At 44.3% G+C, this 72,089-nt stretch overlaps 2 protein-coding genes across 2 annotated transcripts in view; one reads left to right on the plus strand and one right to left on the minus strand.

The window, feature by feature from the left end:
- Positions 1-5,883: 5,883 nt before the first annotated feature.
- Positions 5,884-42,232, minus strand: LOC142814098 (uncharacterized). Its single transcript, XM_075892037.1, has 13 exons — positions 42,166-42,232; positions 42,067-42,091; positions 36,131-36,231; positions 34,378-34,470; positions 26,742-27,035; positions 19,773-20,004; positions 17,822-17,984; positions 17,532-17,656; positions 15,863-16,019; positions 14,099-14,272; positions 13,041-13,163; positions 12,104-12,321; positions 5,884-6,323 (listed from the first exon to the last, which is right to left on the minus strand). The coding sequence occupies exons 1-12, from the start codon at positions 42,227-42,229 to the stop codon at positions 12,127-12,129; spliced, it is 1,746 nt and encodes a 581-aa protein (XP_075748152.1). The 5' UTR covers positions 42,230-42,232; the 3' UTR covers positions 5,884-6,323; positions 12,104-12,126.
- A 5,577-nt stretch (positions 42,233-47,809) lies between these two features.
- The window catches only part of LOC119172607 (sodium-coupled monocarboxylate transporter 1-like), a 41,370-nt gene continuing 17,090 nt past the window's right edge, over positions 47,810-72,089 (plus strand). The window contains exons 1-13 of the mRNA XM_075892113.1: positions 47,810-47,997; positions 53,970-54,161; positions 56,125-56,193; positions 56,273-56,324; positions 56,905-56,972; positions 58,257-58,337; positions 61,240-61,313; positions 62,896-63,036; positions 66,597-66,726; positions 67,689-67,777; positions 68,154-68,263; positions 69,555-69,622; positions 70,938-71,024. Of these exons, the coding sequence (XP_075748228.1) occupies positions 47,851-47,997; positions 53,970-54,161; positions 56,125-56,193; positions 56,273-56,324; positions 56,905-56,972; positions 58,257-58,337; positions 61,240-61,313; positions 62,896-63,036; positions 66,597-66,726; positions 67,689-67,777; positions 68,154-68,263; positions 69,555-69,622; positions 70,938-71,024 (1,308 nt within the window). The 5' untranslated portion in view covers positions 47,810-47,850. The remainder of the gene's footprint in view (positions 47,998-53,969; positions 54,162-56,124; positions 56,194-56,272; positions 56,325-56,904; positions 56,973-58,256; positions 58,338-61,239; positions 61,314-62,895; positions 63,037-66,596; positions 66,727-67,688; positions 67,778-68,153; positions 68,264-69,554; positions 69,623-70,937; positions 71,025-72,089) is intronic.

Genomic DNA, 72,089 nt, shown 5'->3' on the forward strand with positions numbered 1-72,089 from the left:
TACGAACTATAACCTGCTATAGTAAATATTCCTACCTGTTGCTGTTTTCAAAATTGATTGCCTCTGTATTCTGCTTTTGGGCGAAGGCTTCAGCAAAGTCCGTTCGAATTCTCACCGCTTTCGGCTACCGCTACCATCTCAACAAACCGGAACTCCTAACAGTGGTGGCAGCAGTGGGATGCCATCAAACCAGACTTTATAACAGTACTCTTCTATGGGAGAGCATAGTAGCATGGGCGTCGGCGCCGGAAGCTGCTGGATAGCGGGAAAAACTTGCTTGCTTGTTCCTTGATATATGGCCCCGACCCACCGCGTGGTATTGACCATGAAACTAGCGGTTACTATAACTAAATAGTTTGAAAAGGGGTGAACTAGCTGTCCATATTTTCATGATGCATAACTACAAGCGAGACATACAAGCTTTGTTGAAGAATGTTTGTTTTAAGTCTGTAGAAAGTAAGCCAGGGTTAAATGGTGCATATATATAGTTCGCCGTTATTAAGATAGACAGAATTTTTGGGACATCCAAAAAGAACAGTAAGAAAAGAACTTCAAATCACATCTCATGGTATTAGGTTCCTCCCATCAAAGAAGAGCCTGACTGATAATACTCCATATGCCCTGTTTATGTGTTGGGGACTTTATTCACTATGTAAAAGTCGCACGATTGATAGACACAACGAGCCACTACGGTCGACGAGATTCGTCTTCCGAGAAGCAGCTGCTCAAGTGCGCAGTGTTGTTGAGGCTTTTGCCCCCATTCCGGAGTGGTTTCCCCTACAGGACGCTTGTGTGTGTTCGCCTGACTTCCGATGAGGTATTTTGTGCGTAGTTCACAATAACTGGTGACGATTACATCTATAAAGAAAGAAAAATGAGTGAATCGGCGAACTTGGATAACGCAGCGCGCTGAAGAGCGAGAAATCAGTGGATCTTTGTGTCTCCTGTGGGTGCCTTAAATTTTTTCCCTCTAACTTTTTTCTGCTGTCCCAAAAATAAATAAATAAATAAATAATATATATATATCGTCTACTTTTAGTGCGCTTGGTCCAAGTTTGCTACATTTTGGCTTTTTTATTTTTTGGCTTTTCGAGCTGGTGACCCAGCTTTAATCATAACAATGGACCATAGCTGGCAGTTCGAATCCGCTCTTTTCACTGCTATCAGTCAGCTCAAGGGAACCTTGGACATACGTAGGATGGCTTGCCAACCTATGAGCGATGGCGTGGTGAAGCACTTTCACCGTCAGCTGAAGGCCATCCCTCACGGCAACCAAGAAACGCAACTGGGTGGAGGCCCATCTGGTCGTCCTTTTCAGCATAAGGGCTTTGCCAAAAGAGAACACTGGCTGCAGCGTCGCTGAGTATAGGTCTATGGCACGACACTCAGGCTGCCGGGAGAGTTCTTTCCGCATGGCTCAGAGGAGGCATAATATCTGAATTATTTAGTCAACTGCGCGCCAAATCACGACCACTCAAAACAAGAAAACACATGGGCAGGACACTAATTTTAGCACGAAACTGAATAATGAATTCATACATGCACCAGCTATCGGAACAGTGAGTTCTGCTTAGGCATAGTAAGACGGTAAGTCGGGCCAGTTGGCTAGGATCCATCGTGACCTTTCTTACAGCGCAACACCAGAAAAAAAAATACAGGACAGGGAAGGAGTAGAACAGATCAATCAGCGCCGTCTTTTCTTTTCTGTTCTACTCCTTCCCTGTCCTGTATTTTTTTCTGGTGTTGCGCTGTAAGAAAGGTCTGCTGAGGCATAACTACCTTTAAGTGACTACGCACACCATGTTCACAATGTCGTACGCAAAATTCACGCAGTACCTTTGTGGCCTCCGCGATCGTTTGTGGTCCACTATGACCCACCACTCACATCGTGCCTATGTGTTAGTACGATACGATGTGATTCGGTGGCCTCTTCGGCCACACTACGATGGGTCTCTCAAAATCCTTCGCCTAGGGAACAAGCATTTCAATTGCTTTAGTCGGGAGGTTGTGTTGCTGCACCGCAACAAGCCAGCACACATACAGCGAAGATGCAGGGTTGTCTCCACCAAGAAAATTTTCGCCAGCACCCCCATCTTCACCGCCAGCTCAAGCTGACGAGGTTCGGCTGACGCACTGCTGACGCCTATCAAAAGCGCCATTTCACTTGGTAAGTTTTTGCGCCTTCGGTAACTCACTAAGGCGAGAGTGCTGTAGTGGCCGCTAGGAAATCAAACAAAGACAAAGGAGTTTTCCTTGTCTAACCATTTTCCCCTCCCCACGCGAGCAACGGAAGAGAGAGCAGGGTGAAGAGACAAAAATAAAGTTTGTTGAGAGTTCGAATTTACGCAATCCGACTGTCTTCCTTCTCCACTCGCAGACGCGTTTTAGCACCTTCTTCTGTTAAAAGTAGCCAGCGAATGAATATTGTCGACCCACTACTACATTTCAAGGAATCAAAATATTCATATTTTGCAAAGACTTTGCCAGTTCGATGCGACATTGCCATTGAATCTATTTTGTTGACGCTTTGAGAAATTCCAAAACAATCTATAACAGGAAAATTTTTGACAGCTCTATGTTTACCTCTCTTCAAGGAGGCTAGAAAAATGTGTGTCCACCAAAGCATGGACACACAAATCCAGCATTAATATCGAAGGATGGATGGCGTATGTACAGACCAACTTTTAAACCGCGTTATAAAGTCTGTGGCAGTAGCCGAATCGGCAAGTTCTACAGTTGTAAACGAAAAGGCGGCTGGTTCGAAACCCGAGAACAGTAGTATGAAAATTTAACGAGAAAGCTACAAGATGACGTGGGTAACGAAGCTAACACATAGAAGTGTGTTCTTTACTTTTAATCGTGATCTGTAGTAATGTCCAGACCAAGTTATAAGCATTGCATCTTGTGCCGTGCTGGTAGACGAGTGCGTATAATGTTGCCATCTAAACCAAATGGTTGATGGTTCGAATACTAGGACTGCGATTACTGGACCACCGGAAATTTATCCAGGCATCTTACTGCAGAAACTCGAATGTACGTGCTGGCACAATAATTTGAGAAACTTAATGGATGTACTGCCGTGAGCAACATTGTGGGTGTGTCTTAGGTGCTTAAAGTTCTGGCGGGCAATATTATTTTTTCGGGAAAAATAAGATCATCTGTTTTCACGTAAAAAGCGGACACCCACTACAGCGGCATGACATCGTGTGGCCCGGTTGTCTTATACCTCCACATCCAAGTGGCAATTTCTGTTTATTACGTGTTTATTAGTGTTATTACGTGAAAATGCGGCGCTATGCGCGAAAACCACGCTTTGCTTTGAGATGTGCTGCCATCTAGCGTGGTTCTGTGTTCTACAGATGCTTTCGTTTTTCAAACTATCGCCGGAGGACGCTCCATCAAGAGGCTTTACCAACGCCTAAAGCGCCTAAAACCAGCGTGCCGCAGCGCCTTCTGGATCTCATTTACCAATCTTCTCGCGCAGAACATCAAATGAACATTTTATTCTCTCTTTTCAGGAAAAAGACTATCATCTTTCGACGACACTTGCAGTCGAATACGTAAAAATATGCCCCCCCCCCTTTTTTTTAATTGCTTTCCAGCATCAATTGCGAGAAAGCAAACATGCCAGTGAATATTTAGCTCGAAAAATACGCATGCTAGGTGCGTCGTTTTGAGCTATGACGTCAGAGAAAAGTTGAAGTCTTTATCACCCATGATAACGCTCAACTTTTTCGACTGCTTTTCGACAACGATTCCAGGGATGCAAGCTCACCAGTAAATATTTATCCGGGACAATACGCTTGCTGGCTGCATCGTTAGAAGCTCTGACGTCAGACAAAAGTTGAGCCTTATCATGCGTGATAAAGGCCTCAAGTTTTTCCACTGCTTTTCGGCAGCTGTTGCGGGGAAGCCAACGTGCCAGGGAACTAACTTCTAGCTCGGAAAATGCGCATACCGGCTGCATCGTTACAAGCCGTGACGACAGACAAAAGTTGAGCCTTATCATGGGCGATAAGGGCCTCAAGTTTTTCGACGGCTTTTCAACATCTACTGTGGAGAAGCCGACGTACCAGGGATCTTCTAGCTCGGAAAATGGGCATACCGGCTGCATAGTTACAAGCTGTGACGTCGGACAAAAGTTGAGCCTTATTATGGATGATAAGGGCCACAAGTTTTTCGACTGCTTTTCGACATCTACTGCGGGGAAGCCGACATATTAGAAAACATTTTGCTCAGAAAATGTGTGTGCTGGGTGCGTCGTTAGAAGCTGTGACGTCAGACAAAAGTTGAGCCTTTTCATGCGTGATAAGGGCCTCAAATTTTTCTACTGCTTTACGATAGCTCTTGCGAGGAAGCCTACGTGCCAGGGAACTTTTAGCTTGGAAAATACGCATGCTGAGTGCGTCGTTTCAAGCTGTGACGTCAGACAAAAGTGGAGCCTTATCATGAGTGATAACGGTCTCATCTTTTTCGATTGCTTTTTGGTATCTATTGCAGGAAAGTAAACTCACCAGGGAGCATTTTGTTCGGAAAATACGTATGCTGGTTGCATGAATTAGAGGTGTGACATCAGATAAATCTTTATTCTTATCATGGGTTATAAGAGCCTCAACTGAGTTATGCCCGCCAAAAGTTTAGGCTCATGAAGCCCACATGTGATGTTGTTCTCTACATTGCTTCATTCCAGTTTAACAAGTGATGTGACAGCACGTACGTTTGAGTTTTGGCAATAAGATGTGTGGATGACTTTCTGGTGTACCAGCAATCCGAGCCCTGTCATTTGAACCATCAATTTTTTTGTTTTAAAGTGAAGACTAGGCACGCTCCTGTACCAGCGAGACACAGGATGCTGGGCATAAAACTTGGTGTCCTCACTTTTGTAGGTCATCATTAAAAAAATAATAACAAGGCCTTCGCTGTGTTAGGTTTGTTTTCCACCTCGCCTTGTGACTTTGGTTTTCTTTTCAACACTACAGCGTGGTGATTCGAACCAACCACCTTTCGTTTTACAGCTCAACACCCTACCGGCTCGGCTACCGCCACGGACTGGATAGCATGATTTAAAAGTTGGTCTGTACAGCACGCACCCGATTCTTCAACATTGAACGATTGATGTATTTCGTAACCTTGGAGCACATGGGTATTTCTAGCCTCCTTGAAGGAAGTCGTAAATATAAAGGTATCGGAAATCTTCAGTTCTCCAATTCTTTAGGAATTTCTTAGAGCTTGACAAATTTGAGTAATTCGCAATTTTGTGTCGACATGGTAAGGTCTTTGCACATTCCGAATCTTTCAATTTCTTGAAATTTTCTAGCCGGCTGAAAAGAATGATTGGCTGACTGCTTTGCAGCAAAGGCGTGCTTTAAAATAACATTTTTATTTTACTCAGGGACTGATATTTTTTTTACTGTTACCCAACGTAATAGATTTTTAATGTTTTTTTTTTCTGTTTTTTCCCTTGCACTACAGAAGTCTTTGCAAGTTCGAAATGAAACAAGTTTTATATTTTGCGCGTCACACTGTGTTGGTGATAATAACGATGGCCTAAAATAATGGCTCAAACCCACTCGGGGGGATTGGCCAAGAAAAAAGTAATTATATAAAGGGGATCACATATTTCTTTTAAATCTAAATATAAAATGTTTAGAGGAATTCAAATTTTACTTGTTGAGAGATTTGCAATAAAAACCACCTTAATTTGATTAAGAATCTTCCTAGGGCAGAACAGATGTCTCAGTGATATTGGCCTAATGTCTTCAGCTTTCTTCGCTTCCTTTTTTCCAAGGGGGGAGGGGGAGGGGAAGGTGTGATGTTATTGCGCCTTCGTGATGAAACTGAAAGTCAGCTTCCCGTTCAATAAAAAAAGAAGAGAGAGAGAGCTCAAGGTCACAAATATGAGACATTTATTCATTTTTATTATTTTCTAACTGCGCACTAAATCATGACATATTGAAAATATTTGCTCCAGAAGCTTCTGAATTGCTCACACCAGAAGTTATTCTAATCTGCGTTTAACAATTCATTGGTGCTTAACGAAAGCTTCTAGTAGACTGGAACACAGTGGTATGCAGTTGACCCATCGATGTGTTGAGGCACTCGACGCAGCTGGTGACACCGTAGACGACAAACTCGACAACAAGGAAGAATGCCGACGTGGCGAGTATGTAACAGCAGAGAATGAATACAGCGTGAAGGTCTTCCAATCGCAGTGGCTGGTAGGTCCGCCGCTTCGGTCTTGCTTGTCCAAGAATCAGGCGGTGCCATGACGGTAGACTTCGTCTCGCATGAAGGGCGGCGACATGTCACTCAGCCAGAGTACACTGCGTTTCGAGAAACATGTCTTGAGCTCGCATTGATGAGCTCACGTTGTTAAGATAAGAACGATTTGCAGGCAAATACGTGTAATCTTAAGGGCTAGTTTTTTTTTTTGTTAGACAAAACCTCAATGAGAAATAAGAGACAATGATCAGACAATTATCAGCACTGATTATCTGCTAGTTCTCATTGAAGAAGCTTGTGCAGCTATATACTAATCTGTATTGTGTGAAGTTGTTTAAAAGCTGCTAGGGATGAGGCTGACAATGTACGAGTGCCCAAAATAGCCGTTCTCTGGTTCTAATATACACCTATGCATGTTTTAGCCAACTTCATCATGAAAGAAGTGGTCACCGCACACTGTAACGAGCAAACCCAGCTCGGGAGTGATGATTAGCCTGACTACGCTTTCTGCAAGGGAATAAGCTCTCCCATGTTCTGTCAATAAACCTGGTACTGTACTTGCTGCAGCAGTGTTATACAAGCAAACTTTTCCATCTCATCTGTCTATCTACTGTCTGCCTCACCCTCTAGCGCTTGCTTTTTCTTGTGATACAGCCAGTAACCCTTAATGGCTGATTGTTTTGACTAATCGCTGCATGCCCTGGCCATGTCCATTTATCATTAATTTCGACAATGATGACTTTGCACCCGTTTGTTTCCTGGCCCACTCTCGAGAGTGAGTAGGAGAAACACCGTTTGTATAGCAGAGGTGGCGTCAGGATTTTTTTACGGGGAGAGAGAGAGAGGGGGGGGCACACAAGACAAGCGAGTTCCTTCAGGGGACATGGAGGCTGGGAACATACGCATTGTGATTTGACTGGACTTGCCCTTGTGGAGAGGGGGCAGACAAAAAATTTCTTTGGAGTGTGGGAGGGTCTGCAGCCTTCCATACAGCCCAGTGTCGGCGCCCTTGGGTTCCAGGATACAACCCTATAGGATGGCACAGGTGTAGCAGGTGCGGGTGTGGCTGGAGCTGGCACAGGTCGTTTGCCTTACATTTTCACACTACAGCTCACGTATTCACAGACATGCACACTAAATCACGAAACATCGCAAAAAGAATTCCAAAAGAAACAAGGGAGAAGTGTAACTCAGCTGTTTGTACAAATATCACACGGAAAGGAACTTGGTCAAGCTCTTTCGAGCAAGTATTGCTTGCGACATCTTAATTTGCAATCATTCATGATCAAAATTGCTATGTGCGGCCATATATTTGATTAGCATCACAATATCCAAAGTGCTTCGTAGGGCCATACTGTAGATTAGTCTAAACACGTAAATTCAATACACGTAAATTCAATACACGCAAGTTCAATACACGTAAATTCCATATGACCATATGCATTGAATGTTGTTGATAAATTTATCTTTTTACGTCTCAAAAGCACGATATGTTTATGAGACGTGCCGTAGTGGGGAGATGATGCATTATTTTGTCTGCCATAGTTTTTAAAACGTACCGAATTCCGTCTATGGCGGTGTATATTCTTCATGAAACGCCACCAGCCGAAACTCCAGAAACTTCCAACATTTTGACGTCGGTTCAGTCCGTTCCACAAGGGTTGACCGCATCCGTTGAGGCAGTGGTGCTTAAGCATTTGAAATTCATTAAACAAGTTCGTTAAAAAAGCGATACGTTGTATGTCTGTCAGGAAGGTTGTGAATTAGGCCTAAGATTTTATTAGGGATCGATTAAAATTTTTCTTTCAATAGCTTTAGTGGTTGTGATCCGCACTCACGCGCGGTAGTTCAAGCGTGAAAGGAATAAATTGTGGTACACAAGTTTTGCCTTTAAAGGTAAAACAGATTCATGTCGCCAAAGTATACCAACCGCTCTCAATTCTTTCAATAAAATAATGTTAGCATCTTCATTCCATTGCAAATGCTGTGTGAAATTAACTCCTAGTGATTTTGTTGACCTGATAATTACAACTGGCTGGGATTTACACCGCAAATGTACTAAATTATATTATTTATTTATATAGGATGAAAATTACAGCTTTACTTTTATTTACAATAACCGACAGTAAATTTACTGTTGTCCTAAGTTATAGCTTACCTAATACATTATTACCATGGGAAGATAGCTCGTTGTGTGTATAAGCTGAAAAAAGTATTGTAGTGTCACCCGCATAAATGGGGAATTTGGACTGATCAACAATGTTCGCAATATCAATAATGTAAATTAATGTAGAAGAGAAGAGGCCTAAGTATACTGCCATGTGGCACACGAGCTGTACTATCATGCTTGTTTGACTGGTGATTGCTCATGCGAACGTACTGCTTCCGATGAGATATAATTTTAATAAATCTAAAGTGTGCCCTCTAATACCACATAAGTCTAATTTTCTAAACAGTATAGTGTGTACCATGCAGTAAAATGCTTCGCTGAAAATTCCTAACACAAACTTTTTTCTAACTTATCAACAATGTATTCTTGTGAAAATTACTACATCTGCTTAGAAATGCCGCGAAAGTAACTTGCATGCTTTTCCCCAAACACACTCATTCTATATACCTCCTTCACAATGTAACGTGTAATATCAGTTATAATGCGTGGCACACACGTACATCGCGATCGGGTGTCATAACATGCAATTATCATGACTTCATAGTTTAAAGTGGGTCATCCGCTACAAAAGGCGCACACGTTACTGCGCATTTGCCATTAAGGCAACGTAGTGTGGGCATATCATGTTCGAAAACGTTTTAAGCGCACAATTGCTTGTATACAGTTTAAAGCACACTACTTATTACATAGAATGTAGCCGTATGCGAAAACTTGACTGACACAAGCCATTTCGAGCTTTCTGCGCACTAGGGGCAGCATTTAGCTATCACGTTCAACTCTTAAAGGTGAATCTTAAGGATCCCCTAACATTAACCGCAAATACGCGCAATACAGGTACGGGTACCTAGAAGCTGAACTCTAAAACATTCTGTAATTACTTGGTTACGCTATCGCTTGGCAGTGAATTTTCTATAGAACTTTGAGGTTTTGCCCGTTAATTTGGAGGAAAAGAAATAGTAAAAAGTGAAAACCAACGATTTCTTGTTTGAGGCAATATACGGTGAAATGACGTTAATGCCATAGTTTGAACAGAGCTGGCCAAGTCGGCAGTCTCCCACCTCGGCGACAGAGAACGTGAACTTGTTCGCGTTCAACTCCATTCGCAGTATATGAAAGCAAGAACCTTCGGCATACCATTTGAGTCCGAGAAATGGGTTAGTGACGACGCATCGGCAGATTTCAGCATAAATGCGATAATGCACATCTTGAAGACGCCTTTTTTGTGACATGGCTTGCAGTGCTCCCACTCTGCTGCCGTTGCGGTCCAACGAAACCTTGATGCTGGGGCACGTGAGTACAAACGTGCTCGTAAATGGTTGGAGCAAAACTTCTCCTCGCCTTTTATAATTCATTTCCGACTGAACATTCAGTTATAGAGCTATAGGCAACAAGTGTTCTCAGAGATATGAAGGTCGGTAGAGGGGTCCGTCATGCTTGAATAGCCGTCCACCAAGCTTTACGCTGACAGTAGCAGCGATAACATTTTATAGTGTCGCTTCTTCACAGAAATAGAGATCCGCTAAGTTGGGCTTCTCCATGCGTTTAATTTAGCCAACGGACGTAGCCAAACACTAAATGAAAACAATCAGTAACTCTAAAAATATAGACTGTACCCTAACGTGGTCGATTGAGCCATCATATAATGCAATGATAAATGAGAAAACCCAAGCTTAGAGTTGCTTTACTGAATTTCCCACCGAAAAAACTGCACGTAACGTCAACGGTTCCAAAAATTCACATTTTTTGGTATTTTGTTAACATTGCCTAAACATTTCTTAAAACTTTCTATGCTAAACCTATATAGCACCCTCGGACGACCATTTGCACTATTCTTTAGTGATTCGGAAATATATGTTGAACCGAGTAAAGCCGTCAAAATTTATGAAGTCACTGCATCTGGTGCGGGAACTTCAAGGTGGCATTGCCACTCACGTTTTCTTGTTGCACATTTTTTTTATCTTACCAAGCGTCATCTTGAGGCAGCACGGCAACTTTGGAATTATTAACGACGAATTTACAAATGTGACAAAAAAATGTTTTGCTCTGTTGTATCCCTTTAATACCTAAACCCGAACAAGCTAGCAGCAGAGTGAGTGAGTTCACGGAGGATCTCGTTGTTCTGCAGGGCGTTGTAGTACACCACATGCAGTATACGTGCCGAATCAGCGTACGGCAAGGACGCTAGGTTCAACGCGACGGATGCAGTGATCCAAGCTGAGGAGCCAACGGACCAGGACGGGAGGGTGCCGCAGGTTGACCATCTGGCACACGAGTGGGAAAGAGGTCGCTACGTGCATGCAAATGCATTCTTTAGCGCTAGATTGTTGCTTGTTTCGAATATTTTTGTGTTGTAGTGCAGGCAAGAACACACAGGTATAAATGCACGTTAGCCTGATAAAACGTAGCGTTAGCTTACAACATGTTTATTTGTTTTCCACAACCATTACATGGAACGTATCTTGATCACACGAACTAATCTTAACTAATAATACTAATATTATTATTACTAATATTATTACTTAACTAATAACTAATATTATCATTGCGTGCTTCATGGCACGCAATGATAATATAGCGGTTTTGCTAGCAATGAAATACTGTCGCATTCGTCTCGATTTTTGATACAGAGCAAGTTGAACTTCTAGTTAGGAAGACAACATTTAAGGATACTTGCTTTTTTAGTTTCGTCAAGCAAAATTATTGAAAAAGTGACGCCGATAATTGTATGAAAGCACACGCATATTTATAACTACAAGCGCTCAATAGTTTAAAAATCGTTATATTTAACCTGTTAGATAACATTCAATATTTTTCCACACAATCTGCTAGCAAGGCGTTGACGGTGGACTACTCGTTAGTGCGATGCTTTGTACTTAAAGGCTTCTGAAAATATATGCGTGTAGAAGAGAAGTGCCGAGACGCCGAAGAAGGTAGCTGCACTGACTGAGCAAAAAAGAACATTGAAGTGAACCCGATCTGACGACTAAATTGTAGGGCAGCCCACACTGGGCAACACGGAAATGTTTAAAGCCGCAGCACACTCTGTGGTACAGGCAGAACTCAGATGCCTTTGACTAGATATGGTGCCGAATGCAGCGAAGGGTTCCTGCGCAGACAACCGAAACAGACGCTATACGTGCAATAAACAACAACAACAACAAAAAATAACGGTACAGTCATGAGCGAAATTTCAGAGGCTACCGGAACGTCTACCAAACAGCATCGCTGCGGTTTCGGAAAATTTGACGCCTAACTTCGACAATGCGCTGTGCGCTCGCTCGCCCTTTTCTATATACCTTCCAGTCAGCTCATTGCAAACGCGTGAACACGAAGACATCCAAGTTGTCCCTTCCGCAGTCGCGCAGAAGCGCCTAAGTGGTTACATTGCAATGAAAATACCTTGTTTCTATACACTTGAAGAGTCTTTATCACGATACCTGCACTTTACACACCGACTGCAGAAGTGGCATGTAGCGTTCATCCCGAATTCTGGTAGTCGAAGGGTCGATGTGGTAGAACGACCAGACTGTCAGGTAGGAAAAGACTCGCAGGTGACGTACACGCTCTCAAACGTAACTGCGCGAAGGCACCAGAAGGCGCAGCGAGGCAGTTTAGAATAAAGGTACTTTAGTTTATAATGCACTGTCGTGGTCCTAAGTGTTTCGCTCATGACTGTACCACACAAAGCATCACATGAGGACAAACACTTACGTAAACTAGTGTTTGACGTACTGCTAAGGCCCTCGCTCACATCGGTCGTAGTCGTCGGGCGAGTTGAAGCTGGTATTGAAGTATTCCACAAGCCAGCGCAGCGTACGAAGGCGGGCGTAGCTGCCCTGACCGCATTTGTTCGTTGTGTCATCCATGTTAATGCCCACGGCGAGGATGCCATACCGCAGACTCGCCAGGTGCTTCTTCAGAATGCACAACTGCATAAAAACAGCAGAAACAGGTATAGTGACTGGGATGTGTAAAACTATGACAAAAATAAATCTAAACTGAAGTATTGTATATCTAAGCGCATAGTACTAAAGTGAAGTATTAGATATTAGTTTCAGGAAACACAAATATTGCTAGCTTGACGATGTAGGACAGAGTAAGACGGCAGACGCACACTGGGCGGCCGATCCATGCCGTACCAACCTGTGCCGCTTTCCCCCAAATGGCAAATCATGCAGCATTTCGAATATCACGCAGATTGCCAATATTTGTGGCATTACGTGCCGAAACCATGATATGATTGCAACACCCACAGTCAGGGGGGGGGGGGGGGGTTCTGGACTATCTAGTGTACATTAACTGGTACTGACGTCACCTATATAGTACATCGGCCTATGCAGCCCACGTGTATCGAAATGCAACCGCAGTTGCTACGGATCAAATCCACGACTTGCGGGTCAGCGTCCGAGCATCGTAACCACTGTACCACCGAGGCGAACATATGGTTTATAAAGATACTCATTAATTAAGTCACGTCATGTATTAAGCCAATTACAGTACAACTACAGTAGAAACACATACGGTGAATCTTTCCCCTTCCCCTCTGTCACCATTGAGAATAAAGAAATAAAGTGATCATTCTCTTCAAAGCGATGGCCTTCTGTGGTTAAACAAATGCGCGTGCAGCATTGACCGACGCCACACTAACCTTGTAGCGGTACGACTTGTCGTTATCGTACGTGAACACCATTTGCGATTTCTCGCAGGCCGACAGCAAGCCCACATGAGGAACCTCAACGTATGTCGTGTTGCATGCCGCGTTCTTGCAGACCTGCAGGAACGAAGCATGCGCTGTTGATCGTAATCGACTGTTGTCTACAGCGCATGGGCAATGGTGCTCGAGCGCTGCACAACACTGCCACGACAGTGCAACTGTAGTGGACGTTTTACAGTCTTTTATGCAAACAATGTATCTATAGTGCTGATATGTTAGTGATTATCGCATCAGGATTGTTCCAACTTGGGCTTCTTGTGCATGCCATCTATCTCTTTATCAGCCAAAGGAAAATACGTATGTCACTGGTAAGACACGTGAACGTTCGTTTCATGTTTGCTTTGCTTCTCAATACACAACTTGTGTTAGTCGTTCTTATACATAAGTTCACATTTCACGCCAATTAACTATTGTTAGTTTGCGCTTCGTCTGTCTATCTGCATGTATTGCTCCTTGTGTCCCGTATTTGGTGCGTGTCACTCCGTATCAAGAATATCGCAAATTTTTATTAACTCCCCATCAAGAATATCGTATATTTTGATTACTGCAATACACAAGACAATATCCTGCGCGTATGGCCGTTGAGGAAGCCAGTAGCCAAGCAAACGATTTTACTTTCTCCTTTTTTGCATGCTCCCAAGTTGGCCTCTCACGTGCGGGGGAGTGTACCGGATTTCCAATAAAGTGGGAGGATGTGAGGGGGGGGGGGGGTTGCAAGCTTTGCGTAGCACCTCCCACTCTCCCCACGTTGAAAACGAGCTCCTCAATGGTCGCAATCATGAAGAACTGGCCCTCTCCTCCCGTGCGCCTGTCTACAACGAAGAAGCCGCGCTTTCATGATTTTTTTTTCCAACAAAAGGACGCATCCTTCCAGACACGAAGGAGTGTTTTCTAGATCACCAAAATTTGACGCCACCAAACTAAGGCAAGCAAGTCGCTTAAATGGAGGCGTGCACCTTAAACGAAGAAGTGATGCGCAAATATTCTCTTACCTCGGCCACGCTTCCCAAGGGAGAAGATGGGTCGTCCACACCGCACAGCGTGTCGAAAGTATATTGGCCCTCGTTGTCGTACGGATACCATTTGCCGTGAAGGGGAACAGTCACGAACAACGATGGCGACAGCTTCTTGCTGGCGAATTCCGACAGGGCTTCATACTCCAACGTCTGTGAGTTGGCAGTTTTGGCAAGAGCAAGCATTCAGGATAAAGCTCAGTTCGGACAATTTATACGAAGAATGATAACATGACACTTCAAGTAATCCGAAGAAAAGTGGAAGTGAAAAAAAAACACTGATACTATTCACCGTCCTTGCGTGGTCTGTAACCGTTAAAAAGTAATAGGGAGTTTTAGAATAGCGCACCGCGAGCCCTTGCGGTGCGGTCGCAGCCACTGCGCATGCGTCGTAACGCGAGTCGGCGTTCGCGGACCGCACGCAAGAAATCCGAAATTGCGTGCGGTGATGGCGGCCCACATGTGGCCGCCATCACCGCTGGTTTCGAGCTACGTTGTCGCTGCGATCGTGCGTTGCGGTTCGCAGCAGGGCAAACGCTAATCTAAAACTCATATGGCGCCCGCTACGCCCGCAGCGCTTGCAAACGGTATTCTGAAACTCCCTAACAGGCACTTTCAGAACAGCGTACGCAAAGCATTGCTTCAGTGGTTCTCGCCACTGCGTGCAAATTTCATGCGCCAGCCTCTTAGGTACCCACGTTCAATGACTGAAATTGCCTACATACGCAAATAACGCTATTTGGGCGTACGCTATGCTGAAACCATTTAGCATAATGGTCTTACGGTTTACACGTCATAACAACGATATGGTTATAAGACACCGTAGTGGAGCACTTAGTTACTGGTTTTTTGAAAATTATACTGACATTGAGCTGCGCAGAGGCATATATAGCATTTCACCTCCCCTGAGATGTGACAGCAGTAGCCAGTTGATTGAATGATATGTGGGGTTTAACGTCCCTAAACCACCATATGATTATGTAAGACGCCGCAGTGGAGGGCTCCGTAAATTTCGGCCACCTGGGGTTCTCTAACGTGCACCCAAATCTGAGCACACGGGCGTACAACATTTCCGCCTTCATCGGAAATGCAGCCGCTGCAGCCCCGATTCGATCCCGCGACCTGCGGGGCAGCAGCCGAGTACCTTAGCCACTAGAGCACCACGGCGGGGCGCCGCAGTTGTCGGAATCAAACCAGTGACGTTCGGGCCTGCTGCCGAGCACCGCAACCAGGTGCACTGGCCCACCATTACGGAATGCTCTTAAAACGTTGAACCAGTTCAAAAATTGCAACATTCTTATTGTTTGACTACAGTAAGGTATTCAGCTTTATAACATTTTCAATCCTGCAACGTTGCCATACGAGCAACGACAAAAAATAAAAAATAAACGTACTGTCAATACTTAAAAAAATTTCTTTGCTAGGGCAGGAATATTTTATAGATTTTTGTACAAGTTTAGCTATATATTATACTCACGCTATTGCACCTTTGATATCGGATTAATGATGAAAAATTATCAATAGAGCATGCCGAAAAATTACGTTGCAGCGTAAACCTCCGCAAGCCTTGTCTGTTTAGCCCTTGCTAAACGGCCACTACCCCCAAAATGTTTCGTTCTAGGGCAGAGAGAATCGAAACACGTTTCCAAAGTTATGAACAATAAGCTTCAAGGTGTTACGTGAAAGTCGCTGCTCTGAAGGACCCGAATTCATTACATAAGCAAGGGGAGGGCTACTAATTACCATGCTGTATGTGTAGGGGTTCAATCTTTCCAACTCCTCCGGTATGTTGGGCGCGTTGAGGAACATGGGAGGCACGATGCGACATGCGTAGCCAGAAGTGAGATCGTTTTCCGTCAGGTGTGGTATGGCAATCACGCCATGGAGTGGCAGTCCGCTGCTGCGAGTTGGCACAGAACATGCGTCACGTGGGAGACAAGATAGTTTACGATTGCGCTTTTGGAACTACACCGAGGTGGCTCACTTGTGCGTATGATAAATACACAGCTACAGAAACGCTCCCGTTCGTGATATCCTGCACTGCCCGATTTAGCCCCGCGGAATACTTCACCGAAATTGTGCCAATCTAGTTCCACCATATCAAACGTGATGGCTAGGGAACAACAGCTTGATGCCATGGCTTATATCTAAAGTGGGACGCAATGTGTAGTAAGGAAAACAGCCTAGTTGCACTATAGGATATTGTAGATGTACACTGTCACTTTTAGTGAAAAAGAACACGCGAGCGCATGTCCTGCGTTCTCGCGGCTGCTTGCAGCTTGTTCGGGGGAGAACGAGAACAACCACATCCTCTTATCCTGACACCTAGCGGCGAGCGAAACGACAGTCATTGGTGATATGGAGCCGGTTACAAGATTGCAACCCTCTCTCCGTTTAAGGGGATTACACTTAATACCAGAACTGCAATTTTGCGGGCCCGGCCTCTCGCGTAATCTCTTTGAAGGAGGAAGGGCTGCAATCTTGCCGCCTCACCAATGGCTGGTTGTTTGTGTGGAGTCGGCTTCTTGCGCAATGACCTAAACGAAGGAAAATGTTGCAGTCTTGCTGGTGGTTCCATATCACAAATGTATGTTTGTAGTTATCGCCGCTAGATGACGTGAAGGGAAGCTGTGGTTGCTCTCGTTCCCGCTTGAACGCGCTGCAAGCAGCTGTTGGAGCACACAGGCCACGCACTCGCATGATCCCTTTCATAAAAATTAAAAGCGTACACTTACTGTAGACGTTCTTAGCTATACTGAGAACGCAGGATAGAATGTGGATGAAATAACGAAATAATATAAAAAGACACATGCATCGCATGCGCAATGCAGTCTGCGCAGTGCCGGATCAAATCATTGTCTGGCACGCATTGCTGATTGACGGGCTGCAGTCATGCTGCTTTCAGCATAAATACGCGTGGCTCGAGAAACCTTTGGAGACCCCCCCCCCCCCCCCCCCTTTCGCCCCTTGGTGTGCCATTACGGCGATGCGATACGCATAGCCTTCGTCTCTTCTGCCATCTACTTATAGCCTTGCGTTGCCCGCTTGCCTAATGATGACTCATGAATTAAGCCAGATATTTACACTATTACAAATTCTGGGAATCCGCCGATGTTGTATTCTACAGCACGCACACTTTTTAGCACACAAAATTGGTCTATAAGACTTGTTTGGACACAATGTCATAGTTCCAGCATCAATAGCTATGAATAAGTAAGAACTTAAGATTCAGACTTCGCTACACAAGGTAGGGTATTAAGCTCCGATTGCATGAATATATATTGTATTTGTATGGATTGAGAAACTGACTGGATTACAACTCTCCTTCGCAGTACTACAGTTAGTCTGACGTAAGACTTACACTATGATTGACAACACCCTACCAACATACATTGTTTGCCATGGCACGTACTGGTTCAAATAGTCACTCATTTCCTTCATCCACACACCGCTGTCGTTCAGATACATTGGGATTGTCATAATGGTGTACACGGGACGCTGGTTGCTTCGCTTATCTTCAACAATGTCGTACACACGCTGAAATTAGAAGAAAAGATGAAAATGTCGCACGCTTATGAGTTTGAATGTCTCTCTTTTTTTACATCTCAAGTTTTTATACGTCGTGGTTATGACTGTTAAGCTATGGAGATGCTTGCGGAACAATAGCTTCTATTTCCTGGAACCCACAAAACAGGTTCTTACCTTCAAGTTTCTCAACACGCGTTTCAGTACACTTGGGCCAAAGCGTACATGTCCAATGTCGACGGTGCCAAAGTGCGTGATGTTCTGGTGCAGGAGATTCATTAGGTCAGCCTGCACCTTCGATGGGTTGTCCGACAGCGCTTTATCAAGGACGTCCTTCGATCTGGAACAGAAGGAGGAGGAAAACATATCACGTGCTCTTATGCAGCCCAAGAACGATACTCAAGAAACAACCGCGACGTACTATACACACAAGCACTCGCAACACTTTCCCACGCTGTTTTAGTATGTTTAAAGCTTTCACTGTTACCGGCAAGTACGAGAAAAAAACTTGAGAATCCTTCTAAGTTGTAGGAACATGATCATAATGATCAAAACTTTATTACTCCCAAAAGAGGGGACCGGCCGAGAGGTCTGTTACGCTGCTTAGGGGAGGTCAGCAGAAACCCCTTGGGACACCGCGGCCTCCGATGCGCGTGAGATTACCCGGCGTGGCTGTGCCGAGTCAGTGATATGCAGAAGGGACTCCCATGTATCTTCTGTGTAAGAGGCGTCAGCGTACTGTGGGCACGTCCATGCCACGTGTATGAGGGTCGCCGATTGTGAGAACGTGCTGTGGTTACAACTGAGCAGCTGATCTAGCCGAGAAGTCGAAGTGTGCTACGAGAGTGTGCGGCCGATTCCGTTGAAAGTTTTGGAATACACGCAGAAGGCTTAATTTTGGATGCCCTTATAGCAGTTTACCACATGCGTTCAGTTCGATGAAACTCAAGATAATTGTTGCATGATGCAGCGTTAAATGTGTTTCTAGGTTATTTTGTGTCCATTATGAGTGATTTATGGAAATACTTTTTTGTGGCCATTCGGCTCATATATGCCCATTCGCGACACTGACATTCACGATCATGTAACCTTACAGTGACTCCAAGAGGCTGCTATCAGTGGCATTCCAAAGTACAGAGGGGCTTATTTAGCGCTCGCTGTTGTCGGTGGTTACAGCTTCCTTCGAAATCAAGGCTCAACAAAAGTCACTACGGTACATAAGTGTTTTCAAAAAGACCGTACTCCGCAAAATTCTGAAATAAAATATCAATCATCATCGCTGAAATCAGCAGCAGTCCACGAGCCCTGTTATGTGACCATAGCATTGGAAATACATGCCTTCATTTTTCACCGTACCATCAACGCTAATTATCTGCCGTGAAACGTGCATCTTAAGCCTATGGACTACTTCAAATTGCTCACTTCGTTACAACCGCAATGGTTGTCTCGTGGGTATGGCGTTCGCCTGCTTACCCAAAGGTCAAGAAATTGAATCCGGCCGAGGCGACTTAATTTTCGGTGGTGGTGAACAGCTTGAGGTTCATGTATTTAGATTTAGGTGCAGGTTAAAGAACCCGAAGGTGTGAATTTCGGAAGCCCTCTACTATACGCGTGCCCCGTAAAGCCATCATGGTCTTGGTACTTCAAACAACAACAATACTGCGTTAAAAACATTGCTCGCGCTTACATAGTTTGTGTGACGTATCGTTTCTTTTCATTTTGTAGCTGGCTTGCTAAACAACACAACTAATAAAGCACCAGCCTCGATTTCAAAATATTTTTGTTAGGAAACGCTTGCAGCTTGATTTCCTCTTGCCCTGATATACCTAATACGCATAATTTTGTTGTGCACGTACCACGTTCTATTAAAAAATAACGTTCTCAGAAAGGTTCGATATTCCCACCGTACTGTGCTCGATGACAATAAAGATTATCACTGGGCGCTTTATTCGCAATACTTCTCCTATATTGTAAAGAGAAGCCCCATCAGACCACCTATCAAATGGTGTGTGAGAACCAATACACGTTCGCTCAATATCATGATTATTCCAATTACACCACGCATTTTTATAAAAAAAGTACTTCAGCATTTTCTTGTGTAATAAATATATATCTTATCGGAACATACTCTTCATAGCTGTACGCAAATGCTGCCCCGTACTCAGTCTTCACATGTTGCGTGGCTAACTCAATGAAGTAATTGAACTTGTCGTTGTAGGGAGCAGCCAGGTCGTAAGTTTGATTCTTGAAGAACGAATCATAGAATGTGAGTTCGCACAAGCCGTCTTCCGGGGCGACCATGCTACGGTTGACGAACTGGTTGACTGTGCATAGAAGCGTCACCCCGAGTGATGAAACACCTGCAAAAAAAGGGAAAACTGTCTCCAAGGAGCATTCAACACTGGGGTATATAATTTATTTACCAGCAGCGCTGGTTAAGTCGGCCGTAAAATCTATGACGTGTACAAAAAGCTATCATGGTAATGAACAGGTATGTGTCACAAAGCTGGGCAAAGCCCACTACTTGCCCCGCCGCGGTGGTCTAGAGACTAAAATACTCGGCTGCTGACGCGTAAGTCGCGGGATCGAATCCCGGCTGCGGGGGCTGCATTTTTGATGGAGGCGAAAATGCTGTAGGCCCGTGTGCTCAGATTTAAGTGCACGTTAATGAACCTAAGGTGGTCGAAGTTTCCGGAGCCCTCCACTATGGTGTCTGTAATAATCATATTGTTACGGAAAAGAGACGCTGTATCAACGAGGCTGTAGATGAAATATATCTGAAACCAGCAGCAGCAGCGGCTTGACCGGTAGACCAGACTTAGAGCGGAGACCACTCTTCGTCCTCTTCGTCAGGCACACACGCGCTTCGTCCCACAAAATGTCAACACTCATGTAGCATAATCCCCGGCGGCAGAAGCGCCGTCTCGCGCATCTAGATGTCAACGTCAGCGCGAGAGTGGTAAGGCTTCAAGCGTGCCACAGGTACGATATCGGTGGTCTATGGGGCAGTTGAAGGCGATGAAGCAGCAGGGCCAATTTCGTATGTCACAGGAGTAACCTCACGAAGGACTCGATATGGACCTGTGTAGCGGGACAGAAGTTTTTTCGACAAGCCGACTTGACGGGTCGGGGACCACAGCAGCATCAATGAACCGGGTAAGAAGTGCACATCGCAGTGCCGTTGATCGTACGAACGCCACTGGTTTTCTTGAGAAGCCAGAAAGCGAGTGCGGGTGATTTCGCGTGCGTGGGCAGCCCGAGTGATAGCGTCAAGGGCATATTCGCTGGTCAGTGTAGCTGTAGATGGAATGACTCTATATAGGGGTAATGTAGGTTCTCGGCCGAGCAACAGCAAAAATGGGGAGTAAGCGGCAGTGTCGTGGTGAGAAGAATTATAAGCAAATGGGACGTACGGCAACGCGAGATCCCAGTTGGTGTGGTTGGTAGAAACATACTTAGCGAGCATGTCTGTAAGGGTTCAATTTAGATGCTCCGTGAGTCCATTGGTTTGCGGGTGGTATGACGTAGTCAGCTTGTGTATCGTTTGACAGGACTGCAAGATGTCGGCTATTCCCTTCGACAAAAAGGTGCAGCCACGGTCTGTAAGGAGCTGCCGTGGGGCTCCATGTTGCAAAATTACGTCCTTGAGGAGGACGTCGGTGACATCTGTGGCGCAGCTTGTTGGAAGAGCTCGTGTGATGGCACAGCGCGTGGCGTAGTTGGTGGCCACGGCTATCCACTTGTTACCCGAGGAAGACAAGGGGGAAGGGCCAAGTAGGTCCAAGCCAACGTGGAAGAACGGTTCTGAATGAATGTCAAGTGGTTGAAGGCATCCGGCGGGAAGTCTCGATGATGTTTTGCGGCACTGGCATTTCTCACAAGGCGCAACGTATCTTAGCGCGCAAGCCCTGGCTGAAAGAAGCGTCGGCGTATTCGGTCGTAAGTGCGTGACACACCAAGGTGACCAGCAAACGGAAGGTCATGAAGTTCATGTAGAACTTCCGAGCGAAGGTGTTTCAGAATAACAAGCTGCAGGGCCGGTCCACCAGGCTCTAAAACTTTGGCGGTGTAATACACCATCGTGGAGCACGAATGAGCGATGGAACTGATTAGAAGATGGTGATTCGAGGCGCTCAATGATAGCACGCAAGGACGCATCATGGCGCTGCTCGTCGCCGATGCATGTCATTTGCTAAAGGGAAAAGACGCAAGGCTCAGTGTCGGTGTCAGGCATAGTGCTCGACTCAGCAACCGGGTAGCGGGACAGGCAGTCTGCGTCCTTATGTAAGTGTCCGGACTTGTACGTCACCGTGTAGGTATACTCTTGCAGTCGCAGAACCCAGCACCCGAGCTGGCCAGTAGGATTCTTCAGTGACGAAAGCCAACATAGCGCATGGTGGTCCGTTATTACAGAGAAATTCGTGTCAAATAAAGGTGGGGGGGGGGGGAACTTCGTGACTGCCCAAACAAGAGCAGGACATTCACGCTGTGTTATTGAATAGTTGCGCTCGGCAGCTGTGATTAGGCGGCTAGCGTAGGCGATAACTCAGTCGTGTCCCCACTGGCGTTGGGCTAAGACGGCTCCAATCCCGTGACCACTCGCATCGGTTCGGATTTCTGTCGGAGTGGGCGGGTCAAAGTGGGCCAATATAGGTAGAGTCGAGAGGAGGGTGATGAGGTGAGAAAAAGCGGCAGCTTGGGCGGAACCCCACGTGAAAGTCACGTCTTTCTTCAGAAGATCGGTGAGTGGTCGAGTGATCGTTGTAAAATCTCTCACGAACCTTCCAAAATAAGAATAAAGTCCCACGAAACTCCGGACGTCCTTGACAGACTGGGATACAGGAAAGCTCGTGACGGCACGAATTTTCTCCGAGTCAGGCTGCACATCTGATGCGTCGACAAGGTGGCCCAACACCGTAATCTGTTGGCGGCCGAAGTGACATTTCGACGAGTTTAGTTGAAGGCCAGCAGTGCCTAGAAGATGTCTAGAACCACTGACAAACGCTGGAGGTGTGTCTCAAATGTAGGTGAATATACGAGGACATCATACAGGTAGCACAGGCATGTTGACCACTTTAACCCTTGTAACAGCGAGTCCATCATACGCTCAAACGTGGCTGAGGTGTTGCATAGCCCAAACAACATCACCTTAAATTGGTATAGGCCGTCGGGAGTTAACGCTGTATTTTCTTGGTCTTTCTCATCCACCGCAATCTTCCAATATCCAGAACGTAGGTCGATTGAAGAAAAGTATCGCGTGCCATGAAGACAATCGAGGGCGTCATCAATTCGGGGCGAAGGATAAACGTCCTTTTTTGTGATTCGATTAAGATGGCGGTAATCGACGCAGAAGCGCCACGTGTCATCTTTCTTTCTAACGAGCACAACAGGAGATGCCCAAGGGCTCGAGGAAGGTTCAGTAATTCCTTTGGCTTGCATCTTGTTGACTTCTTCTTGAATTACCTTACGCCCTGTGGCGGAAACCTGGTAATGTCGGCAGTGAATGGGAGGAGAATCACCAGTATTAATGCGGTGATTCACAAGGGAAGTCTGACCGAGTGCACTACTGTCGATGTCCAATATGTCGCGGTAGAAAGCCAGAAGGCGGAACAGGGCGTCGGATTGCTTAGGTTTGAGTTTCGGGTCGATCATGGGGCGCAAGGCCGCATCGAGGGATGTGGCATCCTGCGGGCGACATGGAAGATCAGAGCATGTGTTTCGCAAAAGCGGCGACATGAGCGTCTATCAAGGGTCGAAGCGTGGCGACTGAAATTCCGTGTGGTAGTACTTGCTGCGTGAAACCGAAATTGATAATGGGCAGACATGTTAGGCTAGAGGACATGGTTATCTATTGTGAACTTGCTTACAGCGCAACACCAGAAAAAATACAGGACAGGGAATTTCCATGGTTATGACTGAGTGTGGTACAGTGATGTCGCGTGCCAGGAGAACATCTGGAATAGGTGTGATGGCATAATCACCGTCAAAGACTGGTGAACTTGCTGCCAATTCAATTAGTTTGAGGGCTCTTGGCGGTATCCGACTGAAGTCTGTGGCACAGAGGCTTTTGGGCAGCTCGGGGCGAGAATCTGGTAGAAGAGGGAGCCATGGCTGTAGGCTGGACGGTGCGGCCACTGCGAAGCTTCGTGGTAAGGACGGGGAACGTTCCACCTCCACCAAATATGTTACGGGACAGAGACGCCGTATCGCCGAGGCTGTGGATGAAATATATTTCAAACCAGCAGCAGCAGCGGCTTGACTGGTAGACCAGACACCGAGTGGAGACCACTCTTCGTCCTCTTCGTCAGGCACACACGCGCTTCGTCCCACAAAATGTCAACATGCATGTAGCAATATGATGGTTTTGGAACGTTAAACCCCACGTATCAATAATCAATCAATGAATCAGTCAAGCTCACTACTTACCACTGGCTCAATAAAAATGCAGGTTAAAAGACGGTTGCTTCACTTGACCTTGATAGATACGTGGTATTCAATGTCCTAAAACCACCATATGATTATGAGACATGCCCTAGTGAAGGGCTCCAGAAATTTTGACCTCCTGGGGTTCTTTAACGTGCAGTAAAATATCGGCACACGGGCTCGCAGCATTTTTGCCTCCATCGAAAATGCAGCCGCCACCTCCGCCGGGATTCGATCAAGCGACCTGTGGCTCAGCAGAAGGGTTCCTTAGCCACTGGGCCACCATGGCGGGACAACGGATTGGCGCAAACAATATTTTCCGAAAGGCGTAACCAGTAATTGAGAAAAGGTTCAACAAACCGTCGGGGTAAATCCAGTGATAAACCCATATGTCCGCTCGTTTCAGGTTCGCAACAGCCTTCCTTCTGAACGTAACGTAATGAGAAAATACTAGATAACGGAAATGGCGGTGAAGAGAAGACCCCAAAGCGACGGGAGCCCGATGCGGACGACGTTCCAATAGATCTCTGAGAAGTGCGAACGCTTGGTTTAGCACGAGTTTATCACTGGAGTTTACACTTCCGTGTCTAGTATGGGACCGCGGTTCAATTCGAGCCTCTCTGCGTGGAGAAGCAACTTAAAAAAAAACTATCATCACACAGGTAAAGCCTAGCAACAACCACGTAGACCTGTCTAGATTCGCTGCTTAAAACCTCTCACAACATTGTGTACGCTTTGTCTTTTCTTTTACTTTTTTTAGTGGAATAAGCTCTGAGTTACAATCTTTTTTTTTTCTTTCAACCATCCCAGGGTGAGCCCTCCAGGTTGTCCAAATATTCAGCAAAAGTCTTGTAAGAAAGAAATAATTGCGGTGGACATTGATGGTTCTGCTTCAATGTAACAAAATATTGGGTGCATAAAGTATCGCAGCACAAGCTTGTCAGATAAGCGCCATTTGACTGTCAAAATAATTAACAAGTGTCTTAGATAGCTGCGGCGCATGGCGTAGCATATTCCAACCATTCGCTTCTTTCTGCGTGGCTTCTGAGATCAGTTTCAATATTGCAATAAAACGCAAGGTTATTCAGCAGATTAAAGAACAGCGCACACAAATGCCACTACACCAGACACCACAGTCTGGTCACGGTCGCTTCAATTTTGTTTTGTCTTTTCTTTTAACTGCAAAAAAAGAGATCTTGTGGTTGACAAACTTGGGAGCAACAGGTTTAGGAACACCAACGGAAAGTTTCTGACCTTCGATGGGGGCGCAAATGCTCCAGGCTCGTGTACCTAAGTTAGGAGCCGTTATAGAACCCCAGACAACCTAACTTTCCTGAGTCATCAACTATGGTGTCTCGCATAATCATATCGTTGTTTTGGGACGTTGAAGCCTAAAAATATTCTTATTCTTATTATTGTTATTATGAAAGCTTTTGGCCACCAGAATTCAAGCAATGACAGGAGCAGTTCAGTTACCTAGGAAGGTTACGACAGAGGCAGAATCGTCCTGGCACAATGTTGAAGGGAAGTTAAATAAACGATGTTGGCCATCAGTATTGACGATTGTTGAAAGTCCCAAAACCACCATATGATCATCAGTGGCGCCATAGTGGAGGGCTCCGGAAATTTTGACCACTTGCGGTTCTTTAACGCGCGCCTACATCTATGCACATGGACCTCAATCATTTTCACCTTCAGCGAGAAAGCAGTAACCACAGTCGGGATTCGATCCCACGACGGGCGGGTGGGTCAGCAGCCTTAGCCACTAGACTACCGTGGCGGGTAGCATTCAGGGCAAGCCAGGAGGGGGGGGGGGGAGATCTTCCTTTGCTATGTTCAAGCGTACTTACGGAGTTCAGCCAATGTTTCCTGACCACCATCCCCATACACCTATGGAAGTGTGGCCTAGGAATTTTTAATAGAGGCTGTAGCTGGTCTGCAATAATATTCTTATTGGTGACATGCATTCAAGGTGCAAATGCCGCAACACGAAGGTGACCTAGAGGTTGTATGGAGCGCACTGGTAACGTTGACATTATAAACAAGCGGTAGTTTGGTCAGCATAATTTATGGTTCTAGACAGGCCCCATAATCTTACTAAGGCAAAACTGTTACTCATTCTTTCGAAATTTATCAAATGGGGAACTATGGCTGTCTAAGCGGAGCTCACTAAATATTGAAATACAGAAACCACATACAAAAACTCTTCATTGGTAGCATGCAGCCACAAAGTAGCGCTACTTGTTACGAATGTTCCGTAGGAACAATTACGTGTGGCAGTCATTGCCTAAAACTCAAGAAATTATGACAATCACAGCCGTCGCAAGTTCTGCTTAGTTATACTGATGGTTAAGATTTGGGTGAAGGTGTTGTTTGTTAGAGCATGCCCACCAAGCTTTAAAACTAGACAGGTCACATTCCCCGCCATTGCGTGGTCTGCGCCACTTATCAATCCGCTGAGATGAAGCTACTTAGAAAGCACCTCGCCATGGCACCCCACGTACTGCCGTCCGTCAATCAAACGTGAGCGTGCCTTATGTTAGAACCCCCTCCTGACGTAATTCTCGAAAGAATACAGCATAATGATGAAACTGTGACAGCAATACAGTAGACAGAATGCGCGTATGCAGCTTCAACATTGTCATTATTACAAATAACGATACACGTTCCTTACTATTGGGAGTCGACGGCTCGGTTGTCTCCTCGGGAAGACTCGTCGGAAATGTTGTCTCGTCAGTAACTTGCACCTGGCTGGTGTCACTCACTTCGCTCGAAATAATGCTATCTTCCTCCGACGTGACGATTTGGGACTCAGCTGTTGTGCCATGCTCATCGGTAGTGGGTAACGCCGTGTCTGAAGATTCATTGGTGATTCTTTCCTTATCTGGCTGCTCTGTTGGCAGGTGTTTCGTGGCCTCCCCAGCACTGCCATTTCCTGCTTCGTTTCCATGCTCTACGGTTTGTCCGCCTGCAGAATAGTAGTCAACTGACAGGTTTGTGTTACAACATTGAGTGAATATTCACAAAAAGTACTAAGCTAGCATCTTTTATAAAAATAATATACACAAGACGCGGATGCATGCTAAAAAATATAGGTTGGTTGGTTCATGAATTCCAGGGAAGCAGCACAAAAGTCTTGATAAAAATTGGCAGATCCCACGTACAGCGGGAATCAGTGATGTGCGAAGCACGGATGTTAAATGTTGAGATGTCACTTTAAAATCAGCAGAAGTTACGATGAGGAGGTAATTGATGCCGTACATTACTTCCGTGTCATGATTATCAGGTTTGGATGTGTCGTTTACCTCCGTCATCTATTCACGTCACGTGATACTAAATTTTGATATGTGCATCCATGGAGCTAGCGAAACGGCTGCGAACATGGTATGAGCGTGGTATGTTGTCATGTTCTTACATGACACGCGTGTTAGGATTATCATGTTTGCACCAGTCATATATTCTTTCATCCATTGACGTCATGTAACACCAAATTTGGTTTATGTGGAGCTAGCAAAACAGCCGCGAGTGCGTCATGAAGGGCCCAATATATTACACTATAGCGTTGACGGGCGCACACGCAGGGCACAGCGACGCTACGTTAGCAAAACGCGAGCGCTCTAAGTCTGACGCCAGGCGCGACCAGCGTCCGTTGGCGCGGCCCGACGGTAACAGGCGTGAAATGCGACATGCTGCGTTTCGCGCAGATGCGTTACCCAGACAACACTGCGACTCCCTCATGATGCACTCGCGGCCGTTTCGCTAGGTTCACTTATAACAAATTCAATATTTCGTGACGCGAATGGGCGACGAAGGGGCTCTGCGTAAGCAGGCGTTTAGTGTTTAGCGACACCACGGACCCGAGCTAACGGAGGGGGGTTCTCGCCAGAGAAGGATTGGCCACCCTGGTGCAGTATCTGGCCTCTACCTCCCATGTGCAAACGTCAAATAACTCATGGCGCTCCGTCCCCAGCAGCTGTGAAGCAACTGACCATGGTGGTGGTCAGATCTGCAACGCAGCAGGGGGTGCTACGAATCTCTGAATCCAGACAGGCCGCCATCGGAACCTGAACTTGGCAACGTTTAATGCTAGAACCTTATCTAGTGAGCCAAGTCTAGATGCACTATCCGAGGATCTAGAGGGTGTTAAATGGGATATAATAGGACTCAGTGAGATTAGGAGGACAGATGAGGCCTATATGGTGCTACAGAATGGGCACGTCCTTTGCTATCGGGGATTGGCTGACAGAAGGGAACTGGGAGTGGGGTTCCTAATTCACAGAAACATAGCTGGCAACATAGAGAAATAATATAGCATTAGTGAAAGGGCGGTAGGTATTGTAATTAAACTCAACAAGAGATACAAGATGAAGAGGATACAGGCTTACGTGTCTACATCAAGCCACGATGACGCTTCAGTTGAAAGCTTTTATGAAGACGTAGAATCGGCAATGTGTAAGGTAAAAACACAGTATACTATACTGATGGGAGACTTTGATGCAAAGGTAAGGAAAAAGCAGGCTAGAGACCAGGCAGTAGGAGAATATGGCATCGGCACTAAATATACCAGAGAAGAGCTAGTATAGTAGAATTTGCAGAACGCAATAATTTACGGATTTTGAATAACTTCTACCGAAAACGAGGAAACCGTAAGTGGACATGGAGGAGCTCTAATGGCGAAAGTAAGAACGAAATAGACTTTATAATGAGTGCACACCGAGGCATCGTGCAGGATGTGGAAGTGGTTGGCAAAGTACGATGTAGTGACCATAGAATGGTACGGTCTCGAATTCGCCTAGACTTGCAGAAGGAACGGCAGAAACTGATACGCAAGAAGCCAATCTGTGAGCAAGCACTGAGAGGGAGAATACAGGAATTCAGAGCCACGCTTCAGAACAGGTACTCGGCTCTTATTGAGGAGACCAAGCTTAGCGTAGATAGGATGAAGGATAATCTGACGAGTACTATTATGGCATGTGCAGTGGAAGTTGGAGGCAGGGTAGTTAGACAGGACACTGGAAAGCTTTCCCAGAAAACAAAGAATCTCATTAGGAAGCGTCAAAGCATGAAAGTCTCAAGTACAACAGACGAAATAGAGCTGTCACAGCTTTCGAAGTTGATTAATAAGCGTAAGGTATCCTATGTAAGAAGGTATACTATTGAGGGAATTGAACACGCTCTGAATAACGGAGGAAGCGTCAAAGCAGTGAAGAGGAAACTTGGAATAGGGAAAAATCGGATGTATGCACTAAGGGACAAAGAAGGCAAAATAACTAACAATATGGATATGATAGTTAAAATAGCGGAGAAGTTTTACAGAGATGTGTACAGTAGCCGGGACAACCACGACCTTAATACTATAAGAACTAGCAGTAACCCAGATGACACCCCACCAGTACTGATAGAATTCTGAAAAGCCTCGAAAAGCATGCAAAGAGGCAAAGCTGCTGGCGAGGATCAGGTAAGATCAGATCTGCTGAAATATGGAGGACAGATTGTGTTAGAAAAACTAGCCACCCTGTTTACGAGGTGTGTCCTGACGAGAAGAGTACCAGAGTCTTGGAAGAACGCTAACATCATGTTACTACATAAGAAAGGAAATGATAAGGACTTGAAGAATTACAGGCCGATCAGCTTGCTCTTCGTAGTATACAAGCAATTTACAAAAGTAATTGCTAACAGAGTTAAGAAAACATTAGAATTCAATCAACTAAAAGAACAAGCAGGATTTCGAACAGGCTACTCAACAATCGACCACATTCATACTATCAAACAGGTAATAGAGAAATGCTCAGAATATAACCAACCACAATACATAGCCTTCATAGATTACGAAAAGGCGTTTGATTCAGTAGAAATATCAGCATTCATGCAGACACTGCGGAATCAGGGCGTCGACGAAGCATATATAAACACCCTGATAGATTTATTGATTGATTAAATCTTTATTTTGGTCCTGAGAAGGCGCAGTGGAAACCCCGCGCCACCCGGCTAATCCCACGTAGGGATTGTCAAGCCGAGCTTGGCGGCCCGTTCACGGGCACTCTGGACGGCCAGGGTTTGATCCTTAAGTTCGGGGCTGTGTAAGAGCGCAGCCCACCTGTCCTCGTTGAGGGTGGGGCCGATGGCTTCACATTCCCACACCACATGGTTGAATGTAGCTAACAGTCTACAAGCGGGGCAATCCGCACTTGGATACCATTCCCTGGAATAAATCTACAGGGCATCAACTGCTGCCACAGTGCTTCATAAAGAAAGCAACAGAATGCCAATCAAAACAGGTGTAAGGCAGGGGGATACAATCTCCCCAGTGCTATTTACCGCGTGCTTACAGGAGGTTTTCAAAGGTCTAGAATTGGAACAGTTAGGGATAAGAGTTAATGGAGAGTACCTTAGTAACCTGCACTTCACCGATGACATTGCATTGCTGAGTAACTACGGGGACGAATCGCAACTCTTGATTACGGAGTTAGACAAGGAGAGCAGAAAGGTGGGTCTTAAAATTAATCTGGAGATAACGAAAGTAATGTATAACAACCTTGGAAGAGAACAGCGCTTTGAGATAAGTAATAGTGCACTTGAAGTTGTAAAAGACTATGTCTACTTAGGACCGGTAACAATCACGGAGCCGAACCACGAGACTGAAGTAACTAGAAGAATAAAAATGGGGAAGCACATTTGGCAAGCAATCTCAAATCATGACAGGTAGATTGCCACTATCCCTCAAGAGGAAGGTATGTAACAGTTGCATCTTGCCGGTACTTAGCTACAGAGAAAAAACCTGGAGACTTACAAAGAGGGTTCAGCTTAAATTGAGGACGACGCAGCGAGCAATGGAAAGAAAAATGGTAGGTGTAACCTTAAGAGACAAGAAGAGAGCAGAGTGGATTAGGGAACAAACGGGGGTTAATGATATAATAGTTGAAATCAAGAAGAGAGAATGGACATGGGCCGGGCATGTAGCACGTAGACAGGATAACCGCTGGTCCTTAAAGGGTAACTAACTGGATTACCAGAGAAGGCAAGCGAGTTAGGGGAAGACAGAAAGTTAGGTGGGAAGATGAGATTAAGAAGTTTGCGGGTATAAATTGTCAGCAGCAAGTACAGGACCGGGTTAACTGGCGGAACACGGGAGAGGTCTTTGTCCTGCAGGGGACGTAGTCAGGCTGATGATGATGATGAAGTCATGTACGGCACAATTTACGTCCGCCTCGGAGCGTTGCGCTGATTTTAAAGTGGCGTAAACTACCTAGAGGCAGATATGGCATTCCAGTTGTTTACGAGTGTGAAATTCCACTCGTTTTTTCGCTTCGCTCTTTCACTCGCTAGGCTGCGTTCATCCGCTCGTTTGACCACCTCTCCTAGTGCCCTTTCTCAGCGTCCCAGGGGGAAGTGCTACAGGCGCGTGCATGTACTAGCAAAAAACAGGCTTTCTGTTGCCTAATGACAGCGTATGTGGTACGCAGCGTCATTTGTACGGTAGTCAGCGTCAATTGACGTCATGCCTGCTGTTCTTGATTGAGTAAAGGCATGGAGAGCAGGACGCGCGCGACCATTGGTGTTTTAATCGCCCTTTAAAGTGACATATCAACCTTCCTCATTCGTGCTTCGCATATCATCGAATCCCACTGTACGGAGGATCTGCTCTTTTTTTTTTTTTCAATCAGGAAATTCCCCAACAGACTCTGCGTGTATCGGCTTTCGAGGTGAGAGAGGGGTTAGTGTAGGAGAGTAGATAGGGAGAAAGGGAACACACAGGCCAGATTGCGTGGAAACGCCGCGGGGAGGAATGCTCAGAGGAGAGAGAGGGGGAGCGAGCGTAGATTTGAAGGCGCTCTCTGCGTCAGCGTTGTGAGGTGAAAGAGAGCATAAGAGAGGAGAAAATGGGGGATCGGACACGCATGCGTAGCAAGGGGGGTCACGCTGCACCCCGGATTGAGCTGGACCCAAAGCTGCTTCAAATCTAAAAAAAAAAACAGCCACACTTGTGCTTGCCTTTTGGTTTGTTCTTTTGTACTGCTTTACTTGTTGGCGTTAAATATTCGTCAGCACGAAGGCTGTAGTAAGAACCATAAACGTCTGTGCAAAAAGGGAAAGAGGGGTGCCCCACAAATAATTCAACTTTGCACCGCTTACCGCCTAATAAGTGGTTCAGTTGGAGGGGGTCGGTAAATAAAGGGAGAAAGGGGTGTCGTTGCGGCTACCCTTCGCCCCTTATCCGCTACCCTAAAAAGGGGCCATGGCATCTAATTTTCGCTTATAATTTTCGTTATATATGTTAATCCTTGGGTGTTTATGAACAAGCTGCCTGGTTGAATTTAAGCAGATTTGGTCAAGAAGCTAATTTGCTGCGAGCATGTTTATACAACACGCAAACGGACTGATAGTCTGACAACACTGGTTTACTCACGAGCCGTGACGTAACAAGCCGCTGCTTTTACAAGCGTCTGTATTACAGCGCAGAAAATTGAATCGTTTTTGGGACCTGAAACTTATGGTGTCATCATTGGGCATATTCGGAGTGGCCGACGAACTCTGCACCGGAGCACTCTACTCTGGCGGAGGGCAACAGGAGAAGTCTGCCAATGAAACACACGCGCTCCCTCTGGAGCATAGAGTTTCATACAATAATACCTAAAGAGGAATCTGTCGCTGGGATCATGTACCTCCATGGGAATTACGGGAAGTACATGTAGGTTTCGGATTGGATAGGGTTAGCTGGCGAACTGTTTACAAACTCTTTTGTACAGTTTCAGTTTCGTTCTTCGTGAAGCGTGGATGCAAAGCACTGAAACAACACCTTTGTTGTTCGATGATGCTGATTACCGCTAGATCTCTTGATTTGCTGCAACGTTCGAGCTTTGCGAGTTGTATTTGAGGGTTTAAACGAAGCGTCGTGCACTCACCGCTGCGCATAGATGTAGCGTCTCTTGCGAGTGTAGGATATTGCATCTAATTCATGTTTTGTCACCAGTGCGTCTTGCCTAAACTCGGTTTAAATCAACTGCAAAGCGATGAGGAAGCTAAGTAAACGCACTGCTACGCTCTGCTGACTCGACTTTCCAACGAACCAGAGGTTCTTTGTGGGCAGAACACTTGGACAGACGCACCTAGCATTGCAGCAGACGAAACGTTAAGCGTTTCTTACTTAATACTGTGCTGTTATTTCTATAAATAGGTAATGCGCACTTTCAGGAGAAAAACAAGAATGTTTGTTCTCAACTGCTGTGAAAAATTATTCCATAAATTCTTATGCCAAATTTAGAACGCGATAAAGCAACGGATACCCTGACGGTTGAATTTGCCCCTGTTTCACTTTTGCCGCCTGGTCACAAAAACTTTTTCCAATAAAGTTTGCGTACAAATAAATGACGCAAGTTTAAATTAAATACAAGCTCATATGAGATTGTTTTACATTCGGAAAAGCAGCGTTGCGAATCTTAAGAACGTAATCCATCTGAAGCGTATCCGAAGCCTCTACTTCCCATAATTTCCATGAGGGTACAAGCGCTGCTGAAAAAGCCCGCGTAGACACTAGCACCACATTCCCCTCTAGGTATTATTGTATGAAACTCTAGGCTCTGGGGCAAATCGTAGTGTCAGAATGGAACGTGATAAGCGCGTCTCTCTTCTTGCTTGAGTGGGCGCTCTGCGCACAGCGACGCTACTCTAGCAAAACGTCATCTCCGACGCGAGCAGCGTCCGTTGGCGCGCTGAAAGTTGGCACAGGGTATAGTGAATTATAGAATATAGCACTGTGTCAAGGCGCGGGGCGCTGGCGACTTCCGGTCGAATCCGCCATTTTTTTTTTCGGTGCAGAAAAAGTTACTCCGTGCAGGGGATCTCGCGACTGAGCTGCTCCAGTGCTGTCCATGGAATATATATGGAGCACTTTCACTCTGTCAATGGAATAGACTTGCTCCGTATGGAGCAGAAAAAGATTTACCGGAGGTGCTCCGAATCTGCCAATGGATGACACTCTTAGCAGAAGACGGCAGCTCGACTCTACGAGGTTTATGACGCTACACAAGCCATGGCAAATTGGCAGCCACCGTCAGCGGGTGGTGTTTATAGCCGGCGACTTCCAGAGGTAATTTTGCAATGAAATATTCTTTTACAGTCCAGTTTTCACTCATAGTAGAGGCACAAGAGTCCCTGTACTTCTATATTTTGCTGAAAATTGCAATTTTGGTGGGTGTCACTATCTCTTTGTCAGAGAAACCTTGCTTAAGCCTATGGCAAAAATAACAAAGGGAACTACAAAAATGGGATAAAAACCAGGCCATCGCAATTCATAGCAATTACTGGCTCACTTGCCGCGAAAGGTCGCACGACGAAGGCCACCAGGAGAAGCGGCATTACTAGCAGAGTCAACGCCGCGGCGCGCCTCCACAGTGATGAGGACTCTGTAAAATTAAAGTTGCACCCAGGTTAAACACCACCCCGTTAAACTGTTCAGCGCCTACATCGACAAAAGTTTATTCAGCAGGTGCGCCCCCTCCCCCTTTTCATAGATGTGCCTCGACAGGGTCCTTAAAGGGGCGATAAATAAATATACGTTTGTATGCATTTTTTATTACAGCGCGAAATCAACGAAGACAGAAGATGAAAGGGACACAGACAGAAGGGCAAAACGAACCCAACTTTTAATGCTAATTCAAATCATTGGTATGTCATGACCAAAATAAAATTTACGCCCTTTTGTGATTCCTGACTTGTCACATATACACAACTCTCCATACAGATACACGATAACAATTTTTGTGGACCATTATACCTTCTTTGGGGGGTCGGTAGAGGCGTCTTTCTTCAAAGGAGGGCTATCGTTCATCTTTAGTTATATACGGGAGCAGTCACGATTCACCAGAAAGTGTAACAGTTTTTTTTTGGAGTACACGTGAACGCACACGTATAAGGTTAACAGACATTATCCTGGCTGCCACTTTAATGACAGCATGTGTTGTGCCACGCATTAATGCCCATGAGGTGGCAAAAACGTTAATATTTAAGCCTTTGCGAGGGATCATTTGAAAGTCCATTCTTTAAAATAAATGTAAAAGGCTATACAGGATGAATGCAGATTTTTTATCACTAGAAATAGATTCAGTTTTCCTTTTTGTCAGACCTGCAGCTTAAAGTACAGAACATAGTTCAGATGAGATAAATGTTATTTTGCATCGTACATCAGACATCGTTGATATGGTTGATATGTGGGGTTTAACGTCCCAAAATCACCATATGATTATGAAAGACGCCGTAGTGGAGGGCTCCGGAAATTTTGACCACTTAGGGTTCTTTAACGTGCACCCAGTTGTGAGCACATGGGCCTGCAGCATTTCCGCCTCCATCGGAAATGCAGCCGCCACAGCCGAGACTCGATCCCGTGACCTGCGAGTCAGCAGCCGACATCAGACATCGTTATTGTTCCCGACCACTCTTTGTTTACGCCATTTGAATTGCATGGCGAGGTCAAACAGCGGTGACGTGTCGAGCCCCGTTCGACCCATTTTGAAAATCGCTTGACGTTACGGGACATCTCGCAAGGTGCGATAAATCTCACACCTTGAAATTAGCCGTGATTGAAACTGGCTTCATTAAGGGTCATGATTCCGCTATTTAAGTAAGTTATTAAAGCAGTCCATAAACGGGTAGCTTTGCAATGAATGTACACATAAAAATAGACGTATAATATGTGTAACACTAAATCGCGTTTTCGTTTTGAGGGCAGTAGAAAAAAAATCTCGGCAATCAAATGGTCTAGAAATTAAATTAAGCTTTTCAAACGTATAAACAGCATGTGCCAGCCGTACTAATTGTATTTAGCGCAAATATCAACGCGTACCGTGCACCTTTTGCGAAATGCAGAAATAAAAAATGCTTTCCCCCATGGCGCACAAATATAACTGCAGTGCTTGGCTATGCTAGAGCTCAATGTTTGAAGTTCTCGCTAACGTAGCGCTAAGATAAGGTTTCCTTCATCCAGTTTATATGTGCTTTCACAAACTGCACAAATTCAAGAGTAAGTGGGAGGAGGAAGGGGGATGGAATGCACACATTACAGCTCACCTTCTTTCCGACTCATGATCACGAAGAATGTCAGTAGCACTCCGGACAGCAAGACGATAACGGCTGGTGGCAGCAACGTCTTCCAAAGGCCACGAGATGATCTGCGATAACAGTATCAACTGACCAATTCACGATGTATCGCTTTCAAACACCACGTTTAAGAACAAATCTGTCTTACTCATCCTGCATTTAGCTACGCACCGGCACTAACTAGCCCTTCACAGCGCTTTAACATATTAACATCGAAAATATGGGGCTAGGAATGTGTCCCCCGTCAAGTTGAATAAACTGTAGTGAAGAAGATGAATGCTACTCAGAAGGGCAGGGGGTATGACTCAGTCGGTGAAGAAGACGACGTTTGGTTGGCTTAGGACTCAGGCTGGTTCCGCCATTACGACTTGACGTGTCGTGACCGCTCTCCTGTTTTATAAAAGAGTGCAACTCTAAAACGCCTCATTATAATTGGTGGAGAGTGCTGGGTAACGCCTAATCCTGGAACTGCGAAACCGTACGTTGCCTCCAGTTGCTACGATGTCCACGGACGATGATCAGCAGGCGGCCGCCTCGGCTCCAACTACTGCAGCTCCTGTCTGTCTTGGCTCCTTTCGGCAACGCGATCCACCTACCTTCAGTGGAACCGATGACAAAGACGCGGAAGACTGGCTCGACGAATACGACCGGGTGAGCAAGCACAACAAGTGGGACGATGCACACAAGCTTACTGTCGTCCAATTTTATTTGACCGACGTCGCCAGTCTGTGGTACCGTAATCACGAGAGAGACCTCCCCACCTGGTCGGCCTTCCGAACGGCGTTTGCGGACTTGTTTGGCCGTCCAGCACTTCGCAAACTACGGGCCGAACAGCGCTTGCGTACCAGGGCTCAGCAGAATGGTGAGCATTACACCAGTTATATCGAAGATGTGGTCGACCTTTGCCGGCGTGTCAACTCGGCCATGACAGAAGCCGAGAAGATCAAACACATCTTGAAAGGCGTGACTGACGACGCATTTCAGATGCTTGTCGCCAAAAGCCCGCAAACGGTAGCGGAAGTGATCCAACTGTGTCAGAGCTATGATGAGCTCTGGAAACAGCGTGACACCACTCGTCATGCTACCGCGCCATGTGCAACCATCTCCGCTTTAACGTCGGCTGGCTCTATAGATCACACCACTTTGCTTCTCGAGATCAAGCAATTTGTACGAGAGGAGGTCGTACGCCAGTTGTCCCTTGTGCCTTATACCTCCGAAGGTGCCCCATCTACTTTAGCGCCATCAATACAGCGAGTAGTCCAGGAGCAAGTGTCCGAGGCGCTACCAACAGCTCACGCACCACCTGTGGCTGCTCCATTGACCTATGCCGAAGCACTGAACGGAACACGACGTCCACCTGTCGCGAACGGCCACGTTTCTTTGTCGCGAACGCCTACGTCCACGCGTCCCTTTGTCGTACCGACTGAGCCTATGTACCAGGCTGCCCGTCCTATCTCCCGACCACCACCTCGACGCTTTCAGAACCCTTGGCGCACTCAAGACAACCGCCCCATATGCTTCGCCTGTGGAATTGCGGGTCACGTGGCACGATTTTGTCGACGGCGTGAGTTTTTCCTGCGTGACGACGTCAGGCCCAACAATTATGATTTACCCCCACGACCGGAGCCGGCTGTATATGGCGAGACTACCACCATGGACACATTTTCACCTCGCCGGAACTACAACAGACACCGGTCGCCTTCACCTCAACGCCGTTCCCTTTCCCCTATGCTCCGTCGACCTCGCCCTGTCCCTGAGGAAAACTAGGAGCCGCGGTTCCGGGGGCAAGAACTGCGGATCTTTCGAACTCCACAAGACCTTGTTTTTCGCCGTCCAACGTCGTTGCTGTCTCCGTTGAAGGTATACCTGTTTTTGCATTGGTCGATACTGGCGCCGCAGTGTCTGTAATGACTGAAAAACTTTGCCGTCGACTAAAAAAAGTCACAATGCCTCTACACGACTTCGTTTTAAGCACTGCGAGCGAGCAACGAATTCGCCCTTTTGCTGCATGCACAGCACCTGTCGTTATTGCTGACATCATATATGTCGTCGAGTTCGTAGTGCTCCCGCAGTGTTCCCATGACATTATATTAGGCTGGGACTTTCTCTGCACTCATCATGCCGTCATCGACTGTGCTCGCGCGGAAGTGGAGTTCGCGCCGTTATGCGACGCTGCTTCACTCGACTCGTCCCTTTCACCTGCAAAAGTTTTCGTTGCCGCCGACACTTCGATACCCCCGTTCTCGTCCGCCCTAGTTCCGCTTTCCTGTGACGTCTCTAGTGGCTCAACTGTTCTTTTTACGCCTTCTGTAACCGCTGTTCGCCGCAAGTGCTTCCTGATTCCTTTCGCCGTTCTGAATATTCACGATGGATCAAGTGCAATTTATGTATCAAATCCGTTTCCCTCGCCTTCCAAGTTACTGTGCGGAGAGTGCCTGGGCTTTGCCGATGACATTGATCCCTCGAGTGCACGTGTAGTTCCTGACCACTCGACTACGCTACCTATTGATGCTGTTGATTGCTGCGCGTCATCCTCTTCCCCATCATTCACCGACGCAATTTCGCGCTGCATCGACCCCAACCTTACGGCCCAGCAGCGCACCGACATCATCGCCCTCCTCGAGCGCTTCCGTGCCAGCTTCGACCACCAGCAACTGACTTTGGGCCGTGCTTCCACTGTATCTCACGAAATCGACACTGGCCTTCACGCTCCTTTACGTCAGCGTCCGTATCGGGTATCGGCATCTGAGCGTCGCATAATCGCGGAACAAGTTGACGACATGTTGAAGCGAGGTGTTATTGAGCCCTCTAACAGCCCGTGGGCCTCCCCAGTTGTTCTAGTCAAGAAAAAAGATGGCTCAATAAGATTCTGCGTCGACTACCGCCGGTTGAATAAGATCACGCGCAAAGATGTTTACCCGCTACCTCGCATACACGATGCCCTTGACTGCTTACAAGGCGCGGAGTTCTTCTCGTCACTAGATCTGCGTTCAGGTTATTGGCAGGTTCCCATGGCTGAGGCTGATCGCCCCAAGACGGCTTTTGTTACCCCTGATGGCTTATATGAATTTAACGTCATGCCATTTGGGCTCTGCAATGCGCCTGCCACTTTCGAGCGCATGATCGACAACATCCTCCGTGGCCTGAAATGGCAGACATGTCTGTGCTATTTAGACGATGTTGTAATATTTTCAAGCGACTTTTCAACGCATCTTCAGCGGCTCGAGACAGTGCTTACTTGCCTCACCGCCGCCGGTCTACAGCTCAACTTGAAGAAGTGCTGCTTCGGCTCTCGACAACTCCTAATTTTGGGCCATGTTGTATCTAGAGATGGCATTCTTCCGGATCCGACGAAACTCCGTGCCGTTGCCGAATTTCCCAAGCCGAAGACCTTAAAAGAACTTCGCAGCTTCCTCGGTTTATGTTCATATTTTCGTCGTTTTATTCGCAACTTCGCCTCCATCATATCGCCCTTGACTGACCTTCTTGCCGGCAACAAAGACCTTTCTAGTTGGTCGTCAGCTTGTGATGATGCATTTGCCACACTCCGCCACCTTCTTACGTCACCTCCTATACTGCGACATTTTGATCCTCTTGCCCCGACGGAAATACACACGGATGCTAGCGGAGTTGGCCTCGGTGCTGTGCTCGCCCAGCGTAAACCTGGATTTGATGAGTACGTCGTCTCTTACGCCAGCCGTGCACTCACAAAAGCAGAAGCCAACTATTCTGTCACCGAAAAAGAGTGTCTAGCCATCATATGGGCCATAGGCAAGTTTCGACCATATCTTTACGGGCGCCCATTCAGCGTGGTTACAGATCATCATGCATTATGTTGGCTCTCCTCGTTAAAAGATCCCACCAGCCGGCTTGCCCGTTGGGCGCTTCGGCTACAAGAGTACGACATCCACGTCGTTTACCGATCTGGCCGAAAACATTCCGACGCAGACGCGTTGTCCCGATCACCTCTACGATGTAGTGACAAGCCGCACTCTTCGCCTGCCCCCGACGTATCTGCACTTAGTGTCAGTGACATGCGACAGGAGCAACGAAAAGATCCTTGGATTGCTTCACTTATCAACTTGTTGAATCGAACTCCCTCGCAAGATATCCCTAGAGGTATGCGCCGTCAAATACAGCACTTTGTTATCAGAGATGGTTTGCTATACAGACGTAATTATCTCTCCGAAGGACGCCGATGGCTTCTAGTCATTCCCAGAAGTCTCCGCTCAGACATATGCGCCTCCTTTCACGCCGACCCACAATGCGCCCATGCTGGAGTGTTAAAAACCTACACCCGCCTGTCCCACCGCTACTACTGGCGTGGAATGTATCGCTTCGTCCGTCGCTACGTACGTTCCTGTCTCGCTTGTCAACGCCGGAAGAATCCCACTCCAACTTCTCCAGCTCCACTACAACCCTTACCTTGTCCTGCCCGACCGTTTGACCGTGTTGGTATTGATCTGTATGGACCTCTTCCGATTACACCGGCTGGAAATCGCTGGGTAATCGTCGCTATCGATCACCTTACGCGCTACGCAGAAACTTCACCACTCTCTTCTGCATCAGCCAGCGACGTCGGTCGTTTCATACTGCATCAGATCATTTTACGTCACGGTGCACCACGTGAACTCCTGAGTGACCGAGGGCGTGTGTTTTTGTCGGACGCTGTCGAATCGCTTCTCAAGGAATGCCAAGTCATTCATCGCACCACCACCGCGTATCATCCTCAAACAAATGGCATTACAGAAAGATTCAACCGTACATTAGGAGATATGCTGTCGATGTACGTCGCAACCGATCACACCAATTGGGACAGTATTCTCCCTTTTGTAACCTACGCGCATAATACTGCTGTCCAGACAATCACTGGTTTCTCGCCATATTTCCTCCTTTATGGTCGCGAGCCCTCTTGCACGCTAGACACCATCCTTCCTTACCACCCGGATGTTGCTGAGTCGACGACGATGTCACAAGCTGCTAAATACGCGGAAGAGTGTCGTCAGCTTGCCCGCTCCTTCACAAGTGCTGAACAGCAACGCCAGAAACACCACCGCGGTAGCCCGACGCCTCCGGCTTCTTATGCATCGGATGAACTTGTCTGGCTTCGCATCCCTTCAACCAGCCCTGGTCTCTCAACGAAACTGATGTACAAGTATGACGGACCTTACCGTGTGGTTAAACAAACTTCACCCGTCAATTACATCGTGGAGCCGCTTGAACAACCCCATGATCAACGACGCCGTGGACGTGAGACCGTCCACATAGACCGCCTAAAACCGTATTACGATCCCTCCATTGTCTCCTGCCCATGAGTCGCCAGGATGGCTCTTTTCCGGAGGGGAGGAAAATGTAGTGAAGAAGATGAATGCTACTCAGAAGGGCAGGGGGTATGACTCAGTCGGTGAAGAAGACGACGTTTGGTTGGCTTAGGACTCAGGCTGGTTCCGCCATTACGACTTGACGTGTCGTGACCGCTCTCCTGTTTTATAAAAGAGTGCAACTCTAAAACGCCTCATCATAAAACGCATAAAGTTAGACACTCTTGACATCAGTATAACTTACTAGTACGAATCAAAAGTTAGCCATCGCAGCTGCTTAGCATATAACATAAGGTTATTTAAATAATTTTTGGTACCAGGTCCGAACTCTTTCACATTGAATGCATTATCTGAACCAGTGCCTCAAAAGAAATATGCCCAGAGGAAGTAACAGGTTACAGCAGATTTCAGACAGAACACATCAATGAACTTGAAATTGTTTTTTTTTCTATGACTGTGAATTGTTCCTTCAGAACGTCAAAAAAAAAAACTAAGGGCAGTAAGCGAACATTCATGTTGGTTTCCGAGACATAAATTAAGCACAATTTCAACGTATTAATTGCTAGGTAATTCTCGCATACTTACGCTGCTTTCATCGCTGTCGTAACGGCTGTCCAATAAAAAAAACAAAGAGGGTAAATGCTTGTAAAAAATACGTCAACCAACTTTTTTTTTCAGTCTCACCTTCGAAAGCCAATGAAAGGTTTGTCATTGTGACCGCTGCAAAGACTCCTGAAAATGAACACATGCTTATCATGCAGCTATGGTTGTTGGTTCAGCAAGTTTTTATCAAAATGTTTTATCTATTAAGCCCCAACTCAGCTGAATACACCAGCACAATTACTGTTACAAAGGCATCGTAGTTATGCAACCTATGCAATGTGAATCGCAACAGATGAATTTTACCATGTGGTGCCTGTAGTAACAGCCCACGCAGGAATTTTACGCAGCGCAGTTACTTTGACAAACGCTCATAGGATTGAAGCTTAAAATAAAGTGCTACTTTGTACTTCGAAGTTCGGTCATCAAGCAGTCTTAAAGCGAACTCGAAAAAAAAAAAAAACGGCTTACGCTATGCGAGATAAACAACTGCACTACTTTTTCTCGTGGCTGTGAGGTGTCAATAAAGGTTTCAAGTGACAAACAAGAAATGGTGGCTATTGTTAGTGTTTTGACCGTTCCAAAGCAGCGATTTTCATCACTCCCAGATTCCGCTCCTTCCTATTGATGCCTTGTCACGTAAACTTCTTCACCGAGTTGTTCATGGAAGCTTTGCTTTCCGTGTTTGCTTTCAGCTATCCGTCTTATGCACTTGAGTCCCTGATCTGATTGGCTTGTTAGGGTGGCTTGTTGGTGCTGTATTAGGAAAGAAAACAATAGTATAAGCCGTTTGAAACAGCGGTTTGGTTTGGGATGGCAGCTGCTGATGAACAACACCTTATGAACAAGCAGCATAGCCTCCGAGATTTTCCACATGGCGTACTACAGACAATAATAAAGGCGTTAAGGAGACCTTCTCATGGCATGACATTCATCGTTATTTTTTTCAGAAGCCGTTTGAGGCAATGATGTGACTCTATGGCAGAACACCTGCTTGCTATGCAGGCGTCCTGGGTTCGATTCCCACGCGAGTCGAAGTTTATTTTTGCTAATTTATTCGCTTTCTCAATTTACAGATCATGGACAACGCATATTTTTTGACTGAAGAAGCTGCCACCAAAACCAGAATTTCCGTAAAACGGGTTCTCTAACGCTATTGCGCTGACAACAGCCTACACACAGCACTGAAACAAATCTATTCAGGATTAGAAGGAGTTACACTGCCGCTTGAATCGGATTGAGCACAACTGGAACTTATGGCGGCACCTGCCCTATCTGGCAACCGGAGCTGTGCAGCGTAAAGCACCATCATTAGTTCAAGAATAGCAGTACTCACACTTGCTTCTCGGTCACTTGCAAAAGTGGGAAAGCAGAAGAGCTGCCGAATAAGCCAAGAACCATCTGTTTGAAGGCGATGGGTGCTGCTTCTTCTCTGGCGCGAGCAGAGCGCGACAATTATGATGAAGATGACGATCACTGCCATGGCTGCGGCTGCAAACTTCTTCCTCTTTCTTGCCCTCTTCAAACCATGTGAAATTTTGGGGGCGGGTCCCACTATTGAGATGTGGGAGCAGCGATTGTGTCGACGCACATGGTTGGATCACGTGATGCACATTGCTTCAGCGAAGGGAAGCAGATATTTCAGCACGTTACTTTAGACCCCAATTTGTGGTGTTTTCTTTTTTCAACACGGTCATTTTCCACTCACTTTAGAGGTGTGAGACCACGTGATCTCGGAAAGTGCAGTGAAAGTTAACGCCAGCGTGTTACTTAATACTGCTACACTGCAGTATGAGTACAGTGTTAGCTTTTACTGTCACCGTCAAGCTGCTTTGCAACAGCGTGATGGCGCTGTCACCAGGCAATAATATTTCCAGCTCGTGAGCTTGCTTGCTTTTAGAGAATGTCTGTTGAATGAGCCCATCCAGTGAGACTTATTTTTTACGTTGGGCTGCAGGCGACAACGTGGACCGCTACAAACACGGAATCACCTATATATGTTAGGCGTTTCAAGACGCGAAACCTCGATATAATTGTGAAAAACGCTGCAGCGGGGGACTCCTGATATTTCTACCACCTCTACAGGATCTTTAAGGTGAACCTAAATCTAACTGCTATCGCGCTCGACGTGCTACAACACGCAATTGCGTGGCTGAGCGTGGTGCAAGGTTTCACGCAGGTGCCGCGCTGATCCCGGCATACTTTCGAGTAATTGGCAAAGAGTCTGGTTGTTCCAGCGAATGCACATCGCTCACACTTCCTTGCTTTTACTCTTGAAATTATCCTTTTCGAAGCTGATGTCGCCACAGCATACTATATTTAACATTGGTTTATGATGATTGTCATCTCTTTAACACTGTTTGGAGTGTCATACGAGGTGTCACACTCCAAAAGAGGGTGAACCAGAGACGATAGACATTTTTTCAAGCAATCTCTTAACGCCTCACGGACACGCAGAGCACTATGGGACTATTGTGAACTCTGAGCGAGCAGGCTGATCCACCGCTCGCTGCTTGTTGGCGCCGCGGGAGCACAAAATGAAAAGAACATGTTGCTACTTGTTGAACATTGACAAATCCTGAATACTAGATACGTCTGAAAGCACCTGTTGGTATTTATACGCATGAAATGTGAAGGTAACGCAGTTAGTGTAGGTATCACCGGGTGTATGTATACTGGCGGCCTTTGTGAAAGGGAACACGCGAACGGGTGGCCTGTGCTCTGCGGCTGCTGCCTGCAGCACCATCCAACGACAGCGAAAGAAAACCCGTTCACTTTCAGCGTCATCTTTTGCCCCCCCCCCCTCCAAAAAAAAAAAAACGAGTTTGGCGGGTGGATAAGCGCTGCTAGATTGCACCCTCTTTTTGCTCACGCCTGAAGTGCGTAGTCCACTGCCAACATACCATGGCACAAGGTGCAGTAATCGCCCAATATCTCTCAACGCGCGAGCAATCACGGAACGTAGTCTAGCAGCGTCTGTATACCGGCCATAACTCGTTATCTTGCTTGGTCATAGATGTCGCCATAAGCGAACGTGCTTTCTTCACTTGTCGGTTGATGGTGCTGTAGGCTGCCGCCACAGAGCGCAGGCCAAGCGTTCGCGTGTTCCCTTTCCTAAAGAACGAAAGTGTACATCATAGCTGAGCGGCATGCGAAGTGTCTCCTAACGATACATCTATCAAAACGTGCTATCGTGAAAAATGTGAGCCGCTAACTCAATTCATACTTATTGAACGATTAACTGTTCGCAAGTTGCTATGGCATATATAACGATTGCGGTTTTATTGAGCCGCTGACGCTAAACAGCAGTATAGTGTTGCATAAATATTGTACTTTTATTTACAAACCTCGTGCTGTAAAAAAAGAGCATATTCTAACAGTGTTTAAGAAGAAGATATCCAACTAGAAATCACTTGTGAGATGCCATGTCTTGATAATCTGCGATGTGTCACGGCAGAGCAAGTCTTCTGGCAGTATGTTCCACATTCAGAGAAATCACTAATATAATTTCGCATTGGCGTTCTCGGACATTGTTTAGTGGGGAATAATGATGTCATTCTTACGATGACATTGAAGAAAAAAAACGAATAAAAGGTGCACATAACCTGAGCAATAGTTCCCAGTGGCAATTTGGTCGCCTCAAGGAGTCGCGGTATCTTGCGTGTCATGTTGCATCAGCTTGTCAAAAGCTCATTTGCATTAAAAAACACAAAAAAATATGAATATGAACGTCCTCAACCAGCGAAGAATCTAGGAATGTTGCAGTATTCCAGAAGGTCAGGAAGCGATACCATGGTGAAGGTACTGTATTCTGCAACTTATTCCCATTAATTCCGTAGCGCACAGATGGTCGCAAGGGTCTGTAGTGGGAAGAGAAAAATACTATCAGATGCAGGGAAAATGGTTGTGTTGGAGTCGCTAACTGAATTCCTCTCTCTCGTGTTCATACAGACACATTGACCAGACTGACTGATGTATCAACACGCACCTCAGAAAGCATCAAAATTTATCAAACGGAGTCATCTCATCGCAACTAACATTGCCAGTCATGCTAATGCGATTTGATCCTCGAAGGTACTCGAGGGCACAAAAAATCACAATTACTGAAAATCTATACGTAGCCGGAGTACGGACACCTGAAATATTTGAAGAAATGCGATGACAATTACAGAAAAATTAGTTCCCGTCATGTGGGTACCCGGAGCCATTTTCTTTTTTCTGTTGTTGAGGCTTTATGGTCACACAGCAAGGGTCAAGACACCCTAGGCAAATTTTCACAAAGGCTGAAACTTTATTGCGATGTGTTCCGAAACGTAAGTCATGAAAGGGTGCGCAACCAAGCTGTTGAGGTTGAATGATGACGAAAATAATGCTAGTCTTCATTTGTTCCTCAGTGACTCGTTGCTGTATAGCTTTTGTCTGCCTGTTTTTCATTCGCACCCACGTGAACCCTCCTACTCCACTCCTGAACATTATTGACACGATCCAAACACCTTGTGATCTGGTAACGTGAGAAGCAGTTGCCAATATATGGACACATTCTTCACGATGTAGTGTTAATCGAGCCGCAGAAGGCGGCTCACGTTGTGGACGCAGATATTGTTTCACTTGTAACGGCATCTCCGGTCCCAACCGCTTATAGGCTGCTTTTGTGCAAACACGCGAAATCAGAAGAAGACGCAGTGGGCGAGTTTTTAGAATGGCCGGCCGCATCCCACATGGTCGCCATATCTGACAATGTCATGTCCAGAAAACCACAATATAAAGTAAAAAAGTAAATAATGTTTTTTAGATGCGGAGCATCTTATACTCGCGCCTTGTAGTGCGCCGTCCGCACCGCTTATCGAACATTCGACAGCTGACGCGCGCGCATGCGCCGTCGCGCCGTCGCCCACTCTTCCACCATCTGTGCATCCCTTCCTCCTCTACACACCGCGCGCGCTTCACTCCTCCACCATCTGTGCACCCTTCCTCCTCTACACACCGCGTTCGACATCTACAATTCTCCTGATTCTCCAGTGGACGCGCATGTGGCGTCGCGCTTCGAGAACATTCAACAGCTGACAGTGCATGCGCCGTCGTGCTGTATATATACTCAAGGTCGGCGCTCGCTCGCTCAGTTGCCGCTCGTTGGTTGGTTTGTACGGCGCGTCGACGTCCAAGGTCGCGGTGAAATGAATTCCAACGAATCCACAAACACAATGATCGACGTCCCTTCGACCAGCGCCACCCTTTCGCATACGTGTGTACGTGTTCACTCATTTAACACCCCCTCCTACAACCACGTTAACCAATTTAGCCATCGACCCAAGTAAGTCGCAATTTAACACCCCATTTCACAACCACGTTAACCAATTTAGCCATCGACCCAAGTAAGTCGCACTTTAACACCCCGTTAACCAATTATATGGTCCGCATCCTCCTCAGTGTTCCCCCGAGGGAAGCTGCGGGCAATTTTTAGACAACATCAAACTTGGAGTAAGCTACAAAGCACGCTGCTAGAGAAAGCGAGTGCTGTCATTCCCAAAGAGCAGTCGAGCGTTCGTCGTCAACCTTCGAAATGAGGCCTTCGTCATTGAATATTGGACTGGTTAGCAACCTTGCTGTCACTTGTTTTCGTTCTCCATAGAAACGCTGTAACTTTGGATCACCGGATGAGATGACGGAAAGGGAAGAACTTCCTGTTAACGCGTTTAGACAGCAGCGCTCAGAGAATGTGGTAGTTGAGACCGGCGCTCTCTTGTTTAGAGAGCCCATTTAGTCTCCGTCATGGCCCCCCGGTATTTCCAACCAGCCGACTACTGCGTGCTTGTAGCCGTGCTGGGCCTTTCAACGTTAATAGGTGTGTTCTTTGCTTGGAAGGACCGCCGCAGCACCGACAAAAAGGACTTCTTCGGGGGAAGTAAGCAAATGCAGGTAAGCGAAGCAGAAAGAGTGTGGTGAACACACCAGCACAGATACCGACGAGTATTTATATATACGAAGAAAGACGTACAGTAGACCAACTCAGCGTTGTCTGCAGTATACTATCGTCTTCTATCGTCTATTTTGTGACTTTCGCGATACTGATCAGCATCTGGGCTGTTCTTGACCACGTTGTACCAAGAGAGACAAGCGAGAAAAAAAAAAGAAAGGCAGGGAGGTTAACCAGATGCTAGTATCCGGTATGCTACCCTACACTGGGGTTGGGGGATAGGGCGTTGTACTAAAGCGCACAAGTTGAAACCGTGCTCAAAACAATGTGACACAAATGGGCAATAGGTGCAGCATGGCCGCGAGCTGCCATGGTGGTGGCTTCCTTCCGAATAACTTGCGAAAGAAAAAAAAGAATACCAACGTCATGCTAACAAAGGAGCTAAACTTGGATGCTTACGATCATGCTAGAATGTATCATGCAAATAAAAGTTGATATATGTAAAACTCAACGATTTGATCCATACTTTTTGTCTTCCCTGAGACCGATTCTATCTGGTATTGAAAATATATTTCAGCATTTAATACCATTACTTGCAATAACGTTTTCGCTTAATGAAAATGACTAAAATATTTTACTATAAAAGCTGCATGGTTCCGCAACGAGCACCAAAACCTACACTGCTAGTGTACATTTTTTTTGCAGATGACCAGAATATGTGATTAGTTTTGTACTTGCGCGTTGAAAGCAGGGAAGAAGTGACGGCTCTATGCTAAGGGAGATATTATCCAACGATAGAATTACCTGCGGCAATGGCTCACTGAATATTCATTATATGGTGCAAGAGCGCTCTCGTATTTATCAAAGGGTCAATTGGTACGAGCCGCGTGATATAGACTAGAAAAAAAAGACTGTTTTTTTTTTCGTCACAAATAGTAAAAAATGTGCGTGCATAGCAGGAGCTATGTATGAAGGACCACGGTAGCGATAAACGACACAGGTTCCATTCTTGTTAGCGCCATACATTTTCGCTTTTTTTTGATGACAGCATTGCATAATGTTTAAAATTTGTTAATATATCTTGCGGTATATATATATACATATATATATATATATATATATATATATATAATGAGATATAACAGACAGTAATGTCAAGGAATGTACAGGGGAAGTTATTAACATTAATGGAATGTAAATAAGAAGAAAGAAAAGTGGATGAAAAAATTACCAACTGTAAGCAGGAATCGAACCTACGACCTTCGAATTACGCGTTCGATGCTCTAACCACTGAGCTATTACAGCGGCACTCCCTCCATCCACTTTTTTGGGTTTATCTGTGAATTTAGAAGAAGGAGCGACAGTCAGCGCCATCTATAAGCCAAACAACGAGTGTGAAAACACTCTTATGCGCATGTTTGGCATCACGTAGCACGTGAACTTATTATGAGCGGGCAGCTGATTAATTGTCCCTCTTATACAACCTAAACACACCAAGTCTGCCAGTACGAGACCCTCGTTCAATGAAATAAGGGAAAGAAGTGTATACCTAAGGGCTCGTTTTTCCGTGTTTTTAACACAATAATAATGAGATATAACAGACAGTAATGTCAAGGAATGTACAGGGGAAGTTATTAACATTAATGGAATGTAAATAAGAAGAAAGAAAAGTGGATGAAAAAATTACCAACTGTAAGCAGGAATCGAACCTACGACCTTCGAATTACGCGTTCGATGCTCTAACCACACAGATAAACCCAAAAAAGTGGATGGAGGGAGTGCCGCTTTAATAGCTCAGTGGTTAGAGCATCGAACGCGTAATTCGAAGGTCGTAGGTTCGATTCCTGCTTACAGTTGGTAATTTTTTCATCCACTTTTCTTTCTTCTTATTTACATTCCATTAATGTTAATAACTTCCCCTGTACATTCCTTGACATTACTGTCTGTTATATCTCATTATTATTGTGTTAAAAACACGGAAAAACGAGCCCTTAGGTATACACTTCTTTCCCTTATTTCATTGAACGAGGGTCTCGTACTGGCAGACTTGGTGTGTTTAGGTTGTATAAGAGGGACAATTAATCAGCTGCCCGCTCATAATAAGTTCACGTGCTACGTGATGCCAAACATGCGCATAAGAGTGTTTTCACACTCGTTGTTTGGCTTATAGATGGCGCTGACTGTCGCTCCTACTTCTAAATTCACAGATAAACCCAAAAACGTGGATGGAGGGAGTGCCGCTGTAATAGCTCAGTGGTTAGAGCATCGAACGCGTAATTCGAAGGTCGTAGGTTCGATTCCTGCTTACAGTTGGTAATTTTTTCATCCACTTTTCTTTCTTCTTATTTACATTCCATTAATGTTAATAACTTCCCCTGTACATTCCTTGACATTACTGTCTGTTATATCTCATTATTATTGTGTTAAAAACACGGAAAAACGAGCCCTTAGGTATACACTTCTTTCCCTTATTTCATTGAACGAGGGTCTCGTACTGGCAGACTTGGTGTGTTTAGGTTGTATAAGAGGGACAATTAATCAGCTGCCCGCTCATAATAAGTTCACGTGCTACGTGATGCCAAACATGCGCATAAGAGTGTTTTCACACTCGTTGTTTGGCTTATAGATGGCGCTGACTGTCGCTCCTACTTCTAAATTCACAGATAAACCCAAAAAAGTGGATGGAGGGAGTGCCGCTGTAATAGCTCAGTGGTTAGAGCATCGAACGCGTAATTCGAAGGTCGTAGGTTCGATTCCTGCTTACAGTTGGTAATTTTTTCATCCACTTTTCTTTCTTCTTATTTACATTCCATTAATGTTAATAACTTCCCCTGTACATTCCTTGACATTACTGTCTGTTATATCTCATTATTATTGTGTTAAAAACACGGAAAAACGAGCCCTTAGGTATACACTTCTTTCCCTTATTTCATTGAACGAGGGTCTCGTACTGGCAGACTTGGTGTGTTTAGGTTGTATAAGAGGGACAATTAATCAGCTGCCCGCTCATAATAAGTTCACGTGCTACGTGATGCCAAACATGCGCATAAGAGTGTTTTCACACTCGTTGTTTGGCTTATAGATGGCGCTGACTGTCGCTCCTACTTCTAAATTCACAGATAAACCCAAAAAAGTGGATGGAGGGAGTGCCGCTGTAATAGCTCAGTGGTTAGAGCATCGAACGCGTAATTCGAAGGTCGTAGGTTCGATTCCTGCTTACAGTTGGTAATTTTTTCATCCACTTTTCTTTCTTCTTATTTACATTCCATTAATGTTAATAACTTCCCCTGTACATTCCTTGACATTACTGTCTGTTATATCTCATTATTATTGTGTTAAAAACACGGAAAAACGAGCCCTTAGGTATACACTTCTTTCCCTTATTTCATTGAACGAGGGTCTCGTACTGGCAGACTTGGTGTGTTTAGGTTGTATAAGAGGGACAATTAATCAGCTGCCCGCTCATAATAAGTTCACGTGCTACGTGATGCCAAACATGCGCATAAGAGTGTTTTCACACTCGTTGTTTGGCTTATAGATGGCGCTGACTGTCGCTCCTACTTCTAAATTCACAGATAAACCCAAAAAAGTGGATGGAGGGAGTGCCGCTGTAATAGCTCAGTGGTTAGAGCATCGAACGCGTAATTCGAAGGTCGTAGGTTCGATTCCTGCTTACAGTTGGTAATTTTTTCATCCACTTTTCTTTCTTCTTATTTACATTCCATTAATGTTAATAACTTCCCCTGTACATTCCTTGACATTACTGTCTGTTATATCTCATTATTATTGTGTTAAAAACACGGAAAAACGAGCCCTTAGGTATACACTTCTTTCCCTTATTTCATTGAACGAGGGTCTCGTACTGGCAGACTTGGTGTGTTTAGGTTGTATAAGAGGGACAATTAATCAGCTGCCCGCTCATAATAAGTTCACGTGCTACGTGATGCCAAACATGCGCATAAGAGTGTTTTCACACTCGTTGTTTGGCTTATAGATGGCGCTGACTGTCGCTCCTACTTCTAAATTCACAGATAAACCCAAAAAAGTGGATGGAGGGAGTGCCGCTGTAATAGCTCAGTGGTTAGAGCATCGAACGCGTAATTCGAAGGTCGTAGGTTCGATTCCTGCTTACAGTTGGTAATTTTTTCATCCACTTTTCTTTCTTCTTATTTGCATTCCATTAATGTTAATAACTTCCCCTGTACATTCCTTGACATTACTGTCTGTTATATCTCATTATTATTGTGTTAAAAACACGGAAAAACGAGCCCTTAGGTATACACTTCTTTCCCTTATTTCATTGAACGAGGGTCTCGTACTGGCAGACTTGGTGTGTTTAGGTTGTATAAGAGGGACAATTAATCAGCTGCCCGCTCATAATAAGTTCACGTGCTACGTGATGCCAAACATGCGCATAAGAGTGTTTTCACACTCGTTGTTTGGCTTATAGATGGCGCTGACTGTCGCTCCTACTTCTAAATTCACAGATAAACCCAAAAAAGTGGATGGAGGGAGTGCCGCTGTAATAGCTCAGTGGTTAGAGCATCGAACGCGTAATTCGAAGGTCGTAGGTTCGATTCCTGCTTACAGTTGGTAATTTTTTCATCCACTTTTCTTTCTTCTTATTTACATTCCATTAATGTTAATAACTTCCCCTGTACATTCCTTGACATTACTGTCTGTTATATCTCATTATTATTGTGTTAAAAACACGGAAAAACGAGCCCTTAGGTATACACTTCTTTCCCTTATTTCATTGAACGAGGGTCTCGTACTGGCAGACTTGGTGTGTTTAGGTTGTATAAGAGGGACAATTAATCAGCTGCCCGCTCATAATAAGTTCACGTGCTACGTGATGCCAAACATGCGCATAAGAGTGTTTTCACACTCGTTGTTTGGCTTATAGATGGCGCTGACTGTCGCTCCTACTTCTAAATTCACAGATAAACCCAAAAAAGTGGATGGAGGGAGTGCCGCTGTAATAGCTCAGTGGTTAGAGCATCGAACGCGTAATTCGAAGGTCGTAGGTTCGATTCCTGCTTACAGTTGGTAATTTTTTCATCCACTTTTCTTTCTTCTTATTTACATTCCATTAATGTTAATAACTTCCCCTGTACATTCCTTGACATTACTGTCTGTTATATCTCATTATTATTGTGTTAAAAACACGGAAAAACGAGCCCTTAGGTATACACTTCTTTCCCTTATTTCATTGAACGAGGGTCTCGTACTGGCAGACTTGGTGTGTTTAGGTTGTATAAGAGGGACAATTAATCAGCTGCCCGCTCATAATAAGTTCACGTGCTACGTGATGCCAAACATGCGCATAAGAGTGTTTTCACACTCGTTGTTTGGCTTATAGATGGCGCTGACTGTCGCTCCTACTTCTAAATTCACAGATAAACCCAAAAAAGTGGATGGAGGGAGTGCCGCTGTAATAGCTCAGTGGTTAGAGCATCGAACGCGTAATTCGAAGGTCGTAGGTTCGATTCCTGCTTACAGTTGGTAATTTTTTCATCCACTTTTCTTTCTTCTTATTTACATTCCATTAATGTTAATAACTTCCCCTGTACATTCCTTGACATTACTGTCTGTTATATCTCATTATTATTGTGTTAAAAACACGGAAAAACGAGCCCTTAGGTATACACTTCTTTCCCTTATTTTATATATATATATATATATATATATATATATATATATATTCAACACTTCAATTCTTCGATTCTATTGACAATATTCATTCTTTTGTTATGCTTGTGTTTGCTTGTAAGGATCTTTTCGCTCGTTAATTATTTTTTTTGTGTGAAATATTCTTGTACTGCCCAACTGCCCCGCTCTCGAAAGAGAATAGCAGTATTGCTGCAAATAAATAAATAAATAAATAAATAAATAAATAAATAAATAAATAAATAAATAAATAAATAAGTAAACAAATAAATAAATAAATAAATAAATAAACTTTTTTGCGCAGATGTTTCCAGTAACTCTATCCATGACAGCCAGCAGATTGTCAGCGATCGCCATGTTGGGTGTACCTGCGGAGAACTTTCTCCATGGTTCCCAGCATATGGTCGCCGTCGTTGGTGTCGTCATAGCTAGCCTTGTGGCTGCCCACGTGTCGCTGCCCGTTTTCTATAACATGGACATGATCAGTGTGAACCAGGTAGGACGCTTTTCTGGCGGCTCTAGAGATAAGCGGATCAAACATATTTAGCATTTTTTAATTGACGTCCCTATTGTATGGTTGTAAAGTTTAAATGGATTTTATTTAAGTGGACTGAATTGCACTTTGGAAAGAGAGTACTAAAAGCGGACGCATGACGAAGTTCTCTCTCCTGAAACGACAGTTTGCACACAACCACTGACAACAAAAGTAGAAGCGTCCTAAAAACTTTCGTAAAAGAAGTCGCAGTTAACGTATAACTTTGATACATTAGGAAAGTTAAAATAATAATATACAGGTAAATATAAAATCAAAGATATCATAGTTGAAACAGAAATTATTCAACACAAATAGCAGGCAATATGCTCCAAATGAAACACAATAAAAAAAACTAGAAAAGAAGTAATTCACTTATTTGGCGCTTTATTATTATTTTTTCTGATTTCCAATTTCTGATTATTTCTTCTAAACATTTGCTTCTGTTCAAGAATGTCGTAACCTGGTATTATAGTGCAGCGTTGCTGGTAATACGGTATGCACGTATTACCAGCAAAGCGAAACTGCGTGTAATGTAAATACATGTGTAATCTAGTCTTTCATGCGGTCTATATTTTTGGCGACGCGCTTACTCAAGGAAATGACATTTGTAGGCACGAAGTTTTTAAGTTATTATTTATTTACTTGAATATTTATTTATTTATTTATATATTTATTTTTTATTCACAGTCCTCTACTGAGACCATAGTTGGTGTGTACTCTGTATATTTTTTCTGGCAATCTTTGGCCATCAGTGGCCCTTGTGCTACAATTCACCATTCACCATATTCATCACCTGTCCACATATTATAAATGCTTATATTGTTAGCCATCAAGCGGTACAGTAAAAATTAAAAAAGTTACATGAACTTTTTACGTTACATATAGGCAATGTACGCTAGATGAAAGTGTAAAGGTAGTGTAGAGCGGGGCAGCTTTGATGATGATGGTCATGATAGTAATAATGATGATGATGAATGCACAAACATGGCTCATACCCACTCGGGTGGCTCCACCAAAAATTTTTATATAATTTAATTAAACGTTTTCTGTATTCAGTATCTCAAATCAAAAGAAAAACAACGTACGTGAAGCGGACTCTCTTCAGTTTTCCCTTTCTCCCCTTCTTTATTTATTTCTCGTCCTCATTTTTAAATGTATCTGTGTTGATTTCTTTATTTTTATTGAAATCTCCGTTTCTTTTTATTTCTTTCCCTATCAGTTTTTCGCTAGCGTCTTCAATTTTTTTCTACGTGATTCGCGTTATCGTGTTTTCCTATCTAGAGTAAGAATGTCCGTGTTTAACATTATCATCAAGGCACTTCAACAACAAGAATGCTTCTATTTGGCGTGAGCGCGCTCTCAAAACACTACAGTGAGCGACGCTACCTAAGGTTTTGCCATCGTTAATGTTATTATCGAGGTATTCGAAGAAGAAGAAGAAGAAGAAGAAGAAGAAGAAGAAGAAGAAGAAGAAGAAGAAGAAGAAGAAGAAGAAGAAGAAGAAGAAGAAGAAGAAGAAGAAGAAGAAGAACAAGAAGAAGAAGAAGAAGAAGAAGAAGAAGAAGAAGAAGAAGAAGAAGAAGAAGAAGAAGAAGAAGAAGAAGAAGAAGAAGAAGAAGAAGAAGAAGAAGAAGAAGAAGAAGAAGAAGAAGAACAAGAAGAAGAAGAAGAAGAAGAACAAGAAGAAGAAGAAGAAGAAGAGGAAGAAGAAGAGGAAGAAGAAGAAGAAGAAGAAGAATGATTTCTAATAACAAAGCGGACACTTTCAATTGTGGTTGAACATAACCTATTTTCACCTAGTCAATTTCAGTCCCTGTTGAGATCACAACGCAGTTTATATGCTTTTAGCTAATTTGCACAATTCTCGCGTTGCTATGGCGAACGTTGTGTGATATTCATGAGTGCTTGCCTTTTGCCCTTGCAGTATCTGGAGAACAGATTCGATTCTGTACTGATCAGGAAGATTATCTCCGCTTTGACCGTTATAGAAGTGGTAAGGAATAGTGAGACATTTAACGGGATCTACTAAAATTCCTGAATTGGCTAACGTGAATGACATCTGTACATCGCAGTGCTTCTACCTGGGGGTAGTGCTTTATGTCCCGTCACTTGCACTCGGTTCAGGTGAGTACTTTTTGCTTTTGATAAATCATTCGCTTTGCGTGCCTGTCTAGCTATAGGGTTATGAGTATAACAACTTAGAGATTTGGTGGTCTCAAATCTGCAATAAGTCTCAGATGCGCAGTTCAGCCGACAGAAGTATGCATACCCAGATGCAAATGAAATGACTATGAAAAGCAAACCGAAACTCGCATGTAATCATGACAAAAGCCTTCCATGGTGTCGCTAATGGTCAATGCCAATTTTTACCAGATCCATGTTACTCCCAAAGGCACCACCACCGCAGTGTCGATCTTCGTGACAGTGTAACTGGTGCCCGCATCAGCACCGTCGAAAACGCTGTTCATAGTCAGGTAGTGTAGAAATTACATTTAGGGTGTTTTAGGCCCATCACAGAGGCAGTAGCAGCTTCTCTCAGTATCGCTGTGCTGTTCGGGACGACAAACCAACGAAACGCAGAAATCAAGCATATTGGTAAAGAAAGCCTCTCTTTAAAACTTGAGGTACCACGACTGTGTTTATGCTCACTGAAAGGCGACTTCCGTGCAGCGTTTATATTCTCTATGATACCTGCTCGGTGCAGTGACAGGCCTTCCAGTCTGGGTTTCCATCGTGCTCAACGGAAGCGTTTGCGCCTTCTACACGACAATAGTGAGTATACCTACATGTTGATTAGTCTCCGCACATTATACCTTCATGCGCGTTTTAACAGTAGAACTGTTTAAGGCAGCCGCAAGAACCTTGTTTTTTCGCCGTAGTTGCAACATGACAGTGGGCGCCCCTGCAGGTGCCACATGACGACCCCAACCGAGTAAAGTAAATGAGAACGTCAAATGAAAAATCTGCTCGGCGGAATGGACGCCGTGAATGAAGTGAAATAGATAGATAGTTAGATAGATAGATAGATAGATAGATAGATAGATAGATAATAGATAGATAGATAGATAGATAGATAGATAGATAGATAGATAGATAGATTTACGGAAAAAGAAAGCGAGACGAGACAAAAATGAATACGAAAAATCATAAAAAGAGAGAAAGATATGGAAAGAACTGCCACAAAAAAGAGACAGAAAAAACAGAGAGCAAGGCCGAAAGGGAGAGAAAGATAGAAATAAGCAGAGACAAAAAAAACAAAAAATGATGAGAGAGAAAAAAAAGAAGCCGAAATAAATACAGAAAGAACAAGAAAGAGAAAGGAAGAAATAGACAGCAACAGACACGAAAAAGACACACGGGAAACAGAAAAAGTAAGAAGGAAAAAGTAAGCAGATACAAGTAAGCGCTCATGGTTACGCTTTTCCATAACGCTTGGCTCTATATGCTGAAGCTTGAAGCTGCCATAATTTTTCGAGGAGGTTCGGCGCATTGACCCCACGAACAAGAATATATTTTGTAGTATGGTTCCTCACATGCCAGGGAAAATATAATACTGGCAAACGGGGGCGTCGAGAGATCAGCCGATATTGACATAAGCTAGGAGATGCATCCTTCAACAACAGGGCATCGTTGCAAGGCAACAATGCCCTCGAGGGCACTGTTGCCTTGCAACAATGCGGTTGACTTACCTTGTAGCAACGAGCGCACTGTCGCAAGGCAACAATGCCCTCGATACAAGGGCAACAATGCTCTTTACTCAAGGTGTCGGTTGCTCTTTGAATAACTTGAAGTGCCGCTAAGGCCAAGCGAATGGCACATTCAATCGTTCAGGTATGCGTTTTCTAGACTCCTGCATTGTTTTAAAGCAAATATGAAATGCATGCAAGGCTTATTTTTCCAGGCACTGAGCATTCTTTTGTGTGGGCGCTGTATGTAAATAATGCCGTTGGTAAGTGTAAGTGACGCTTTATTTTTCTCCCATGCAATGTGTTGGACCGTGGGTACATGTTAGGTAAACCTATGAAAGTTGCTAAAATACACCCCTTCGCACTGCAGGGAGGCATAAAAGCTGTCGTTTGGACTGACGTCCTGCATGTGCTACTGATGATTTTCGGACTGCTGATTGTCCTTATTAAGGTGTGCCCATCTTTTTTTCTTTCTTTTAGGGGCGAAGCTCCTTAGGGCGTGGGCTGTGCGTCCCCTGTAGCCTGTATGTAGCCACCTCTAGTTTAGTTCTTGCAGTGTTCACTAGATGGCGGTACCGTCCCCTGTATGTAGCCACCTCTAGTTTAGTTCTTGCAGTGTTCACTAGATGGCGGTACCGTCTCCTGTATGTAGCCACCTCTCGTTTAGTTCTTGTAGTGTTTACTAGATGGTGGTACTTGTAGCTGATGATGAAAAGATGCAAGATGTTATAAACTAGAAAGCGGTACTTGTAGTTGATGAAAGACGCGAGATCTTATAAAATAGGAATGATGTCACATATGGCACGTGTCATTGGTTGAAGGCAATCGTTCGATTTAGTGCGGCTACGTACGCTAGGGGGAGCGTTGTAATAAAATCCGTTCGCTGTTGGCGCGCGCTCGGAGTCGCCGGATGGATAAGGCTGCACAGCGGAGAGAGCGCAAGGCGGCAGCAGCGCGCGCTCGCAGACAGAATCCCGATGTGCGAGCGCGCGAGGCAAGGGACATCGCAAGCCATTCATCGTCTAAGAACAAATAAAAGTTGATTTGTGTATATACACACACAGCGTTTCTCACGCCTTTACATGATGATCGACTGGGCGAATTACACGGAAGATTCACAGTTTACCGATGAATCCCTCCGGAGCTTCGCCCATTCATCATCATTCACCCCGTGAATATGCCGTAATTTTTTCTTCTTCTTTTTTTAGCGAGGTGTTGTTATACCGGGTAGGCCATGAAATGTGTCCCAAAATCAGGATGTCAATGAAATGTTTTATTTCTTGATGCCTTCAGAATCACTTCTTCTGTAGCCACGTGCATATTAAGATGGTTAGAAGCATTGTTTACGACAGCAATTAATGAAGGTAAAGGAATCAACTTTTGAATTAGTAGAGTTACGCAGTTATGTCAAACGGAAGCATTGAAGCTCTGCATGTGAAATTCATTGCAGCTTTGAATAATACAAAGCTTTACGAGCGCGTAAGTCGCCAAGGGGCGTGAAGCGGGGTATAGAAACGCATGCGAAACGGAGGCGGGTCACGCCTCACTGCTGTTCACGGTAAAATTAAAAAAAAATACATCATCAGCCAGTTTGCGTGCCATTCCCCCGGTAATGTATATAAAGAAAAGAATGGCATAGTCAGACAAATTGACGCAGGCTTTCGCTGAAGACACAGTATAATTTAGCGTCCTGCTAATTTTGTTGCATAATGAAAAGAAAACGAATTTTACTGGAAACAACAAGAAAACTTCAAATGGAAACAAAAAGGTATCATACATATATAGCATTTCCCTGATCCTTAAGAATTTTGGACACATTTCTTAAACTGCGCTAGATTGAAAAGGCTAGAAATAGGTGTTGTGTTATATACAAACAAACGTTTTACATGCATGAATAACAAGACAGACAGACAGACAGACAGACAGACAGACAGACAGACAGACAGACAGACAGACAGACAGACAGACAGACAGACAGACAGACAGACAGACAGACAGACAGACAGACAATAAGCTTTGGCCGCCTTGGCTGTGGTAACCGCTGACCGCGCACACCATTGATAAAGATGAGGATCAGCTTTAGCAGTGCTGTATACTGTCAAGAAAAAAAAGGAGGGGGGGGGGAGAATTCAGCTCGCGCAGCTCATGATCCTTTCATTTTTATTTTTAATACAGTGCAAATGTTACTGACCCTTCATTTTACCTAAATATGTTTGGCAACGGATGTTTACCTATATCGATATTCCTCGGTTAATGTCAGAGGTAACATTCGCTAAATGTTCTCAGACAACTAACTTCTGCGGCAAATTAAATAGAATGCATAGAGTCGTCAGCTATAGATGGCGGTGGTCGAAGAGCGGTGTTAAGTGAAAATAAGCTGCTTGCTTTCTCACTGCTTGATTGTTAAAAGTGCCCGTTGTTTAATATGCATCGATATTAACTTCAAAGGTGCCACAGCAGATGCAGTTTGAGGGCGCTCCTTCGTGTCAGTCAACCCGTTTTGCCGAATAGCATGAGATAATGAGTAATCGCTGAAGTTGAATGTTGCGTAGAGTGTACTTTACACTGCTATCATCGTTATTAAAAATCACGGCATATCCATGAAGTGAATGATGACAAATGAGGCGAAGCGAACGGACGGCTGAATGGACAGACGGAAGGATGAACGCAGGAACGGACAGATGGATACAAGAACGCACGGACAGATGGATGGATGGATGCACGAGCGGATGCATGGACGCACGCACGGATGGACACATGGGATGATGCCGGACGGACGCACAGGTGGATGTAGGAATGGACGGGCGGACGCATGAACGGACGGATGGACGGATGGACGCATGGATGAACACACGGACGGACGGACGAATGAACGCATGGACGAATGCAGGGACGGACGCATAAATGGACGCGTGGATGAAGGCACGAGAGGACGGATGAATGGACGTATGGACGCCTGGACGACTGCACAATGAATGGACGCATGAATGGATGGATAGATGGACGCGCGGATGGACGGATGGATGGACGCACGAATAGAAGGAAGCGCGGACGGACTGATGGACGCTTCGCCCCACTCATCATCATTAATTCCCTGGATATGCTGTGGTTTTTATTACTTATCACTCTACAAATATCGCCCTCCAGTGTCGTACCATTTGCATTTTTCAGCGTATATGCATTTCGTTATATGTACAAGTACCGCCCTTTACGGCCGGTTCAAGAACGAGAGGTGGCTACATACGATTACGACGGTACGCTCAGCCCACGCCTCAAGAAGCTTCGACGCTAAAACACAACAGACATGTGTCTCGATGTCTATGTTAATGTTTTGGTCACATGTTTTGTTACAGGGTTTCATGGTGATCGGTGAGCCCAGCGCTGTTTTCGACGTGGTCAACAAAGAAGGGCTGCTCGAATTTTTTGAGTACGTATTGAACTGCACTATACTACCAAAGCCTCTCGCAAACAAAGCTCACAAGTTATAAATACGCTGCCATAGACGTAAAGCACGTATGATACCTGCTAGGCTAATTATGTATCTTGAAATCTACAATTTTTTAGCCTGACTGCTTAGTGCACGCTTTCAAAACGTTCCGTGCACACTTGTACATCAAGATAAAAGACATTCCTCGAGACATTTCTAGTTACATGTATACCCACCAGCCAACCGTGTTTTAGACATAATTTATTTGGCGATGTTTTTATGATTCAACCATGAACACGGGTGGCGTTTATACCGCTTCCTCGTAAATTCTCTTACTGTCGTAGACTGACTATCATCTATTCTAGAGACTTTGTGGCATTCATTCTAGCACTTTGCTCAGCACGCTGAGCTTAATGTTTTAGCCTGACTGCATAGTCCACACTTGCAAAACATTCTGGGCGCAGCTGCACAGCAAGATAACGTATATTCCTCGAGAGATTTCTAGTTACATCTATGCGCACTAGCCTACCGTGTTTCCCACATAGGTTATTTGGCGATGTCTTTATGATTCTGTCATTGCTATGAGTGGCGTTTATACTGCTTCCTCGTAAATTTTCTTACTGTCACAGACCACCGATCATCCATTCTAGAGACTTCGTGGAACTCATTCTAGCACTTTGCTCAGCACGCTAAGCTTTGCTTAACAAGTAAAAAGCTTGGCAGATAATTAGTACTGTCGGCTTCCTTACTCCGCGATTCTCCAAACCACCGCTTCTTAATTATAAATATTATGCTTCTAATCTTCTGTTTCAAAAAATGCTTGAAATAGCTAGCTGGCTGTGCTGAAGCTCATTTAAAAAGGAAGGTTGTTTGTTTAGTCATCACCTGTATTATCTCCATCAATTGACAAAGTTCTCAGCAAATTTTTGCGTCAACCTCCCGAGCTGCGCAACTACGCTATGTTTTGAACTAAAATAAACCGTTTTGAAGCACGGTGAACGGCCGAATGCGTCAGGAAGCATAGCCTGGTGATAAATATTATTGAATTGGTGTATTATCATTTTATAAAACTACACATTGCGTAACAAATATAAATAAAACTAAATATATTTCATGGTGTCAAATATAGTTGCACACTTCCTGGCGTCAGATTTGCTTAATATAACGTTTCAGTACGAACGCTTGGTGCGCAAACGTTCTTTTTATTTGTTTTCAGACTTTAGTCCTGGAATATAAAACGAAGTCTATCTACAGTGAAATAGAACCTAAGAGGTCTGGAGATGTTCTGGTCAGACGACCGTAAGGTGAAGGCCGGTCACCTCCGCAACTAAAGAAATAGACTCACTCGTGCACTCAGACAACTTCCAGCCATTCACACGGACGTCCAACTCATGACGTCCGTCTTAAGTTATCCATCATTGGTGTACGCGAGTGTGCATTTGCCTTTGAGAAGGAAACGTCGCGGGTGTTTGAAGTAATAATTATAGCGCGTTTTCTACCTACAAATTTATCTACTTTGTATGCACACAGCAGTGCCAGCGTCATCTCACTAAATATTCTCCTCTACTTTGCAACACGCAAGCATGAGCTTGAACTTTCAGAAAATTTTCACCTTTTGGAGCGTCGTTGGCGGGAACTCCATCACGTGGATCTCGGCATTCGGCATGAACCAGGTCATGGTACAACGTTACTGCGGTCTTGCATCGATTCGCAAGGCACGAACGTGAGTACACAAGGCCACGGAGGGCTGCCTTTTAAATGGGGGAGCATTCCTTAAAACATCTATCTATCTATCTATCTATCTATCTATCTATCTATCTATCTATCTATCTATCTATCTATCTATCTATCTATCTATCTATCTATCTATCTATCTGTCTGTCTGTCTGTCTGTCTGTCTGTCTGTCTGTCTGTCTGTCTGTCTGTCTGTCTGTCTGTCTGTCTGTCTGTCTGTCTGTCTGTCTGTCTGTCTGTCTGTCTGTCTATCTATCTATCTATCTATCTATCTATCTATCTATCTATCTATCTATCTATCTATCTATCTATCTATCTATCTATCTATCTATCTATCTATCTATCTATCTATCTATCTATCTATCTATCTATCTATCTATCTATCTATCTATCTATCTATCTATCTATCTATCTATCTATCTATCTATCTATCTATCTATCTATCCATGGATCTATCCATCTATCTATCTATCTATCTATCTATCTATCTATCTATCTATCTATCTATCTATCTATCTATCTATCTGTCTATCTGTCTGTCTGTCTGTCTGTCTGTCTATCTATCTATCTATCTATCTATCTATCTATCTATCTATCTATCTATCTATCTATCTATCTATCTATCTATCTATCTATCTATCTATCTATCTATCTATCTATCCATCTATCTATCCATCTATCTATCTATCTATCTATCTATCTATCTATCTATCTAGCTATCTATCTATCCGCTTCCGCCTAAGAGTTCTTGCGGTCATCTCCTTAGCTTGAAACACACCGAAATTGGCATAAGACGACGTGAATTACTCAGTAACACGACTGCAGGCCATTACATGAATAACCAGACTTTCCGGTCCCATATATTCTGAAATCCGCTCCATCACTCGCGTGCGGCACATACCCACGGTATGCTCACGGCATGCCCACGGGGCATACCCACAGCATAATGGCCCACGGTATGCTGGTATGCACCACAGGTGAACGATAGTATGTATCAACCCATGCTTCGGAAACCATATCGCAAAATTATGAAGGAACAAGACTGAAACTTGGGCCAGTTGGTCGTTTATTATATACGTAAACAATGATGAAGTGTATACAGCTCATGTGTTCGAGAATACAGTGCCAGGACTGGCGATGCCAGAATATTTAGAGCAGTTCCCTGCATCAGACCAACAATTTTGCTAGTTTTAATAGTCTAGAATCATTCCATACATGAAAAAAAATTCTTAGAGTGCATAAAACTGCAATTTTTCGAAAATTGATTGAAAATAAAGAGAACCTTCGATTTCATTTCACCTCCCCAAAAATAAACGGAACCACGTGTTCTAGCTTAATTTGTAAAAGACATCTTAAAATAGTTTTGTTAAATCAAAGGTACAAAGAAGCATAAAGTGAACAAATAATTTAACGCGAAACAATAATGTGCCAGAATTCACCACATTTTCGATACCAATATTGTTGGTCAAGTTGGCGTCATGGCACTGTCCCACAATATTGCAAAGACGTCTTACGGTTATGCGCGGAAAGTTTTACTGGTTCCTAATTTTCTGCGATTATTAGTTTAAAGTGCGAGCTATAATCAAGCAACTGTTGTACGCGAGAAGATACGGTATCGATGCAAATACCTGTCCTACATCTTCGTACGAAGCAGTGCGTGCTCGCTTGGCGCCGGAAGTCTCGAGTTTGCCTTGGTCCTGACGTTGGCGTTTTTTCGCTATGTCATACTAAGCACGCAATCGCATGTGGCAGTTACTACGCGCTGTATACAGTGGCCTCCTAATCACAACACTCACCTTAATTTCCGCAAAAAAAAAAGGTCGCTTCCAAATACGGGTGCCAAAGCTGAACAGAGTGGGGAGCTTTGTTCTTTGTTTTTCTTTCGAACCTATGGCGCGATCCCGTTCTGAGTAAATGGCTGAGAAGTCTTCATTGCTTTGTTCTTTTCAGTTTTCTTTTTCCTTCGTGCTCCTTTCATTTAGTCCTTTCCAGTATTTTCTGTCTTGGTTTTTTTCCCTGTTCATTTCGATTTATTTATATCCTGCTTCCTGTTTCTCTCCTTTTCGTCTACTTCTTTCTATATAACAAAAACGACCAGCGGGTCGTTTTCGTTATATCATCTTACCCTCCCGTACAAATTTTGGGGCGCCAAATTTAAGCGGCGTGATCGTGAGAGCACCTAGACTTAGACGTAGACGTAGACGTAGACATAGACCAACCGACCGACCGACCGACCGACCGACCGACCGAACGACCGACCGACCGACCGACCGATCGATAGACAGATAGATAGATAGATAAAAAGTGCTTACAGTACGCAAAGAAATTTGTCGCATTTAATACATTGCTCCTAAAGGTAGAGTGACTTTCTTTTCTCGACTATTTATTGAGGCCGTTCTGCCTATATTTTCGGCACCATTCATCCAAACGCCTTTTACAGTTCTATCGCAGACCTGTTTAACTTTTCATTGTTGTCTCTTAAACCCAATGCTTCGTGTAGGTTCGAGTTTCTAGAACATACACCCGGGTAAAGAATATCTACGGACGATTCTAGTACATAGTGACACCTCATGCCTTTATTGATAATCCCCCCTTTCTCGAATACGCGACAGCAGTCGAGTGAGAGCAGCAGATGTCTTCTATTCGATAACATCGCCGAACTGTCGGTAGAAGCTTAAGGAGCATTGGAGTGGTGGTCCCGAATAAATAAAATTCGATAACATACTCACTGCGCACATGGCAGAAGAGACTCCGCGCCAACTTCCAAGATCATTTCGAATGCCTTCAAGTATACATTAAAAAGGACCAAATATAATTCATGAACTGCAGTTTCAATGTTTGCCACAGTGTAAAAGTCTATTAGTTATTGAGTTATGTGATGATTTACAAGTATACTTTCACAAATTATGGACGACAGCCAGAGGGTGAGGTTGCTGTTCATGAAATTTCATTTCATTCTTAGGAAATGACCTATTTCAAAATTGTCTGCATTGTTTGGTAGAACATCGGTATATTTATAACCCTTGAGTAAGAAAAAGAGCTCTATGTAAAACGCAATAATTTTCTTGACGTATGTCTAAATATCTACATATTACGTACAGGGGCAGAGGTCGAAGACAGGAAATTCCAAAGAGTGGGCATACAGGAAACAAACAAAAAAACATGCCGTCATAATATTGACACTTTAGATAAAAGTACCTGGGGAATACAGGCCGATTAAAAGTTTATCGATTGGGTTAATGTGCTTGGTTAACCTAAAAACCAAAGATTTAAACTTGACATTGCTGTGTAGAAGAACGCATAGATACAAGTGCCTTTCCGAGATGCAGTGCTACTTAGAAAGATGTATTCATTCTACTCTTCAAACTGTAAATTGCGGTATAATTCCAAGTAGAACTCTAATGGGTGGTTTCTGACTAGCACCAGTCCTGCGACAATGTTAGTCTCTTAGCGTCTCGTAGCAAACGGTCGTAAAATTTTTTACCCTCTCCTTATCCACACTCCTAGCAATCGCTTAAGAATGTGTCCTCATCTTTTGTGCACTTGCAGGGCGCTTTACATCAACACGCTGGGAGTATCATCAATACTGACGATTTCATCGCTATGTGGCCTTTTGCTCTTCGCGCTCTATCACCGATGTGACCCGCTCAAAGCAGCCATGATAACCAAGTACGACCAGGCAAGTTAGAGAGAACACCTGTCAGTGGTGGCCGTAATGCAGATTATTACCGAATAGGAGTGCCAACACTGTTGTGACTCGTATATTCACGCGCTAATTATTCATTAGGCCATTTCCTAAACAAACGATCAAAGAATTTAGAGTTTTAAAAACGTCTCACCAGAGTGTACTAGAAGGTAATTTATCCCAGAAAGTGTTAAACGCATGAAGGCAGCTCGGGGCAAAGAAAAGAATAAACAAGACAGTGCCGAAACAAGATGCAGTGTTTTCCTCCTTCGCTCTAACCCCACTATGTTTGCACTGTTACTTTTCTAAGATGAAGACGTTTGCTTGGATGTGAGTAAGGTAAGGGGGGAAAATGACTAATTTACACTAAGGTCACTTGCCTGTTGCCTTTGCCTCCTCATTGATACGTACACACAAAATCAAGATACCGATTGCGCAACATGGCTAGCCTGTGCAGCAAACTCACTTGCGTTTAATAATAGATTACAGTTTAAAATTATGTATATTACTTTGCTAATACCGTAATAATGGAAAACTGAAGCGCCTATGATAACAATGTTTCAAATAGTTAGAACAATCAGCATGTTAATCTAAATAAACTAACTGGTTTTAGAAAAATTCTTCCGCATCATAGCTAAAGGAAACATTAAAGAAACTATTTTTTGACTCTGGAGGACGGTGGTTTTCACTTGTTTCTGTAGACACCGATATGCTATCTCTTTTTTTTTCTTTTTGAGGGGGGTGGGGTAGAGGGAGAATTATCTAGCTAAAGTTCATACTAGTCTGTTGGTATTTCTTGTTTACTCACTGAGAACAATAGCACCACCTTTTGTATCTTTCGGTCACGCAGCAATGATCACCATGCATCTTTACTGCTTCAGATATTCAAGAAAAGGAGTTGGGCGAGAGCAGAGTTCTAAAGTCTTTATTCGTGCTGATACCATTTATGAACGCAGTTGATGCCGCACTTTGTGATGGAGACGTTGGGTCACCTGCCTGGAATCACGGGGCTTTTTGTCGCGGCAGTTTACAGTGGATCGCTCAGGTAACACTTCATATTACTAGCATTGGCGTGTTTTGGTGGTATGTCTAAGATTTTTGCACATATTCTTGTTAGCAAAAGACTTTAGTCTAAATAATCATCACTTGTAAGTAGTGTACCTAAGCTAAAGCGAATTTAGCTTTAACAATATAATTTATATTTTAGTAAATTCAAGTTGTTGGTTAATTTTGGATTGCATTATTTGTTGCTTCATTAAGCAAAATTTTTTATACAATTATATTTGTGTCAATCGAAGGTTTTGTTGAAATCACTCGACTTTTGGATGCTCGTATACATCATATATTTAAATAACTATTTTAAGATGAACCCAAAATAACCCGAGAAGTAAACTGACTTACTTTGTTTTCTTTTAATTCAGCACGTTGTCGTCTGGGTACAACGCCTTGGCTGCCATCGTCTGGGAAGACTTCATAAAGCACATTGTGAAACTTTCTCCCGAAGGTGTAATGTGGGCAATGAAGGCAATCGGTAAAGTATAATTTTTTATTAGTTTCTTTGGCGTCAACATGAAGCTGATCATCTGAATATGCAACTTAAGGCGAACCTGTATTCCTTGTAGCAGATGCTTGCGATAACACTACAGAGAAATCTACATCTATGACATCTACTCTGCGCTTGATTTAGGCAGGTTTGAGACTTCGAAAACGTGTTTAAATTTGACTCTAGAAAAATGGCAATAAAAGCTGTGGCTATAAAGTTCGAAGGCATTTATAAGGTAGACGCAAGTTAAACTGGAACTAAAATTAGTTTCAAGATGTGTTCAAGGTTTCAATTTTTTTTGTTCTCGACATGCCTAGCTTTTGTTAAAATGTTCAATCGACAGAGCGTTAAAGTCTTGTTCAAAGGTGGTTATACTTATGCTTTAAAGGAGGGAATCTAAAATCATGAGCGTACCATGAGAGCTAGATATGTTTTTTATGTTTCTTTTTGTATGAAAATTGCCACTGAATAATGATATTTATCTAAAAATACAATTGTACCTAGGCTGCTGATATCTAGTAATAATTATGTAAACGCCTCTAAGAAACCAATCTGAGGATTTCTGCTTGCTTATGATTGACAGACCCTGAGAACAATGCCCGTAAACTCCAAAAATGTTGTTATGAGCAAAATGCAGAAATGACGTTGGAACAACACACATTTGCAGTCATCATGTCAAAGAAAAAAGGCCAAGACTATTTTCAAGCAATGCGTGTCGAGGTGCAAAGTATCTTCTAAAAAATAGAGAAATTCTCTATTTGTGGATTGAAAAATTTTAAAACTGATTTTGTTTTGACGAAGGGAAGTCACTCCCCAGCTTGAACATTGCCATTGGGTGGTCTGGAAACAGCCACAACAATAGTGGAGATTTCGTGGCGTAATGGTCATGGCTCCAGACGTTTTACCACCACCGTACAAAAGTTATACATTAGAAAGCTTTTGCTATCGCTAGTATTACCGTTGTAATCGTGTTTATTATGAATTGACGGAGCTATTTATGCAATGTTTTCAAAAGAAATCAGGAAGACAAAAAATATTTCACAACAGTTTGGCTCACTTTTAATGTCGCTAACTGTTGGATTAGAGGTCTTTCTTAGGCAAGTTACAATAGAAGGAACAATACAAGCGGCCGTTGTACGAAAAAGAAAAGAAAATATAGTACTTCATCTTAATTAGGTACAAATGTACAGCTACTGAACAGATTCTTAGCTATGAGCATTAGTTTGACCGTCGTTTTTTCTATAAACGACACTAAATGAAACACAAATCTTCGTTTCAGCTGCCGGTCTTGGTCTCAACGCGGTGGTCCTGGCGTTCCTCTCCGCGAGCCTGCCTTCTGTCTTATCGGTGAGAAAATGCCGAACTGATGCTTTAACGTTTGTGCAGGAGTTTCAATAACTGAAGAAAAAGAATATAATGCCGCTGCATTAGCATCTTCACCATTTCGGAAGGGGGTTTATTTGACCATGTCGAGTGAGTAGCAGGTAGAACAGCAGCATGCAAACAAGAAGTCGAACGGGCTCGGTGCCAACAACTCGCAATCGGCGCTCGCGCTTCGCGCCAACAGAGCGCCTCACTTGCAAATGTCTATGGATTTCACAAATACACCGAGTATATAGAATGCGGGTGCATGAATTTGACGCAGAGCAAAATTACGAATGGCCGTTTTTGAGTCTGAAAATACATACTCCGCCTAAGTGAGCTATTGCCAAAGCAAGTGCAACTTCTTCAGCCTAGATTAGCTGAGTTACTTTGATCGATATTTGGGGTATAACATTCCAAAACCACCATATAATTATTAGAGACGCCGTAGCGAAGGGTTCCGGAAATTTCGACCACCTGGGGTACTTTAACGTGCACCCAAATCTGAGCACACGGGCCTACAGCATTTCTGCCTACATCGGAAATGTAGCCGCCACAGCCGGGATTCGATTCCGCCACCTGCGGGTCAGCAGCCGAGTACCTTAGCCACTACACCACCGCGGCGGGGCTAGCTGAGTTACTTTGTCGTAAAGGGGTGCACCAAAGTAGTTCGTGCGCATTATCCGATACATTCACTGCAAAATGCGGACGACGGGAATATTTTGCGTCGTCTACATAAGCGACCACGGTCGAAGATGCGTGTAGCACCTATGAGGCAACCTTGCTATTTTCCGGTCGCGATTATAGGTGGAATGGGTATTTTGGGTTGTGATGAGATAAGGAAAAGGACGAAAAAACGAGCTTACTTGAGTATAGGACACAAAAACCTATAAATAAACAACGTAAATAAAGAAGGACCCAAAGATAAAGTTACGATTACTTCAACGGCCCCGCCGCGGTGGTCTAGTGGCTAAGGTACTCGGCTGCTGACCCGCAGGGCGCGGGTTCAAATCCCGGCTGCGGCGGCTGCATTTCTGATGGAGGCGGAAATGTTGTAGGCCCGTGTGCTCAGATTTGGGTGCACGTTAAAGAACCCCAGGTGGTCTAAATTTCCGGAGCCCTCCACTACGGTGTCTCTCATAATCATATAGTGGTTTTGGGACGTTAAACCCTACATATCAATCAATCAATCAATCAATCAATCAATCAATCAATCAATCAATCAATCAACGATTACTTCAACGCTGTATAAACTTTATTCAGACCTATATGTGATATCTGACTCAATTTTAATTCACAGGCTGCTTTTGTGACGACTGGATCAATTAAAGGTGCAACTGGCGCGGTATTTATCCTTGGTCTCCTGCTTCCCTGGTGCGGAAGTGAGGTGAGTGCGTTGGTATTAATGTCCACTCGTGTGTAGTAATGTGTAATGGACAGATTTCCATTAAAATGCCACCAAATTATAAAGACGGTATCGGAACTGGTGAAATATTTTTTCACTAGAGTAGCTGTAGCGCATATTATGCTGTATGCATTCCTTCTAACCACGCTTAAGACAGTAGTACCCTCTAGTTTTTTTTTTTTTGGTCACTATACGATATCTATCGATTGCGACATTCACGCCGCGAACTGCCTGTGCTCTATCAGCCGCACATAAAATTAGTCATAGGGTACTAGCAATCACAGAGTTTTCAAGGAAAGAAACCCAGGTGAGTCACATGGGGATTATTATGGTTAAAACGCACTCTCGTAGGTGAGAACAGTTTCTGCGGAGCTTGAGACTGTTTATACTTAAGGCTGTCACCATATACTTACATTCCAACACACTCAGTTGAGTTACAATATGCCAGTATAAAGAATGTTTCTTGAAGAATCAATATGTTTTCTGTTTATGTGATGGGTGTAACTATAAACAATAAATTGCTCCCAAAAGAGATCATTCAAGAAAACTTTCGTGAGCAGAATAGGCAGCCTCATGTAACAGGTACAAAATTAGGTAAGTTGCTATCCACTAGTCTATCAACAGCTAAAGAACGGATACAAAAGAATCAGAAAGGCTGTCGATGGGAACAAATGGTTACGTAAAGTGACTCGTAAAGTGGGTCAGATAACAAACATGTGTTGAGGAAGTTCTATTTGTAATCAAGAAGAAGAGATGGGCATGAGCAAAACATAAACGCGTAGGCAAGATAAACAGTTTTCAATAAGAGTAACAGACTGCGTTTTCAGCGAAAGCAAGCGCGCAAGGAAGAGGCAGAGTCAAATGGGCAGATGAGATTAGGAAGTTTGCTGGGATAACGTGACCACAGCAAGCACAGGACCATGATCTACTGGCGATGCATGGGAAGAACCTTTACTCTGCAGTGGTCGTAGTTAGGTTGATGATGATGATTTTCGTGATGATGACGAAAGTGAGTCGATGGCACAGAGTGGATAGCCTAGCATAGGT

The sequence above is a fragment of the Rhipicephalus microplus genome, chromosome 4 (genome assembly GCF_043290135.1).
Source record: "Rhipicephalus microplus isolate Deutch F79 chromosome 4, USDA_Rmic, whole genome shotgun sequence".
Lineage (NCBI taxonomy): Eukaryota > Metazoa > Arthropoda > Arachnida > Ixodida > Ixodidae > Rhipicephalus > Rhipicephalus microplus.

Bases quoted from the DNA above. Each gene is read 5' to 3' on its own strand.
- LOC142814098 (XM_075892037.1), bottom strand. From the start codon at position 42,229: ATGTGTTCATTTTCAGGAGTCTTTGCAGCGGTCACAATGACAAACCTT. The intron at 34,471-36,130 runs GTGAGCTGTAAT...TTAATTTTACAG, and splicing joins GATCATGAGTCGGAAAGAAG to AGTCCTCATCACTGTGGAGG. The intron at 14,273-15,862 runs GTAATTAGTAGC...GCCAACTCACAG, and splicing joins ACCCCTACACATACAGCATG to ACGTTGGAGTATGAAGCCCT.